Here is a 70,881-nt window from a genome sequence, read left to right as displayed (position 1 = left end):
TTTTTAACTTTTACTTTTACATTGTTTAATTTAATGTGACAATACTTCAATAAAAAGACGAAGTCTGCCATCTCAGTCAGTTGTAAAATGTGACCACAGACATATTTGCATGTTTATTATGATGATTTATATGAGACATATGAGAACAATAGACCCTTTTTAAATATTATAATTGTGGTAGCTGTATCTGTAGTAATACATGTTTTATTGGAGCTTTAACACATACTTTAAGAAGGGCAAACTGGCATAAAACAGCTCTGATCATGTGACTATTTACACCACCCATAGCACTTTCATTTATAGAACTTTGACAATTCTGTAAAAGTAATCTTTGGTCACTGTAATTTTGAAAAAGTTATTTTTTTTTTAATCACAAATGGGGGCAGGGGAGATTAAATGGGTTGAGTCAGAAGGGCTTCGGGGTATCAGGTGACTTGATGTTAAACCTGTGTGTGTGCGCGCTATCAAGGGCATTTTGAAGGGCATTTTCATCTGGTTTTTGCTAACAATGTGTGATGTAAGTCATGCATTCATTCATTCCTTATTTTTAATATAATTTCAGGCTAAACTGCAACATTAATGTTAAGAATTTGTGTCTGGATGTTCAGTAAAATGTGTTAAATGTACCTACATAAAACAACTTTAATTTAAAATGCTGCAAAATGTTAAGGAAATAACCCTTTAGATGACATTTAATATTCTAACTTACCCTTATTATTGGCTCTCAAAGACCATTAGTTAGATTTTTTTTTTACCTTTAAGTCAAGTCTGCTGTATTTGTGGCCCATAGTCAGGAATAACAATTTCACAAATGTATTTTTAAACTCAATACCTGCTCATAAGAAATTTTTTTACAAAGCCACTTAAAACAGACAGAGTACTGTTTTATCTGTCAGATACAGATGAGTTTTTTCAAACAAGGCAACATTTTTCCAATAAAAAGGGCAGCAGACCGAATAAATAATTTGTTTACTTTTTTTTTTTTTGTCTGAGTGACATTTTTAGATTTTCAAATAAATTACAAAGACGAAAAAGAAATCACATAAAAGCTTTGATCACACACACCCTTATTTAGTTATTTTTCCTTTTTGAAAGAAATGTAGGTAAAAAAAAGGGATGGGACTAACATAATTTATCAAATAACTATCATCTTTTTAACACTTAAGGAAAATATTAGTTCTCATACAGGATGGTGTTGTCAGATATGATTGCTAATATGTATTCAAGAACCAATTACCTTGCATTTTTCCCCTCTGGGTCCAAAAATCAGATTACTTTCCCTATGAATACTGGTGTCATTGCTTCACCACTCTGCCAGTGGTTAAAGTAGAAGTAGAGGAACACACTCAATGAACCCACAGGTTCATCCATACAGACACAGCTAATCAGATTAAAGGGCCGAATTGTGTCCTATGTGTGAACGCGCGTGTGTTTATGTCCTACACAAAGTGGCCTCGTGGGAATTAACAGGAGATGGTGGCAAGCAGATTATATGAAAGGGTTGTTGAGTTCACATGGCATCACATGTTTACATGAAACTTATTATTGGACCACTTTAGTCTCCAGCATTACATGCCTCTCAAATTAAATAAATAAATACATGCAAGAAAAAAAAAGAGCAGACATTAATGCCAGCAAGTGCTCCACATTTGTAAAACAGAAAGTCAAGGGAATATTTGATTATATGAAATTTAATACACACAACCTTTACGGCCTTGTGCCGGTTAAATTGCTTCCTCAGGCAGCCGATTACCTAGAAAACAGTTGGCCAGGGCGCATTTAGGTCAAACGATTCAAAATGATTACATTTGCATTTATAAGATAAAGACGGTGAATTCTCACGCCAAATAGAGTCATCATCTAACAAATTGCATGCGATCCTCTCTGACGCATGTCAATCACACTGAAACGCAGCGAGAGGCCCACTCGCGGAGCCCGCTGATGTAGAGACGTCGCTCCTGCAGTGCACCGGCTGCACCTTTTGTCTTTCAGCTAATCACAAATTCAGACCCGGCATCACTTGCATACTAAACAAGCCCAAATGCTTTGGTCATACGCAAGTCAGCTCAAGAGAAGCCTGCTGCTAATTATTTTTTGTGCCCCTTACTGAAATGTGGCACTATTCAATAGAACGAAAGGGCGTAATGATCTTCAGCGGTGCTTAATGCAGAACTTTCTCCACGCCTCACACCGCCAGTGCGTGAGTGTGTATGAGTGCATGGAGCATTGAGCCCTGGGCTGTGCTAATTTGCAATCAGACACTCTCTTTGAGTTCTGTCTCTATGCCCCCAGACAGTGTAAATGGCAGCTGAGACAAAGCTCCCATTCTCTCCGCGCAGGCCCTCATAGTTTTATTTCAGGCCAGTGCTCTCAGACAGAGGGCATTCTGGGAAAGCCAAGAGATGGCAGTGGCAAAGGGGGCGGGACACTGAGAGAGAGTGGGAGAGAGAAAGGCATGCTGCAACAGCCCCCTACCTCCCTCTACAACCGGCGTCCATGGGCACGCTGCAGTGCCACACCCACAAGACTTGCACTCTGCCAGTGTCTCGCCATTACCAGAACAAACAACAATTTTATTTTATAGTTCCAAAATTATATTGTGATTATTTAAACACTAAATAAAGAGAAAGGTTTGAATGTCTAAAATGATGCCATTGCCACTGAATGAAACATGTACTCTATCTATCTATCTATGATGTCTGTCTGTCTGTCTACTTGTCTATCTATCTATCTGTCTATCTATCTGTATGTCTGTCTCTTTCTCCTATCATCTATCTATCTATCTGTCTATCTATCTGTATGTCTGTCTCTTTCTCCTATCATCTATCTATCTATCTGTCTATCTATCTGTATGTATGTCTCTTTCTCCTATCATCTATCTATCTATCTGTCTATCTATCTGTATGTCTGTCTCTTTCTCCTATCATCTATTTATCTGTCTGTCTGTCTGTCTGTCTGTCTGTCTATCCATCCATCCAGAAATTATTTTTTATATATCTGTCTAATTATTATTATAGTGCAATGATGTCATTGCCTTGAATACAAAATCTTTCTTTCTGTAACTGTTGAAATATTGTTTTTTTTTTTTTTTTTTCCATTGTTTTGTTGTATCTATCTACAAACATTGAATTTTTTCCCTATTGTTTGTTTTTATTTATTCATTTATCTTCAAAAGTCTGGGGTCAGTATTTTTTTTTAAAGAAATTAATACTTTTATTCAGCAAGGATGCATTAAATAACAGGTAATATATTAAGTAACAGGTAAAGACATTTATTATGTTACCAAAGATTTCTATTTTAAATAAATACTGTTCTTTTGAACTTTCTATTCATCAAAGAATCTTGGGGGAAAAAATAAAGTCCAAAGTTTCCACAAAAATATTGAGCAGCACAACAACATTGATAATAATAATAATAATGTTTCTTGAGCACCAAATCACCATATTAGATGGATCATAGTAATGGCTGCTGAAAAATTCAGATTTGCCATCACAGGAAAATAACATAAAATATATTTATATTAAATTTTAAAATATATTAAAACCGAAAACAGTTATTTTAAATTAAAAAAAAATATTTCACAGTATTACTGTATTTCTAATCAAATAAATCCTTGGTGAGCATAAATGACAAAAATATTACAATATCTACACCAAACTTTTGAATGCTATTGTACATACCGAGTACTAAATTGTTGCTGAATCATTGGTTTTGGAACACATGTTACTGAAACACATGCCTGGGGTTTCAGTAATGCATGTCTTTTAGATTACTTTGTTTTCAAGAGCCAAGACAATGCCTGTCACAGCCCCGCAACCCAAGGCTACAAGTGAATGATTACCGAGAAACGAGCCATGTCCTCAGAAAGGGGTCACAGTCTCGAGGCAACAAGAGAACGATAAAACCCAGAGCACACCTATGGCTTTATCACAAAACCAGATAACATCCTTGACATATTCTCGATGCTGACACCCATTTCTTCACAGTAAATCAAGTGCCTGGAGTATAAAATTTGACTACTGGCTCGGCATGGCCTCTTTGTCTGAGGTTAAGTGAAAAACGGTGAGCCCAGTTAAGGCCGACAGCTGTGTGTATCACTTTACATTAAGAGTGATTTCTTCTGGTGTTGGCGCTTTGATATGCTGTTGGTTCAGCTCTTAAAAAGTATAGAATCCCTCAGTCTCTCTTTGACTTGACAAGCACCCCAAAGATGTTTTTTTTTTTTTTTTTTTTTTTTACAGCTGCTTATTCTGCACACCAAGCAATATAATCACATGAAACAGTTAAGAATTAGTTCATATTTGCATCATCTTGGTCCAGTTCCCAGAAACAGATTAACCTTAGTCCTATACTAAACTGCATTATCAACAGTGATTCTCCATAGAAAATCCCTTTTATTCTGAGATTAGGTTTAATCTGTGCTAGAGAAATCACACGTTTAAGACATATATCACTAAACCGTTAGCTTTGAGGCTCCGAAAGCGAGACATTCCTTCTTTTGAAGGATTTGTTCACATGTGCACGAGAGACCTTCATTTTAAAACCACAAGAAATCTATAGATTAAAATGTGGAAAACCAAGGATTCGGTTAAAATATTGAGTTTTAAAGTGGCGACCTCTGAAGTTTCCCACAGTCAGCCTGACAGCTGGTATTCGGCTCCCATCTTAATACTATGCAATTCTTGGAATGAAACAAATGCACTACACACTTTTTTGTCAATAAAAATAACTAATTATCAAATGGGAGGAACTGAATTGGTGAATGGGTTAAAATTGTCAACGAGAAAAAGGTGATCTTATTGGCGTAACTGGCGAACAACGTGGTGTGATCGAGACCTTGGTGTGACCCTGCCTGGAAAGCCTAGCACTGGCAGCGGTGTAGTGAAGTTACTGTGTGTGCTGCCCCGTCTCTCTCTGGCTCCACATGATGACAAACAGCTATTGTCACGGCATACCGCTAGAACAATTGACTTCTTATGCCTCTCACAGAGAGTCAGAAGACAGAGGCAAAAGTTTAACATTGCAACCACAATTAAATCAGAAACCTTTAGCTCAGTGGCCTGTTATAGTGAGATAGGGTTTTGTGCAAGGTGGCTGGGCGGTGGCGACAGGGTACAGAAAGTTAAAAGGCCCTAAAGATGAACTCTTTCAACAATAATGGCTCGTTTCAACCGAGCAGTACGTTATGCCCGTTTCCATTGTCAGAAGTTGTGAATGGTATCAAAATCCCGAACCGTACCATACCACTTTTTTTGGGACCCTTCCATTGGGTTACCTAGCACAGTAGTCTGGTACCTAAAGGGTGGAGCTAGACTTACTGCAGAACGTTGATTGGTTGACAGAGAATCGTCACTTGCATGTGCTACAAGGGGAATGACAACACAAGAGGCGCCATTTTTTAAATATACAGTTGCAACACAATGTCGGTGCAAAGCTTGTCTTCTTGTGACAAACAGCCACATACCGAGAAGCAAGAACAAGATCTGCTGTATGTCCTACATTGTTGTTTACTGTGTCGCTTTCTTCTTTGCACGAGAATGGCGTCGATCGCTACTTAACGGCATACACCACGCCTATCAAGTAAGGGTACTGTTGGCGGTGGAAACGCAAGCAGGTGTCATGAGAAATCAAGTCCCCCCAGGAAAGGAGACCCGATTCCTGGGGGACTTAATTTCTCACCACACCAGATCAGGGTTTACCGCCCCGAATCGTACTGTACTGTACCGCTCGGTGGAAACGAGTCATAAGACCCCTGTAGTGCTTAATCTCAAGTCTAGTCCTTGAACCCCTGAAAACCCCAGAGGTCAGCAACTAAAACAAGGGGTTAAAATTCTGCCAGGTTGTCTCCTTTAGGCTTTTCAATTCTGATTTTATGTCCACCAGTTCCAGATCAGCATAAACCAGCTTGGACCAGCATGGAAATTTATGTCTAGCTTACTCTTTTCAACAGGAACGACCGAAAATTTCACTACAGACCAGAGAATTGAGTGCACTTTGCTATTGCTCCTCCCCGTACACTCACACACACTAAATGACATCACCACACATCTGTTGTCCCAACAGGCATTCATCACATGGGTACCAAAAAGACAAGCCCTCTTTTTTTTTAGCCATACAATCTTTCCAGCTTTCCTTCTCTCTCCATCCCTCGCTTTCATTCTCTGCACTGACCTGTGGCTTATTTCTATCTCATCCTACATTCACAAGCACTTGCATTGTGGAATCGGGAAAGAACCTTCATTAGAAGTCAATTAGTCATTTAGGTGACCCTTCAGTCCACCCGTGTGATTACACACAGACCCCATCAACCAGGTCAGCACTAATAGAGTGAGGGGGGAAAAAGGCATAAAAGATTGAAGATTGGAAAATCCCAATGCTCAGCTGTCTTTCTCTAGATCTCTTGTTCTTTCAGAAGTATTTTGTTTATCTCACGTATTTCATTTTTTTTTTTTTTTAGCTGTTAATAATAATGACATCCAGTCCAAAAACATCCAAGTCAAACTTTTTTTGCCCTTTGACTCTTAAACCAAATGTCTCTGCAATAGTTTAGACATAACATTTAAATGCATCGCTACCACAAAATGATGTGCTACACATCACTAACAGTTTTTTAATAACACAATATTACAACATCCTTTGCAAAACTTAATCTCAAGCCATAATATGACAATAAATATGACAAGATCTTGCTACATTTGTAGACAATGAAAGCTGTTTGAACACCTCATGCGATGTGATTTTTACAAGCTATTCTAAAAAATGGCGGGCTTTGGGTCGGAGCCAGGCAGTCTTGATTCAGCTTTAATCGACAGTGTATAAGTTTATACTTCAGAGGGCGGGATACAAGATGGCGGGAGCAGTGAGGTGCAGTTCTCATTCTGGGCGGCAGCACAGTTCTTCATCTTTTGCGAAGAGCCAGTCGAGTAGAGCCCCCTTGTGGAGGTTCATAGAAACTGCTCTGACCGAGGATGTGGGGGGAGGTGGGTAGGTTACGCCTATGCTAAACCTAAAGTGGGGAGTTTTTACTGTGATGGGGGACAGACAGTGGATACCCTTACACCATTGATGGGTGGAAGCCTGGTCTGAAAACAGGCAGTTTAGGGGATTATTTTGTGGAGCTCTGCCTCCCTCTACTGGTATGTTTGAATATTGAACTCTCATTTAATCCTCAGATTGGATTTTTTAAATGTAACTTTTCCAAGCAAATTAATAAAATGTACTGTTTTTTTTAAGTTATAATATAATATAATATAGGGACAATTTGGGGATTATTCTAAAATATATAATTATAAAAATAAAGCAAATAATGAAAGGAACACAATATGCTGACAGTGAGTAAATATTAAACTACACTGTCACTACGCCAGCTGTTTCTGCATCTGTTTGTGGGTAGACGTACCAGCATCTGGTTTATGTTTTGAGTGAGAATAATAATAAAAAAAGAATAAATTCTGGAATAACTTATAGGAAATTGTGTGATTTACACAGACATTTATAAGCAACACATTAATGAAAATATGCAATTTTTTTCTCTTCTTTTGCTTGCATCTTTTTTCTTTCTTTTTTTTCTTTAAATATGGACTGTAATTGGGAAGACATGGCTCTAAAACATATCTCTGTACACGTGTTTACAATTTTCCTTTGTCAGCTCTGGGGATTTAGCCGAGCATCATAATCATGTGATCAAATTCAACTGCGATTTACCAACTTGTTGATCGCACGCACTTGGACTCAGAGATGTCACAGGGTGCAACAGAGAAAAAAACTATGCAGAAAGTAATTGCAGATGAAGAACTGAAACCCAACAGCCCTGAAGGGAGGTGGGGTGTATTGATGTCCACTTTCCATTCCTTGTACTACAGAACAAGAGTGCTAAACAAGCCTTTTCCGTCTCTCCAGGCATTTTTAAGGGGCTCCCAAGCAAACGGTCACTGACAAAATGCAATGAGACAAAGATATTCCCCCAAGACAAGGAAAATTGTCCTCTTTTCCCCTACAATCTTGATGAAGTAAATGAAAAGAAACAGATTCCATTGTGAAACCTTCCAAACTATGAGAGCACAGCTAAAGTGCAGTTTTGGCAAGAGAGTTCTGTGGTCAAAACGCTAACAAAAGCATCTGATGGGATTTTCTTCTTCCCATTTGGTTCCTCCCTTTGATTCTTTTTTAATTTATTTCTATTTTTCACCAGCCTAAGAGAATATCATCCAAAATTTTCGCTTGGCTGCAAATTTGTATAGGGATATGGCCCTTATTTACAAGTGGCCTGGAACACGGGTTTGAATAGAATATTTCAATTCTGTGCAAGATGTCAGCCATTCTTTTGACTAGTACATGGACATAACTGAAAATTGTCTCCAACATCAATTTTCTCAAATATAGCCACATTTGTTTTATCAAATTCTATGTCAGACTCAAAGGTTGCCTAAGCTGGAGGTCGTACCTAAAGAAACATGCATAACAAGGTCTTGCAAATCATCAAAAAAGTCAACTGCAAGCATATTGCACCCCGCAGCAATTAACAATTAATTTCAGGACTGAAATCCATAGCGACATACATGATACTGATAATAATATGAATGAAGAATAAACTATACAGCATTCTGAAAGTTGCCATCCCATTAGCGCAGGCTCCGCTGCAACCATCAAACACAAACAGAAGCAGAAAATCTGGCTGTGCACTTTGATCTCTGCACTAGCGAAAGAAACAGGCTCATAAACATGTCCACCCTTTGAAGCTTATGATACGGCATAGCAAATTCTCCACCTTCTATCCTGTTCAACCTTCCCTGCCTTAGAGCAAACAAGCTCTTGTTTGCAGAGAGCATCTTTACAAGAGATAGTAAATTTGTTTGCATTCCTTCATCAATCAGCTCCCATCACCCAACAGCGTGATGCATGTAACAGAATGCATGTGCTGTTTTTACATGCCTTCTCTGTGTATTTATTTATTTACTTTTTGCACAGGGCTGATTACATGTACATCTAAGCTCCTTATTATGTTGTCTGAGAGAACAACGCACCTTTACCAACTACCACTAGAGGGAGCAGGATTTCATTCTGAATGGTTTATGGAAGGGAATCGAAATCTTTTTGAATGGATAACCAAGTCTATTTTATTGTTGTTGTTGTTGTTTGCAAGATCTGAATGTTTGGTTCTATGTGAAAGAAAAGTTGTAGATGATACATCAATTAAAAGAAGGAATGGTATTAAGCAGAAGTGATTTTTGTAGTTATTAAATGGATAGCCCACCCAAAAATGAAAATTCTGTCATCACTTACCTTCATATCATTCCAAGCCTGTATGACATTCTTTGTTCTGTGAAACACAAAAGAAAACATTAAAAAAATTATATTTTTTCTTTTCTTTTTTTAGCCATACAGTTAATATCAGAAGGGTGACTTTCAAAATATATTCTTTTGCTGGTAGACATTCTTGGACCAACAACAAACCAACTACCAGCTGGTCAGGATGTTTTTTGTTTTTGTTTTTGTTTTGTTTTTGAAAAATGTTAGCTAGCTAGTCAACTTAATGACCATCTCATGAGCATCTTAGACCACCTAAAATCCATTCCATCTTAAAGGATTAGTTCACTTTGAAATGAAAATTACCCCAAGCTTTACTCATCCTCAAGCCATCCTAGGTGTATCTGACCTTCTTCTTTCTGATGAACACAATCGGAGTTATATTAATAAATATCCTGACGCGTCTACGCTTTATAATGGCAGTGAACGGACCAACGAGTATGAAGCTGAAGAAAGTGCATCCATCCAAAGTAAAACGTCCTCCACACGGCTCTGGGGGTTAATAAAGGCCTTCTGAAGCGAAACGATGCATTTGTGTAAGAAAAATATCCATATTTAACAAGTTAAAGTAAAATAACTAGCTTCCGCTAGACCGCCTTCCAAAGGCTATTCAACTTACGAAGAAAGTGTAATGCCTCTCGCAGTTCAAAACGCTTACGCTACGTCCTACGCCTTGCGTATTCAACTTATGAAAAAAGTGTAACTGACGCGACATCAGTTACACTTTCTCCGTAAATTGAATACGGAAGGCGGTCTGGCGGAAGTTAGATATTTTACATTATAACTTGTTAAATATGGATATTTTTCTTACACAAACGCATCGTTTCCCTTCAGAAGGCCTTCATGAACTAATCCTTTAAGCTGGCTTTTCCAAAAGAGGCTGTAAGTTGTCAGATCATTGCTTAGTTATATACAGTCTGCAAAATATTCAATGACTTTCGACATGGAGTCGACATGAATGTAATTTCTTGACAGTAAGCTTCGTCTCACGCAACAGAACTGTTTTGGCACTATTAGCAATGTCTTAAACACTTAATGTGACAGGTAAGTGTGTAATAAAGCGATAAATAATCACATAGGCTACTTATGTTTTGTCGATATACCGTCCAGTACGAATCCTAACGAAAAGCGAGCGACCTTATGTTGCTATGGTTACCGCCTCAGCCGAACGAATTCGTTACTTCAAACCCTTTGAAATATACTCACCCACGTAAAAAGAATAAATACTTTTGAATGTTGACTTCAGCTGAGAAGGCACAAATCTTAATTAGGATCAGACCTTCTCAAACTCCCTCATAATTCGCACCCATAGCTTCTTTGGGTGACTCATGCCTGCCATCTACAGCGATGAGAGAAGCTGCACGCATCATTTACTAAACGGAATTGTTGTCGGCCAAAGCAGAACACTTTATAAATCCTGAGTTTTCACTTTCTTATTAGTTTTAAACAAGGTCTCCCCAATAGACCATGTGAATATTATTAATAGCAATAAAAGAAACGACTTCAAACCAGATTCCTGCGCATTCCTAATCAATATCTTCGAAATTAAGCGCAATATACCACAAAAAGGCGGAGATGTCATTCAACCGTGCCCGTAAAGGTGGGCGGACTGGAGTGTCCCCCCCTCTGCCAATGGCAAAGCACCGACACAAGACCCGAAATCCCTAAAATCAGCCGTCAGCCCGCGGCGGGGAGCACACTCTGAATTAGCCCCTATCGCGCAGGAGATGACGGATCGTGTCTCCGCGCCCGCAGCTCACGCACGGATCGCGGCGCGCCGAGCAGCAGCGTAACGTCACGACAAAACTTCAGAAGTTCGCTTTCTCCACGCGCTCTCTTCAATGTCACCATGCGCAGCATCTCATCCTGCGGTGCATTGCTGTCAGTCTACTACCCCCAGATCTTCCTCATCCTCACCAGCGGCAGCTACCTGTAGGTTTGAACCACTGATTTTTTTTATTCTCACCTTTAAGATCTTGTGGCGATCTGGCAACACTGTCAGCAGCTGGGGACAATTAAAACGAAGTTAAAGAGCTCTATCGTTATTGCATTGCAAAATTAGATAGTCATCTGGATATGAATGCGTTTTAAGAGCGCAAACAAATCATGATTTTCGCATGTTGGAGGTGATATTATTTAGTGCACCTGCTGTGTTACACGAAGAGACTGAGCATGTGCATGTGTTTTAATTGCATCTGAGTCACTGATAGTTCAAAGGAAAGTGTGCTTGAAGTACAATGCTGCTGATTGGATCGTAAGGGTTATATTATTTATTTAAAAAGACAATGTGCCAGAAACCATTTACTGTAAAAATATAAGTCATTTAAATTAAAAATGCTACAGTAAAACCTGTTTATTGGTTAACTAGTTATCATGCATAGGGTGAAAAACTATAGGGAATGTAATTTTAATGCTTTCTTAACCAATTTACTAGGCTAATTTATATGTTTTTAAGTAAAAACATGGCTAAGCATATAATTTACAGTAAAAAAGTTAAGTACATTTATACAAATGTTATCTTCTTTTAAGCAGTTGTTTATTTTCTATCATCAGTTATGCACATTATGAATATTATTGCATTTATCATGTGTGTTACACTGATGGTGTTTTGTGTAACATTGTGCCCTGCCTATACATACTTGATGAACTTTTTTTAAATTAAATAAGAATAAAAGATTATAAATTGTTTATTTACAGCTATATACCAATCATACCACCCAGTTATAGGCTATACTAGTCATATCTCAGTATAAACCAGTTAATTCACTCAAAATTGATGAGATTACCTTTCATTCATTTGCTGTGAGAACATAAGGACAATGTTTTACTCATTACAACATCATGTTCTGATGTCAAATGCTTGTAATTGGAAAACCGCATTTGGGGAAAAAAGCAGAGGGTGAGATGTGCGTCTCGCTGGAAAAGACTGAACTTTTTATTTGCACTAAAGTTCAGCCTGTGGAGAAATTACTGAGCCACACATTTCAAACGTATGTGTGGATCATAAGTGGGCTTTAAATAGATTCTGGTCACTGTTTCAGAAGTGGTCATTATTTAAAGTTTTGAGTTACAATTCACATTTTGTTCTCGGATTCCCAGTTAAATTTCTTCTTTTCATTTGGTGGCCTATTGACTATTTAGAGCCTAAAATATTTTTTGTAGATTTTCCTCAGACCAGACCTATATGTAACTTAACTTAAAAAATAATAAATGTCACAAAGTGTAAAAAAAAAAAAAAAAAAAAAAAAAAATGCTTTTGATAAAAGAGATATGCTGCATGGCGTGCATGCCATTAAAAAGTTTCCCTGTATTCAGATGTTATTAAATAAACATTCTTGTTATGCGAACAAGAATGCTAAGCTGTTATTATGACTGATGAATGCACACTCTAGGTTTGGTAGCTCATCTCAAGCATGGCTTTCTTAGCTTAAATGTACTTATTCCAAATTTAAACCGGGACATTAGTTGGTCTGCTCTAAAATAGGACTTCATCTTGTCATCATTGGTTCTAGCATCTTCCATTGTGGCCGGAACAGTTTAAAATAGGTCAATATATGTCTGAATCGTGTTCATCTGTGTTAAATGTTAGTCAATTGACTAACATTGTGGTGAACATTGTTGAAGAACAGATGGCTTGATTTACAAGTGAAATCCAAGTTATGTGTGTAGTTTCACTTTAATTGGGCTGTATATGCTGTGATTGCATTGTTGTATATGGTCTTTGTCTGTAGAGTATAGTGTATGCTTGGGCCGTTAACCTTTTTAGACAGTATTTTGGACCCCCATCTCATTTAAATCAAGTTCAGTTCCACACTTGCTCATAAAAGCTTTGATTTATGAACTTTGAATTGTTTGTTGTTCTGTTTTAAATGAGATGCCCTTAAATTCTTTCATTATAGTAAAGGCAATCTTTCAAATGTTTCCTGTGGCATATTGAAAAATATGGAAACGTCTGTAAGGAAATTGTCTGGCAAAGTGCATTTAAATCATGAGAAGGGTTTGGGTATTTGAAGAGTCTTTACAAACCTACAAATACATCTTCTAAAACACTAAGCAATCTTAAATAGTTTTGTGCTGTCCACTTACCAAGAAAATTACATGCTGAATGGATAGTTCACTCAAAAATGAAAAATTTGTCATCATTAACTCACCCTCATGTCGTTCTCTCTTCTCTAAAAAATTAAAGATATTTTAAAGATTGTTTTCGTTCATGCAATGAAAGTCAACAGGGTTTAAAACAGCATTGGAACCCATTGATTTAATTGCATGGACAAAAAACAAAATGATATATTTTCCGAAATATCTTCTTTTGTGTTCCACAGAAGAAAGTCATACAGGTTTGGAATGACATAAAGCAGGTAAATGATGACAGAACTTTCATTTTTGGGTGAACTGTCCATTTCTTGAATACCTGGTCTACATCAGCTGCTGACATCAATGTGTCTGGTCTCCTCCAAAAGGGCTTTGTCTTCAGTTGTGGCTTTGGGCGCGAACATCATCTGCAACAAGATTCCCGGCCTGGCCCCCCGACAGCGTGCCATCTGCCAGAGCCGCCCAGATGCCATCATCGTCATTGGAGAGGGCGCTCAGCTGGGCATCAACGAGTGCCAGTATCAGTTTCGCTACGGACGGTGGAACTGCTCTGCCCTTGGCGAGAGGACCGTCTTTGGGCAAGAGCTGAGAGTAGGTCAGTAGGTGCAGCCCCGTGAGCTGTGCTTTGGTGCTATGCTTGTGTGTGCCTATTGCTTTGGCTCTGACTTGTTTCCAAGAGAGTGTCCCTGCGAATCAAGTGAGACAAAAAGAGGTTAAAGTGGATGCATTCTGTCCGCAATTACTTTAAAAAAAAACTCTTTCAACAAAACATTTGCACAGTTACACACACACACACACACACACACACACACACACACAAACAGCACCAGTGACTTTGTGAGAACCTCAACCAGGAGAACACACAGTAATATGTTTTTTTAATATTGCACTCCCATATAAATTGCCTATCAATCAAAAATGTTTTGTTACGGTCAGGGTGCGGTGCGGGGCTGTGTTTAATCCAATGGTCCTGGTAACAATCACTCTTTTGGGGGTTGGTTGGCTCCACACAGCATAATCTTATTTCTTTTGTTGAAGGAAATGCATGTTTCTTGGTTGTGGTGAGCTCTACGCTGTGCATTTGTGGGTCCTAATGTGTATGAAGCTTTTTTATGTTCTTTTGTGCAAATTGCTTTTGTGAGACCTAAAGAAAAGTCATTGTATTTGATATTTGTAGCAGGAAAGTTGAGTTTAAAAGAGTTTTTCATAAGCAGTATGGAGGCCTGTATGGAATCTGCAGACTGTTTACACATTTTCTGCACTGATTTCGATTGAAAAATTGATTTAAACATGGTAAAATGGCATTTACCGGCAGCTCAAAGCATAACCGAATTAACCAAAAATATTTAACGTTTAGGAAGCAGGGTGCATTGTAACTACAGGAGAAAATATCTTCCAAAATTCTTTTCCATTGAATTTCGTATTTCTCAAAATTTAATGTTCAAATAGGCATTTTAGCATAAACTGTTGGTTATTTAATAGCCATTGTGGACTTCACTGAAATGCCACTGAGTTTTCCCACAAAATCCATTAGAATAATGGTAGTTAAAATTCATCTGAAGGTCCAGGCATGCATTACTTGTCAAATCATCCAAAGTCTTTGTAGCTTTCAGATTCAGGCTCTTGGCTGGATAAAGGAAAATCCTGTGCTCAGTCAAACCTGATGATCAGTTATAGGACGTCAGCTTTAGCTATGAGAAGAACCACAACGCTAATGGTCTCTTTCCATTTTGTAGGATGAAGAGGGTAATCACTGTTTCTTTTACAAGATTCAATGCCAGCATATATTGAAGAGGGATATTATCCTTAAAAAAAGAACAACAGCAATTTCATATTTATTTCTTGCTCATATTGTAAATGTAAATTGGTAAACACTAAAATATTGCGGTATTATTGGCAGACTTGATGATTAGTCTTCATCTGAAGTCTGGCAATGAGGTCTGACTGTAATGACCATACTTCAGCTCTTCGCAATATGGCGCCCATGTACAATGCAAATGGAATGAACAACATTTTTTGGGGGGGGGGGGGGGGGGGGGGGGGAGACACTAAATAAATAAATAAATAAATAAATAAATGGACACCCAATGACCAATGACCAAAAGAGCGAGAGGGAGAGAGAAATAGGGTAGGAGATTTTTTTAATTAATGATTTTTTTGTTTTGTTTTGATGTTTCAGAAGAATAAAATGGAAAGTCTGCATATAGTAGATTTTAAATTACATTTGCAAATGTTGCATAAAGGCATTGTTAACCTCAAATGTAAAGAAATATAAATGTAAATAATTTAGCAGCTATGTACAATGCAAAGGGAATGATAAATATTGCAGCCGTTTTGTTACACTGAAACATGAGCAACTCATGTGTTTTAAGAAAGGTTTAATACGAATGCAAAGATCAACGTGAAGCCATAAGCTACAGACCTAAATAGTTCAGAAAAATCAATTTGAACAATGCATCCTCAATCCTTCCATATTGGATAAACCAATTAAACATTTTGTTTGTAATTAAAACTCTTAGATTCTGTCATTTATTAATGCAAAAATAGTCTCCATACAAACAGACAACAGTATAGAGATCTTTGTGGCGGTCAGTCCATTCCTACTAACCTCAGTGGTCTTTCATAACGGCTGACCAGCAGGGGTCAGTTTAGTCTCCTTACATCATTCTTGAGATCAGGAGCTCTCAATCCTGTTCCTTGAGATGAACCTCCCTGCAGAGTTTAGCTTCATCACTGATCAAACAAACATGAGCCAGTTAATCATTTCTTAAGGTTAAAAATTACAGTCAGGCGTGTTATGGCTGCTTCGCACTGGAGGTTAAACCCCGCTGGTAGATGCAGTAGCTACGCTGTTGAGAAGAAATCAAAAAAGATGCACTCAAACAATAAGAAACTCACTAGCATGAACTTTGGGATGTCAGTGGTGTCAAATCATCTCAGAGGTTCTACTCTTTTCTTCCTAGGTAGCAAGGAGGCTGCATTTACCTACGCCATCACAGCAGCAGGTGTTGCCCACGCTGTGACAGCAGCCTGTAGCCAGGGCAACCTGAGCCACTGCGGCTGTGATAGAGAAAAGCAGGGCTATCATGACCAGGAGGAGGGCTGGAAATGGGGCGGCTGTTCAGCAGACGTCAAATATGGGGTGGAGTTCTCAAGACGCTTTGTGGATGCCAGAGAGGTTAAAAAAAATGCAAGGAGACTAATGAACCTGCACAATAATGAAGCAGGACGAAAGGTATGAAAGAAAACAAGCTGTATAAACTAGTATTAATAAAAGTTACATAAAAGTATGCAAAGTATACAGGGGTTGGACAATGAAACTGAAACACTGGCCAATATATTATTGGACATTTCACGCCTACATATGCGCGGCCTGATGGCCAATCTTCACTGGTTTTACATTCCATCAGTAAGAGTAGAGTGTGAAGGTTGAATTAGCAGAGCAATAGCACCGCTGTACATAAAATACTGCAATCCACACAACATAATGGGAGACATATTAGAGTTCAAAAGTGGAAAAATTGTTGGTGCGCATCTCACTGGCTAATCTGTGACCAGGACAGCAAGTCTTTGTGGTGTATCGAGAGCTATGGTATCCAGGGTAATGTCGGCTTACCACCACGAAGGACGAACCACATCCAACAGGAGTAACTGAGGAAGCTGTCTGAAAGGGATGTCCTAACCCGGATTGTATCCAAAAACCACAAAACCACAGTTGCCCAGCTCAATGCAGAATTAAATACGCACATCGACTCCTGTTTCCACCAAAACTGTTCATTGGGAGCTCCACAGAGTCAATATTCATGGTCGGGCTGCTATAGCCAAACTTTTGGTCACTCGTGCCAATGCCAAATATTGGTTTCATTGATGCCAACAGTGCAAATCTTGGACTGTGGACAAAGTGAAACATATATTGTTCTCTGATGAGTCCACCATCACTGTCTTTCCCACATTTACAGTGTTGGAGAAGCCCCAAAGAGGCTTAACACCCGGACTGTTGCAGCCCAGAGTGAAGTACGGCAGAGGATCAGTGATGGTTTGGGCTGAAATATCATGGCATTCTCTACTGTGCATGATGGGCTTGTCACGGCCAAGGACTACCGAACCATTCTGGGGACTATGTCCACCTAATGGTTCAAACATTGTACCCTGAAGGTGGGGCCATCTATAAGCATGATAATGGACCAATACACACAGCAGCAAGACTTGTGACAGAATGGTTTGATGAACATGAAAGTGAAGTTGAACATCTCCCATGGCCTGCACAGTCACCAGATCTAAATATTTTTGAGCCACTATTTTGGAGGAGCAAGTCAGTGACCTGGCCACTGTTCTGGAAGAGGAATGGCTCAAAATCCCCTTGGCAACTGTGAAGGATTTGTATCGGTCATTCCCAAAACGAACTGATGCTTTATTGGCCGCAAAAGGAGGCCCTACACCATACTAATAAATTATTGTGGTCTAAAACCAGGTGTCTCAGTTTCATTATCCAACTCCTGTATATTAAATTAAAGAATTGTCATGTTTTCATGTGATTTAGTTAATATAAACCATGAATAGTGATACACTGCTTTTAGACAGAGAGATTAAAGAGTTAGTGGGGAAAAAAAATAGGAACATTACTACTGAATCTCAAATCCCTCTCACTGAAGGGGAAGATTAAGATTGAACTAAACGGGTAAACGTCAACTATCACGTACGTCTGTCTGTTGAACATATCAGTAACACATCAAACAGCCAAATACTTCTGCTTTTAACTCAAATGTAACCATATACATAAATGGGGACTTGAGAATTATGGACATTTCTCTCATTCTTTGATGTGGCCCTTCGGAAGGTAGAGAAAATTACAGGGTATGATTTGGCTAAAACATATTTTTTCCTCTCAGTTTTGACAGATATCTGGCATCGCACATTGAGACATTGCTCAGGATGTATTGAATAATGGGTTTTGGTTCAAATTGCTGAAAACAGTCAAAATAAAATGTCAAGAATTTCCCTTACCCATCAGCTGCACAAATTCACTCGTACCACAGATTCAGAGGCCTCTGATGAAGTCATGCCCATTTGTAAAAGACTATGTGAGTTTAACCAGGAAATAAAAAGCAGATAAACCACATTTAAAAACAAAACAAAAAACGCACACAATAATATATATAAAATTAATAAAATAACATAAAAGACAAACAAAAGTTTGTGCTTTATATGCCATTTGGTAACACTGTTTGTTTTGTCCATTACTGCTGCAGGTTCTAGAGGAAAGGATGAAGCTTGAATGTAAGTGCCATGGCGTCTCCGGCTCATGCACCACAAAAACCTGCTGGACGACTTTGCCGAAATTTAGAGAGATCGGCTACTTACTTAAGGAGCGTTATACCACTGCGGTTGAGGTGGAGGCTGTGAGAGCCACGCGTTTTCGCCAACCCTCCTTCTTGCGCCTCAAGCAGTCCCGTGGGTACATAAAGCCCACCGACACAGACTTGGTTTACTTAGAGCGTTCACCCAACTATTGCGAGGAAGACGCTGCAACGGGGAGCGCGGGAACGAGAGGGCGCCTGTGTAACCACACGTCTCCTCACACGGACGGCTGCAACCTGATGTGCTGCGGCCGAGGCCACAACACCCACCAGTACACGCGCGTATGGCAGTGCAACTGCAAGTTCCAATGGTGCTGCTTCGTTAAGTGCAACACCTGCAGTGAAAAGACAGAGGTGTTCACCTGTAAATGAGCGAGTGGAAGAGTTGAAAAGACAAGGAAGAAAGGCAAGAAGCCAATGGAGAGAAACAGGAAGTGTTTGAAAGAGAAATGGAAGTGTCGAACATATACACGGCTTCGTTTTGCACATCAGGCAGTCTTTATGCAAGAAAGGTCATTGCCGAGGGAGATGGGGATGAATAATGAAGATGCTGGAACTTTAGAGGAAATTGCACTGAACTCAGACTGACTGTTTTGTGATTTCATGCAAACATGTGGACGCTACATATGCAGTGCAAGGCTTTAGTTCTCAGATGCTCACAGACTTGAGGAAGGTCACCTGAGGTCTAAAACATAGACTCAAAACTCTTATCGGACAGTCTAAACTGCCCACAAAAGTGACTTCTCTATTTTTTTTTTTCAAATTAAAGAAAGCTTATTACAAAGACAACTTGTAAAAGATGTAAAATGTCCCACCAGTTGAGCCCCTATGGGAGTTCAAGAGGAAAGATGTGCTGCAACTCTGGAAACGCTGGAAAGCTTTAAACGTTCGGTCACACTGTATCTGTTTGAACACTGAAAAAAAAATACCTTTTTTCCTTCTCTTTGGAGAAAAAAAAAGACTGCAAATGTTTATACTGTAGTTGTCTCATAATGGTATACAGAGGTGTAAACTTCTAATATCATTGCTACTGATCTGTTGCTTCTAAAATACAACCCGAAACAATACAGGACATTGTGTATGTAAAAAGAGCTTCTTTACTCCTGAATTACTATTGCAGTTGATCGATAGGAAAGTGGTCAGCTCATTTCTACACTTGGGAATCATCATCATTTTGGTGAATACGTTGCCATTTGCTTCACTGGTGGTTGTGATGCATACTGTTGGCTTTTTTTGAAAACTTTTTTTTTTATGAAGAGAGAAGCTTCCTTAGTCGTATCAAGACTTGGCCATGTATGCTGCATTGTCTAACCATGTGTGGGAACGTAAGAGAGAGAGCTTTCAGATACTTCATAGAACTGCAATAGGACCCACCACCATTTGAGTGACCGACCATTCCCACGAATGCCAGAGACATGGGATTCCACATCACTGGTCCGTCTAGTTATATTCTGAAAATGGTTAAAAGGTCACTGGAAATATTTTGAGTAGCAACATTTTTTTAATCTAAATTGTTTATACAAGTTATATGGCTGGCAAATTTGTTAAAATATATTTTTTTATGTAGAGAATATGGCACTTTATGTCAGGTATATTCAGAGTAATTATTAATACTATTTTCCTTGTCATATTTTTATTGTTTAATTGCAGATCTACATTTTTTGTCCTGATATAATGATGTAAACTGTTTTTTTATTATTATTATTTTTCCTGAGTTCCCCATAATTTCCTTTTCAAGTTTGATATGAAACCATCTCATCTTTTTGTAGCCTGGTTGTATTTATACTTTTTTTTTTTTTTTTGAAGAGATGTACAGTAAAATCACTAGATAAATAAATGAATCAAACAGTTTGGATCAAATACATTCAGCTGTGTTCATCTTATTACTAGGCAAAATGTTGTTGCTAAACACACGTCAACATCTTGCTCAATCGACTCACTAGACCCTGCGTAAAGTTTCTTCCCAGATGCACGGAGCGAGGCGTGGGTGTAGATACTGCGAAACGCTGATCTCGGAGTGACGCAGATCTGCTCCCGCCTGGGTTTGAATAGGCATCCGACCTGGCTCATTCATTCACCCGCCGTATGCTCTCTGCCCCTCTGGTCTTTTTCCTGTGTGTGAAAAGCATTGCAGGCAGCCACCGGAGCAGAAGTAAATAGGACCTGTTTTGTTAGCTGTCTGAACTGCTGGGTACCGGAACCGCGTAAGCTCCCAACACTATACCCCGGATTGAGAGAAAAGTCAACCCGATTGTTTCGCACAAACATTTTGTCATTAAAAAATATGAGGCAGAAAAAACAGGGTGTTGTGGGGAAAGTAGAGGCCTCCATTGAGGGGTATTAAAGCTACGGGGGTGTGTGTGTGTGGACCACTCAGCTCATTCCAGGACAGGATGGGGCGAGATGTGATTCTGCAAGCTAATACTTCTGGTCTGATTCACTTGGGACAAACTAAGTGCAGAACTAGATGGCTACAAGGGCAAAAAAAAAAAAGTGGTGTGGGATACACCAAGAGAGAAATAACTGATGACTGGTATCTGGTCGGTTTGGGATAGGTTGCTAATGTCCTGTGTAGATTATGCTGGACAGTAAACATACATTACAATCAATAAGAATCTAGAGTGAAATCCCTGTTCCTAAAATATAAAAGCAGCTATTTTCCTGTGTAAAGACCCATTTATACTGGGTCTTTATATATAAGTATGAAGAGGATGCATTACAATAGTAGCCCTATATATACACTCACCAGCCACTTTATTAGGTACACCTTGCTAGCACCTTTTGCCTTCAAAACTGCCTTAATTCTTTGTGGCATTGATTCAACAAGGTTCTGGAAACATTCCACAGAGATACTGACATCACGCATTTGCTGCAGATTTGTTGGCTGCACCTCCATGATGCGAATCTCTCGTTCCACCACATCCTAAAAGTGCTCTGTTGGATTGAGATCTGATGACTGTGGAGGCCATTTGAGTATAGTCAACTCATTGTCATGTTCAAGAAACCAGTTTGAGATGATTTGAGCTTTGTGACATGGTGCATTATCCTGCTGGAAGTAGCCATCAGAAGATGGGGACGCTGTGGTCATAAAGGGATGGAGGACATGGTCAGCAACAATTCTTAGGTAGGCTGTGGTGTATAAACGATGCTCAATTGGTACTAAGGGGCCTAAAGTGTGCCAAGAAAATCTCCCCCACACCATTACACCACCAACACCAGCCTGAACCGTTGATACAAGGCAGGATGGATCCATGCTTTCATGTTGTTTACGCCAAATTCTGATCCTATCATCTGAACAACCAGGCAGAAATTGAGACTCATCAGACCAGGCAATGTTTTTCCAGTCTTCCAATTTTGGTAAGCCCGTTCGAATTGCATCCTCAGTTTCCTGTTCTTAGCTGACAGGAGAGACACCCAGTGTGGTCTTCTGCTGCTGTAGCCCATCTGCTTCAAGGTTCGATGTGTTGTGCGTTCAGAGATGCTCTTCTGCAACGAGTGGTTATTTGGGTGACTGTTGCCTTTCTATCAGCTTGAACCAGTCTGGTCATTCTCCATCAACAAGGCATTTTCACCCAGAGAATTGTCGGATATTTTCTATCTATATTTTCTATTTTTTGGACTATTCTCTGTAAACCCTAGAGATGGTTGTGTGTGAAAATCCCAGTAGATCAGCAGTCTCTGAAACACTCAGACCAGCCCGTCTGGGACCAACAACCATGCCATGTTCAAAGTCACTTAAATCACCTTTCTCCCATTCTAATGCTCAGTTTGAACTTCAGCAGATCATCCTGACCATGTCTACATGCCCAAATGTACTGAGTTGCTGCCATGTGATTGGCTGTTTAGATATTTGCGTTAACGAGCAGTTGAAAATGTACCTAATAAAGTGGCTGGTGAGTGTATATATATATATATATATACATATATATATATATATATATATATATTGTTTTTAACAAGAATCATATGACACTTAAGACTAGAGTAATGGCTGCTGAAAATTTAGCTTTGCCATCACAGGAATAAATTATCTGTTTAAATAGAAAACAGTTATTTTTAATTGCATTTGAAATATTATTTTAAATTATATTATATTTTGCAACATAACTGTTTTATTGTATTTTTGATCAAATAAATGCAGCCCTGGTGAGCATAAGAGACTACTTTTAAAAAACATTAAAACCGAACCCAAACTTTTGAAGGGATACTTGAAGGGAAATAAACGAAATCAAAACTGATCTAGCTGTTTTTGAACACTTCTGTGCTGCGCACTCTCAGCAAGCGTGGTTTGTCGAGGCATGATGCCTGTAGTAGGAGCTGGGGTTGCACTGACTGCAGACTCACATAAACATAGGGTGGAATTTCTCCATTGGTTAGAAATTCCCATATTATGGAATGTACACATAGGTAATTGCATTGTTTTTATTTTACTTCAATAATTGCATTAAATTAAAGTGTTAAAGACAATCCTACCATATCGTAATCTCCATTCAAGCTACACAGGAAGCTTGTTCGGACAAAAGTGGAATTGTTGAAATAGGATGGCTTTGTAAACAAACACGATTTTTAAGCACAAAATCTTGAGAGAGCTTTCAAAAAGAAGGATCTGAGTCTCACGGCTATTCAGAGGCAAACTTTATGTGTACAGATCAAGAGGCAGCCTGGTCCTCTATAAAATGCACTGAATTAGGGATTAACCTCTACTCCCTGTTGGTCACCAGAGTCTCTTTAGTGGCTGAAAAGCCAGGAAGACACGGTTCTCCTTGTTTCATAGGATTTGAATCCCACTTTGGGGGGGTTGGAATCAAAGACCACTAAATGCATCACAGACATCAGCATGAGTTCTCTGAGATAAGCTCCTCTGATTGATTTCCTCTTGTGTGGAGAACACAAAGCCCAGACCACCCCCTTGCGCTCCCAACTACTGATTGGATATTTAATGACCCCAGTGTGTTTTTTGGGCATTTTAAGCCATCTCCAGAGTGTAATATAGCATAGTAAAGGGGTGTGGGGATGGGCGTCCTGGGATAGCAGTCTCCCAGCTCCACTTAATCAACTATGGGTCCTTCTTTAGGGGTCTAAGGAGTAGATTGCCATCCCTTTCTTCCACTCTGAAGCCCATGTCCCTGAGCATTGTGTCATCTGCAACACCTTGTCTCCGAAGGCCTTGTATCAGCTTCTGATTCTCTAGGTTGTGTTCCAGGATGTTCCGGATGGCAAACACGGCCCACTGGCTTATGACTGGCAGGAATATTAAGGAAAGTTACTATATCACAAAAAATATTTAATCAAAAACAAAAACTAGATTGTAAATGTAAGTGGCACGTTCCTGTGCAAACTCTCTCTGCAGGGGCTGTCAGCATGATGTTGCTATAAGGTCCATCCATCATAAACATACTCCACACGGCTCCGGGGAGTTAATAAAGGCCTTCTGAAGCTAAATGATGCATTTGTGTAAGAAAAATATGCATATTTAACAAGTTGTAAAGTAAAATATCTAGCTTCCGCCAGACCGCCTTCTGTATTTAACTTATTTTTTTCATAAGTTGAATACGGAAGGTGTAGGACGTAGTGTAAGCATTTTGAACTGCGAGAGGCATTACATTCTCTTCGAAAGTTGAATACAGAAGGCGGTCTGGCGGAAGCTAGATATTTTACTTTATAACTTGTTAAATATGAATATTTTCCTTACACAAACGCATTGCTTTGCATCAGAAGGCCTTTATTAACCCCCCAGAGCCGTGTGGGGTACGTTTATGATGGATGGATGTACTTGAGCTTCAAACTCATTGGCCCCATTCACTGCCATTATAAAGCTTGGACGCATCAGGATATTTATTAGTATAATTATTATTATTAATATAATATTAATTGTGTTCATCAGAAAGAAAAAAGTCATATACACCTAGGATGGCTTGAGGGTGAGTAAATCTTGAGGTAATTTCATTTTAAAGTGAACTAATCCTTTAATTATTAAAATTTAAAAGAGGTTGTTTAAATCCATAATCCAAAGTATAAGCAATAATAACAGTGACACTACCAAAGAGACCTACAAACGTAAGCATAGGTCCATGTTAACTTTACGATAAAATTACCTGACCATTTAAAAATATTTTGGCCATACCAGAAGTGAAGCTAGCATCACCAGGTCCAGCAACCACACTAAACAGTAAGCAAGGATGACAACTTCCTGAAGCAGTCAGGAAGCAGCATCCGGGAGGACACAAGCTCAGCTTAGTGGCTCATCCCCTTGTGAAAGAGCAGCTGGCACTGTGCCCTGCTTTCTCTAATACAGACCGGCAGTGATCGCTAGAGAATGAAAGCTTTTTTTTTTTTTTTAACAACAGTGCCAGCATCAGTCAAGGAGCCTTTGGAAATACAGCTGTAATACATCAGATTGTCGTGTTATCAATGAACCGTTTCATATGGAACAGAGTTGGCAGGATGCAGGTCAACACTATAAAAATACAAAATGTCACTTCATTTCATTCAAGTGGTGATTTTCCACCCAGGATTTCAATCAAGTTTTCCAGAAAGTGTTGCACATCTATAAAACTGAATTCTGTCAACACCACAGAATTACTCATATACGCAATACCTACATTTAGCTTTATAAACTATTATGACTAGATATTTCACACAAGACGACTGATGAGTGAGGGTTACAAAATGACCGTGAGTCAGCCCAATGGTTCCACCTCTCTGCAGGGGACGTTGCTAGGTGGAGGGACATGAAACCATTGGGCAAGGCGCTGGCTTTGCTCTAATAACATTTCAACTGCGTTTTCAACTTTGAACAAGCCACCAATCATTCAAACATCAAACAGTGCGGTAAAACCTCCATTAGTAATGGAATTTAAGGGGCTATTACAATGCTATTCACACTTTAGATAGCAATATCTTTGCATTTTTTGCGGCGGTTGTTACTAAACCAGAAAACGCTCATTAAACACACCACAAAAGCACAGAGTGAAAACAACAAGTCAATGGAGTTATGACCAAGGATACAGGGGTTGTTGCTGTCAATGCTGCAGTTGTCCAGAATGAGAGCTATACCGTCCAGTTCTCTTACCTATAGGAGACAAATGGGAAAAAAATAAAAAAGGAAAATGGTCTTTAACAGGGACATCGTGAGCCAGACTGGTCAGAAAACAATTACTTTCCATAGAGGAAAGTCCATGCGGTTAAGCTCTGGTTTGGCGCAGTCATACGAGTTTGCGCTGGTTTTCGTCACATGCAGTTTATAACTATACCGTACATTATCCTGAGTCCGTATCATAACCCGAGAGCTACAGCGGTTGCCCTTTAACCACCTTGGTTCATTAAAAAAATAAATAAATAAGAAAGAGGAGACACAAGCCATAGAACCCTGACTATTTTCTGCTGCTAATGACTAGCATGGCGTTTGATTGAGAAAGTAATGCTAGCAATAAAATGAAGGGAAACTTATGTAACCGTACACTTTGGCCACAGAATTAGTTTTGTTTGGCTATCCTCACATGTAGTACACTATTGCAGAAGCAGCATTTTAAGGCATTGGTACTTCTGATGCAAAAGCTGGTCCAAAACTTAACTGTACTGCTACCTAAGATACCTTTTAGCAAATATATTTATATACTGCTCGGCCAAAAAAAAAAAAAGTTGCTGTTTGGATTTTAATAGTTAAATACTTAAGAATCTATGAATGGATCATTATTACAGTGATTATTATGTTTTTAGCATGTTATATATTTGGCAACGGTTCTTTGAAAGGTGGGGTATGTATTTTTTCAACAACACTGTTTCGAAGTTAGTCAGGCCGACACCAACAACAAACGTCTAACCAATCAGCATTAGGGGGCGTATGACGGTCGAGGAGACAGAATGAGCAAGAGGGAGATTTGGAAGAAGAAAAAAAAAAAAAAAAAAAAAAAAATCATCTCATCTCGCAGAAAGAGAGATGATGAGACGCAATACAAAAAGCTCAAAAGAATATCACTGGAATGAAGGTTTATAACTGGGCAAGCACTTTAGGACCAGCGTTAATATTAGAAAAGTTTTCCAGCGCTGGAGAGAGCTAAGCGGGAAGGCCTGAAAACAGACGCGGAGGCTGCTTTGATCCCGCTTCACATGTGAGTAACACTGGGTTTGAGTGTCAATGATTGTCTGGAGCTGCTGTGCTGTTGGCGACTAACAACGAACACTTGTTTTTATTTACTCTTGTGTACTGTACATTAATTTTTTGTGCTTCTTTGTCGATCGTTCATCTGCGCTTTATTTTTCGTGAAGCATTTTGTTGCACGTCAGCTGTGATAAACAGACATCCACTCGCATTGCGTGTGTAACAGTGGCCAGATAGTGAGAGTTGAACAGGTAAACCACTGCACATTGACGACCGCTACAGAATGAGGTGTTTAGCGTCATTGTCAGTGCACTCGCCTCACACGCCAGCAGCGGACGGGCCGGGTTTGAGACCGACTCAGAGCAGGGTGGTTAGGATTGGAGTTTTGGAGGCGGAGCAATGAAGAGAGGGGTGGGTTTGTTTGGGTTGATTTCAGATATCAACAATGTCCAACAGCGTTGTTGAAAAAATACATACCCCACCTTTAACCCTAAAAGATGGAGAGTGTAGCTTTTCATTTCTTAAACAACCATGTAGGAAGACGTATCATGGCCATATTCCAAGATGAAAATGTCAAGATTCATCAGGCTCAAACTGTGAAAAAATGTATTGGAGGGAGCATGAAGAATAATTTTCACACAAGAACTGGAAAAAATCTCTGATTCTTGACATTAATTTCATTGAAAGTCTTTGGGATGTGCTGAAGTAGACTTTACATAGTGCTCACCTCTTGCATTGTCGACACAAGATATTTACCAAAAATGGCTGTACTTCTTGATGGAAATAACATCACAACATTTATTTTCATCAAGAGGTACATCAGTTTTTGCAAGAGCATATTTTAAAAACGGCAACATACCAACAGAAATAGTTCAGATTAATTAAAATTGATTAATTTATCTAATATTTGTGCTTGCCATTAGCATTAGCAACATGATAATGGTAAACTCTGTTGAAATTAATTGAGTCTCTGACCTTCAAGTGCTATTGTGTGGCACTTTTTACGTTGAGCTGTTAAAATTGGTCATTTATGAGCAGAGTTGGGTAAGTTACTCTAAAAAAGTAATTAATTACTAGCTACTAATTATATCTTCAACAGTGTAATTAGATAAACATACTTATTACTCTCTCTAAAAAGTATTTTTTGTGCTTCCTTGTCGATCGTTCATCTGCGCTTTATTTTTCGTGAAGCATTTTGTTGCACGTCAGCTGTGATAAACAGACATCCACTCTCGCATTGCGTGTGTAAAGGTGGCCAGATAGTGAGAGTTAAGCAGGTAAAAAGTATTGGATTACTTATTATAGTTACTTTCTAAATCCCATATCAACTTCAACCAGATGAACAATACAAGGATAGACAGGAAACTGCACTTTTACTTCTTTCAAATAAACAGTATACAATTGCATAAATTATTTTTGAACTGACCAATGTGTGTAAAGGGAGAAAGTTACATTAAAAACATACATTTTAACATTAGACGTTGAATTTTGATGTTAAATCCACTATTGTTTTATATAGAATTGTTCTTGAATCTATACAGTTTTTAATGCAATTACATCAGAAATAACTAAGGGTGTAATGATACCCCCATGTCATAATTCGATACACATCTCGATACTGGACTCATGATTAGGGTTGGGAATTGCGAGAAATTTTCCGGTTCCGGTTCCGATTCTGCCTAACGATTCCGGTTCCGGTTCCATTAAAATAATTAAACAACTAATAAAAAATAGTAGTAAGGGAAAAATGCACAATACTCGACTCAAACAGTCCTTTTTGTGTTTATTATTCTTGTAAAATGAATTTAACAGACTGTTAATCTCAACATATTCGCTAACATTTTACAATAAGGTTCATTAGTTAACATAACTACATTAACATGATGTTAATCTCTGTTAATGTTAATTTCAACATTTACTAATACATCACTAAATTCAAGAGTTGTATTTGTTAACATTAGTTAATGCACTGTGAAGTAACATTAACAAACTAAGAACAGCTGTATTTTTATTAACTAACATTAACAAAGATTAACAAATACAGTAACAAATGTATTACTCGTGGTTAGTTCATAAATGAACCTAAAGTGTTACCACAAATTAGATAAGATGCTTGAACACGCATGTAAGATCCAGACAGGTGAAACAGAATATTTTTGTAAGTTGGATTCATAAAGACTTGTTCCTGAAAGAATGATTCAGTGATAGACACATTTTTAACAGTAAATTTGTTGCCACCTAGTGGCGCAACAATGCAATCGATACAGTCGTTATTTGAAGTCCAGTTACTTTCAGAAGGTAATTTATTATACATAAACATCAGCGTTTCTATCTGAATAATAAACTTTTGTATACTTCTGTTATAATTGGAATAGGCCTATTTGTCACACAGATATAATGATACTGTGCGTTTGAAAAGATTGTTTGTGAAGCTGTTTATATCTACACATGACAACTCTCTTTAGATCAACGGCAGCGCGAACGCAGATTTGAATGTCGCGATTTTATTTTTGTCAAAGGTTTAATATACACGGGCGAATCGTTGTCATTTAGGAATTAGATCATGTGGGTGAAGAAATCGAAAACGCGATCTTTTAAAGATAAATCGTGCAGCTTTGGGCACCTCTCTCTCTCTCTCTCTCTCTGCATTGAAATTGACGTATATGAGTAGCGCGAGGGCTTTTCAGTGCATTCATTGCTACAATATTCATGATGTGAGATGTCTCTATTAAAGGGGAAGCTCCCCGCACTTCGCCCACCCATCACACCAGAACCGTTTTCGAAACCGAAACTTACAAATCTTGCACGGTTCCGGTTCTTTTCAAAAAACACTACCGGTTCCGGATGAGAACCGGTTCTCGGTTCCCAACCCTACTCATGATACGATATTATTGCAATACTCCAAGACATATGGTAAAAGGTTGATATATATTCATGATTCTGAAGCTGAAAATACAGAATTATTTTAGACGAGTATGCTTGCGCTCTATCACTGACTTGATATATTTAAAATAATGTAGGCCACTTTTTACTGGTAACATAAGACATTTTTGCATTATCAGGACCCTCAAATATTCCCCCAATGCATTATTATACATTATATTCAACATTATATATAGTGGTTTAATGTAGTACTGACACTAAAATTCTGTAAACTTGATTTTTTTTTCTCATACAGTAATTTTTAGTTTGGGTGAACTATACACAATACATATTGACACTATCCACGATACATATTGTTGCATTTTTGTATTGTGATATGTTGTGACAATATATTGTTACATCTTTAGAAGTAACTGTAATTAAATTACAAAAAAAAAAAAAAAGAGTAATTCCTTACTTTACTTCTTCAAGGGAAAAGTAATTAAATTACAGTAATTAGATTACTCAGTAATTAATTACACCCAACACTGTTTATGAAGTTCCATGACAAGGACGATGCTAACTTGCGGGGGATTACACAGAATCTGGCAAGGCAGTAAATTTGTAAAAAGAAAAAAAAATTCAAGAGTGTAATATAGTCTAACTAGTTTATAGTCTAAACTTGAGAATCACATTTTTAACACGTTTACATACAAAAGCAATGGAAAAGCAGCGCAGTGGAATGCAAAAACGTGTTCTGTGTAAACAACCCATTAGAAAGCAGCAACGGGAGCAGTAGGCAGTGAAGGTGCTCACAAGGTTTTAGAACAGTGTGTTGGTCAAAAAGTGAGGGTGCAGGCTGGGGGAGACTTGCTATTGTTTTTTGACCTTTGAACTCTCAGTTGTGTGCTTTGACCCTATTTAAGAAGGCCGGTACTAGGTTCTCCTCTGTGCTGATTGAAGGGGGACAGACCTGAAAGGATGAAAATCCCTCCATGGCAGGAGGCTGCTTACAAGGGAATTCATTAAAAAGAAAAAAAAGGAGAAAGGGAACAAAGTGTTCCCAAAAGATTTGGGGAAGAAATGAGATGATACAAGCATGAAATTCAGATTGGTTCTCAAGCCTTTGTCTACCAGCGTTAATCCCCTGATTAGTTTTCAAGGAGGGATCTTCCACAAACAAAAAGCCCAGGCATGGGCTGATGGACAGCACGCAAGGCTCTAAACCACAGCATTGTTAATGTGTTTACCACGACTGGGTTGTGCCGTCCGTTGATCAGTGCATTACTGGACTTGGCTGCAAGCTCTATGGTGTTAGTTTCATCACTCATTGCCAACACATTCCTTAACATTCCAACGAGTCATAGAAATCGCAGGAGGGGAAGTATAAAAGATGATTTCCAAGATTTATGCTAAATACTTCCTTCCCTTGGCAATCGCATAGACTATTTCAGCTTTTTTTTTTCTTTTTTTTTACCTATCAATCAGTTCTGTTTTATTGATGAACTGCAAGCAAGGTGGAGTCAAGCAAAAACCCCATCTCAAACCCCATCAAAAAAAATAAAATAAAAATTATATATACATATGAAGACTTCAGATGCAAAAGCCTCTAAGTGCCATCTGAAACTTTCTTCTAAAATGCAGTTTGTTACGTATGGGGCTGCATAGCCGCAGACCAGTCACTGCTGACCCCGTCCACTGCTGAAAGCGCCAACAGTACACACAATTATATTTATAATACATATATTTATAAATTGATATGTTTAGACTTATATAATTGGTTTCTTTTTTATTTTTACCTTCTAAATACATATAGTTTGGATAAATATATTTATAAACCATAAACATACACACATATATACAATAACTTCCAAGAGTTATTGTGTGCTGTACCTTGTCCTGGTTGACAATGTGGCTGTGACACAGGTTACCAATGAGTCGAATGAGCTGAGCTTTGAAACCGAACACAGGGTGGGTGTCGGCGCCCCCTGGCCTTGTCAAGGAGAAATCGTGTGCTGCAGTGAACACATTTTTACTGGTTTTGCCTAATAAGTGGACTTCTTTCAAGAGATCTGGGAATGACAGAAGATATAAGGAGAATTTACACATTACATACAAGATGAGAGTGAGAGAAAGAGACAAAAAAAGAGAGAGAAATGCATGCTGGCATAACTCCCATGTTTAAGGTGTGACATCAGAGCTGGACGGATGACAGGAGAGTCTGTGAGGAATGTAGATTGTGTCTGTCTGCAGTGAGCTGTAACCTGTCAGAGGTTTCGGTTTCATACAGCGCCCCACTGAAATGGCTGCTATGTGTTTTGAATGGGAAAGGTGGGAAAGGCATATAGGGGTGTGTGGTAAATTTTTCAGTTTAGTTTATCATCTGCAAAATGAACAGTATGAGGGATAGTGAGCTCAGCCACATTTTCAAGACAAGAGACTTTTTAAAGTGAGTAAGCACCAAAACAAATATTTTGCATCTTCATTTCATGGCAAAGGCTTGATAATTTCCCATGGTTTTTGTGTATTCACATTAAGAATGCATTAAGATTTTTATCTCCAACAAAAGCAAAAGCATTACGCCAGTACTCCACATTTACCGACTGTTGTGCTCAGAAGGCCAGCGTGATCCTGCAGGGCCATAAACTCTTTGCAGTCAGAGGTCATCTCGCAAAGGATGTCTAGAAGCCTGATGACGACCATAGCCGCCTACAAATGCAAAACATATACTAGGCTTAGTATATCTTCTATAAAATGTACACTACAGTTCAAAGATAAAAATAAAAATCTTACTGATGCCAAAAATTTGAATGGTAGCTTATACTATGTATACTAACTATTTTCATGTTGTGGCCTTTATTCAATAAATGGCAGAAAATCTAATCTATACTATTAATTTTTTTTAAAAACATGCTAAAAACAATACCAATATGAAATGAAAAAGAGAGTCCCACAATAATTAGCTGTCCAATCTCAGATGATCGAAATTCTAATATGTACAGATACTGATAAAACATCCATAATATTGACCGTGATATGATAGGATCCCAATACTCTGCAGTATTACAGTGCAGATAAAACTGACCTGGTCATCTGATGATTCAGAGCTCAGAGTGAGAACAGCTCTGCAGTGATCAGTGAAGCAGGAAGCCAAGAACTGAGCTACACTCAAAGGCATTAAACAGTCCTTCTCCTTCTCAGCAACACCAAGCTGTGCTAATATCAGCTCCAATAGTGTGAGCCTGTTAGCATACAATTACATACATTTATAATGTTATTTAAAAAGATACATTAATTCTTATATCCCATTTTACTGTGCTTTAAGAGTGATGCTCTGGCTCTGTTCTAAACCCTAGTGAGCTGTCTTGCTTTCTGTATAGGGAATTACCTTTTAAGGCAGCATCCTAACCAAAATGGAACCTCATTGGCTTTGGAATTGGAATTCATTTAAATATTTTTAATAGAGGGTATGCATAGACGTCACTTTCCCGCCGGAACGTGCTCCCTCAGCTGGACTGAGTGGCAAAGGAACCTGCTGCATGACTGGATTTAATAGGGGAAACTGCGAAAACGCGAATAAAACAAAAGTGTTCCTTATGACATGTCAAAGAAACCTAATCCATGGATATTGACTTGCAGCCAGGAATCGTGTTTCCTGACATTTATATGTGCCTGATTTCGACGCCGGGGAAATACATAAAGCAAATCTGTCTGTGAACGCTTTATATAACTACAATATAGGTAGGTCTAAATACGAGTGATCACTTATATCAATGTTATATATTTCATCATATCGTCCAGCCCTAAAACTTGTATAGTTTTTGTCAGTGTTTATTTAAAAACACCCAATTATGCAGAATATAAGATGGTAAATATTAAGTTGTCAACACAATATATAACAATACAATATATAGGGTATGATTTTACCCCAAAATCCAACATTTTGACACAAAATGATAACTGCAAAACATGTTTCTTTGCCTGGAGTCCAGCTGTTTCTGTGAATTGCAGTGACCTATTTGCTTCTTTTTTCTGTAGCTTTCAGCAGTCTGTAAAAATATACCTCAGATTTTGTGTCAAAGCTATTTGTACATTCAATCGCAAAGCTCTTTCCCGTTTTGGATGTGTTTTGTGTATTTTTTGCAGCTTTCACGCTGAAAACCATTGCTGCCACTGAGTCTTTTGCCACTCAGTGGGCGTAACCGCAGTCATAATGGTCGACGGTGATGTCACGTGCATACCCTCTATAAATAATTGTACACCTAAAGTACAAAAAAAAAAAAGTGTATTTAACTATGTAATGTGACTTTTTACTTTTGATATTTTATAGCTGCCATCGCTGAGTTCCTTACAATGCATTCTGGGATTGTCTTATCCATGAAGGATAAGATGTTACCTTCGAATTTTAGGTATTTAAAAAATTGTTATTTAAAAGGCCGCCTATTATTTGGAACAGTCTATGTTGCCTAAAATGCTGTCTAGTTATGCAGCTCACTATAAATTGTAACAGAGTTTAAATAAATAAATAAAAAAACTCTGACTCAAATCATCCAAGAGTTAAATCTCTGTGATGCATTGACCTAGATATAAGTATCTCATTTTCATGCAATAACTGAGTTTTTACCTTGCATCATTGGTCATTTCGGTGTACATTTTCCTAATAAGCTCTGATGACTTGAGGAAATGTTGTGTGGCAATAAAGATCCTGTAAGAAGAGTAATATATGACCAAAACAGGATATAAAATAGGCCTAGATGACAGATGAGTTTGTTCCAAATTTGTTTCATTGAAAACTAATCAAAACATAACACAAAACTTACGTCCAGTCCACATCAGGCAAGCTCCTGCACAAATCCATGATCTTCAGGGATAATTTAAGTTGCTGTGTGTCTTTAACTAGCTGCTCTGTCTTGTGTTCATCCAGACAAGTGTGGATCACCATACACGTGTATGAAACCGCTTTCTCATCTGGGAGCTCCAAAAGGTCCCTTGAAGGAGATAAGAAGCAGTTCCAAAATGGTGGCATATGTGAATCAGTGGCATAAAACTAAATGAACAGTGAACACATTTTTGACTGACATCATAAGAAATGCACCAGCGGCACATCTGACCATAAATTAACTCACCGAAAGATGTGCGGGAAACCAAGCTCCCAGATGTCATCTTTGCAGAGCTGGTTTCCAACGGCAATGTTACCAAGAAACTGAACACCACATCGAAGTGCTGCCAAAGGAGAAAGAGTACATTGATTTATCTGCCTGTTACCTCCATTTCACAGAGAAGAACCTTTAGATTGAGCTGAAACACTTGAAACCCACCATCATAAATGTCATTTGAACCTCCTGACGAAATCTTCAGGAGTTTGGCCAAAATCTCAAACGATAGCTTGATAGAGCCTAGATCTCTGTGGAGATAAAAACGTTTTTCATCTTGTTATAAAACCCACAGCCATATTGCTAAACTAATAACGATTATGATGTTATAAACAGTGTCCATAAGTCTAAGAAAACAATAAAAATTTGAGAATACCTAGGGTTTTAAAAAACATAAATCACAGTTATGACATAAAATGAAGAAATTCTGGAATATTTCTATGCCACTAATCAAATTTGTGGCATTAATCATGTGACTCTTTGTACAGATGGTCAGATGTTCAAATCAGATCAAACTTGTGGAGTTCGTGCAGCTCGAATGCGAATTCATTTGAGGACATAAAATATAAACAAATTAGATTTTTATTTCTTTATGATAGAGTGTCATGAAAGACACCTATAAATAAAGTTATTATTGTTATTACTATTATTTAGACATCACATTTTGGTTAAATATTCAACTTTTTACTCAAATTGTTATGCCAGTGATATCATTTGAAATGAAATATGTTGTATTACATTTTTTATGCAAAATTGAGCCTTCTGTATTAGCAGTGTCAGACTTTTTGGACTCCACTACTACCTCAGACAGCACTGGTTTTGAGTGCACTGCACACAGGCATTTCTGTGCGCTCTGAAACACTCTGCGGTAAGTTTATAGCACAGAGATCCTTCTTCCTGTGAATCCATCTCCATCAAATGATGAAAATCCACATAAAGTCTTGACAGCACTGCATAGAGGTTTCCAAGAGCCTCCCTGTCAACACTGTTTCTGAAACAAAACAGCACAGTGTCAGTAAATTTTTAATTAGATGAATATGTTTGGCAGTTCATGCATCTTGTCATTTCCTTTATAAACAATTAATGTATGTGTCAGAAAACTGGTTTGTGTGTAAGTGGCTGTGGTTATGATACAGAGACTAAGAGGTTGTTATGTATATCATTATAAGCAAAATGTTTTTATCTGTATAGAAATGTATGCAACAAACATGCTCTGCTGTCACACAAACTTAAACACATACATTTCCATTCATTTTGTGGTACCTGAGCTGCTCATCCCGTAAAGCTTTCGTCACAGTTTGCAAAGTTGTAAGATGGGTATTTGTAAGTTTTTCTTTGGATATTTCACAGAGCGCGCTGTTTATGTTCTCCATGTTGTCACTGGAGGCTGCCATCAACACGAGCACAAGAAAACATAGACCTTTACTTCCGCCTACCGGCTGCACGAGGTTTCAAAATAAAAGCCAGCAATTTCTGCTCATATTCTTTAAAGTCTATATACTCTATTTGAAAGAAACATACGAGCATCTGAACTGTATTTGAGAAACCCTCTTAATCTCTGTGAAAGCACTTACTTTCAGAAAAAGCTGAGTGTCAAGCTAAGTCATGAGCTGTTAATAGCTAGCTAGCTAGCTAGCTAGATAGATAGATAACAACATGTATTTACTATAGGGTTAGTATTAGGAATAGGGTTTTGTTAGTTGCATGTAATTATGCATAATTTACTGTTATGACTACAGTAAATACATGAACATATGTAAAAAGGACACTGTAAAATAAAATGTTACCAAAGATTTTTGCCAAAATTCACTGAATATTAATTTAATAGACTATTTAATGAATAGCAATTTTGACACTGCTGTATGATTTCCATTATTCCTTACAGTCAAGGAGGTCAAGAACTGCAAAAATTAATATCGCTCTGCTACAAATAGAACAAATAGTAACTACAGGATTAGAGAATGGATCCAAAGACACATGAATCCATTTTTTGAGTTCTGATTTTATGCCATCGCTCGTGCTCCTCTGAAAAACACTCTATGAAGGTTACGCTGATTGAATCCGGTCCTGAGAGGACAGACTGAATGTTTGTGATGATGCCTAAACATTATTACATGATGTAACTTTCTTGATGTCCCCGTTCAAGAATGAGATCATCTGGACCATTATAAGCAAGGCCATCTGACACCCATTCATCTGAATCAAACGTTCAAAGGACTTCGACATCAGTCGTTCCAGTTTTTTCATAAACAAGATGTGGGGACAAGTGTTCCAGCTGAAACAACAAAAGGCCCGAGTTCCCTTTTGAATCTCCAGAAGTGCCAGAGTATTTTAGGTCACTGGCTTTCCATTTTGTGGTTCATCTCGTGTTTTTTCTGGCTTGGGAAATGCACTGAAGGAAGTTGGTCTTGCATGAAGATTATAATTACAGGTGGTTTTGTATCAGACATATATCCTCGGGTTAAGGGTGGACCCGCTGCTAATACATAAATGGGGTATTGCCGCTACCAGACCCTAAAACAGAGTCATTGATCATGAGAGACAGAAGCCAACTGAAAGCATCTACTGTGCTTAATGGCTTACAGGGCCAGCTGAAAATGTTCCCCTCCACCACTCCAAATGTATCTGGTGTCCTTGAGCAGATAAATATGTGCTAAATCAATGATCACTTTGCACGGCAGCGAAACGCAGAAATATTATAGAAGTGGGGATGTGTGTTGCTCTAATATGGTTCTCATAAAACACTTCCTCATGGGAAGCAGCTGGGTGCAGTGAAGTATTGCTTTCACAATGACAGACTTGCAGGAGACACATTATAATATATCCTGTCATGGTCTCACTCCAAAAGGAGGCTCCTTCTACAATAGTCTCAATATTGAGAGTGTCGGATAGGAAATATCACTCACATTATTGTGTGAAACATGACATATCTGTGTCAATACACATTGTAAAAGAAAAAACTGCTCTATAACTCGATTGAAAACAGCACTGTTGGGTTTCATGTAAACGCAATAATGAACCATCACAGGACATACGCTTCTAATCTTGTAATAAACCTAGAGAGAGTTTGAACTTCAAACTGTTTTTTTTCTCCAACATTTTGGTAATTCATTTTTTTTTTTTTTACGAATTTCTAACAAAAGAAAAGTGGTTGATATCTGACTGACAGGAGTTTTTCCAGTCAATTTGTAACAAATCCATTTACTTTGAGAAGAATTGTGACAGTTTGGCCCATTACTACATGTATAACAACCAGGGCCGTCCCAGTGCGAGTTAGAGGAAGCGGGGCCCCCTTGGTTGGTCTGTTCGCGATTGCTTTCGGGGTGGGGGGGGACTGTGTGTTCTTTGGTATCCCTCTCAAATCTCAGTCCATTTGCCGTAGATCACCCCTAAAGCAACCACAAATATCTGTTATCTCAACAAAATAACTAAAATGTCCACCCCAGTTTCTGTGATAGATAGTAAGTTGGAAATTAGAGTTGCCAAAAGAGTTGCCGACTTGTTGAGCGGATTCGTAAACACCTCTAATTGGCTGTTGTGTTCATGCACTCATCGGATATGTCTGTGATTGCCTTCAATGATCAATGCTTCAAAAACTTTGTAAATAGTCATCAATAATGCTCTTCACTGAGCGCTTACACAGATACATACGGAAGCATATGTATCTGTGTATGTAGCAGGCTGCTCCCGCTTTCAAAACGCATTCAAATTCAAACGCTTCCGTGAGTTGATCATTGTAGCCAATCACAGACATATCTGATGAGTGTTTGAACACAATGGCCAATCAGAGGTGATTACCAATCCACTCAACAGCACTCAAAACATCACATTTTCAAAATTTCAGTACCGACTGGTACTTTTGACAACTCCACTGGAAATTAAAGTTGAAATTCAGTTGCATTCAGATCCGCCTCCCTACATCCAATCAACAATCAATGTATAAAACCAAATCCCCGCCCTACATTTTTTTTCTGTTTCGAAGGTCAATTTCACTCAGATTTACATCACAATACAAAAAAAAATATCTGTCACAACTTCAGGTAAATTCATCCACAAAGGCTATTTACTTCTCAGTGAACTTTCTTTAAATTTTGCAAAAAAAAAAAAAAAAAAAAAAAAAAAAGGCAATCGGATACATCTGATTATTAAAAAAAAAGTAGTGAAACAAAGGTTTAAGTATTGCTTTTTATCTTTCATGATCTCTGGACCTGACAATTCCTCTCATCACAACCTCAAATCTCTACACCCACAGGTAGAAACCCTCCAAACCATAAGCGGAAAAGATCTGTATCTGGAAAAATCACGGCCGCAACTTTTCTTCAAAAGTATCATTTACAGTCAGCCTGTTGATGACCACCCAAAACTAACAGAGAGAACCATTATTCATTCTCAACAGAATCCTCAAAGCCACAAACTCAACTTTACTTTCTTGCTGGCCTCCACGGATCTATAAATAGATTGCATGATTCCTTTCGCTTTTAAGCAAAAAAAGGGGGTGTCCTAATTGTTTTGACTTGGTCAGTCCATTTTAAAAACATGATTTGCAAAATTAAAAAGTATGTTGATTGGCTTCTCAGACTTTTTAGATCCTGCCTCCTGATCTATAAGGCAGGGGGTTGGAAAGTGATGATAAAAAACAAATAGATTGGTTGGTTTGGTTTGTTAATGTGTAACTGCAGCCCAGAACAAGCACCCCCTCTACTGACCACACAAAGAATTACACATCGTAACAAAAACACAAAATTGATTGCGAATTAAGTGTATTATTATTTTAAGCAAAGGGTTCTCAACTTCAAAGGGGCCTCAAGGTGATTTAAAAACTATTCAAAACAAGCATTAAAATAAGCTAAAAAAAAAAAAAGATATAAGCTGACATATTTCTTAGTTTAATTTGTTCCCTTGTTTTTTATTTATAAACCAGGAAAACCTGGAAATACAGTATGAGGGAATTTTAAAAGGGTGATTTCTAGTCCTGAAAAAAATGTTAATGAATAAAATCTTTTTATAACGAATATACATTTGTTCCAGTTACATTAAGTTCTTAAATATTTTATTAGGCAGAAATTGCTGAGAAATTGCTATTAGTGGATATAAAAAAGTCATCACAAACAACCAAAAATATCATGTAAATTCATTGCTAATAAGTGTAAATGCTAAAGAACATTCAGTTATTGAATGTTTAAACTTCTGGAATTTTAACATTAATATATTGCCACTCCTAGTTTCTGTAAACACAAATATTTGAAAACAAGCAGCTTTGTAATTATAGCAAAAGCATCAGAAACATCTTGGGGGGCCTTCAAATACTTTGGGGGAGCCTTGAAATGAGACATTCACAAATGCTAATTTAAAGCATCTGCTGCCAACACTCCTAAATCTATTTTTACTATTCATTTTGTGCATATTACTTATTACATAATAAAAAAGCTGATCACTATGTACATATATGATCTGTGAGGTGCTACTGCAGCCGGACTCAAACACACAGGGCAAGCCTACAGCACAAAACATGTACAAATATTATAGATATACAGTAGGAACACAGATTTAGGAACCCTATTCTTCCTCTTCTTGTGGTGGTGATGGGCTGTAACCATTTCCTTTTTCTTGACCGACGCCTGTTTGAACCTTAGCAATGAACTCTGTGCTAGTGAGGGCCTGGCCCCGTCTGGGACAGGTGGGCTTTACTAGCAGATGCTCGGCTTTGTCTGTAAATAAACAGAGGAACAGAGAACAATGATTGTAAAGGCGATTTATGATTGTGTAGATATGATCAAACAAAACATATCTTGTTTATTTTATTCTCACGTGACAACACTACTCGGGTCATAAAAATATTTGAGTGAGATTGTATCTTACCTCCTGGTGCGATGGGCTTCATGAGGCGGTTAAGCTGAATTTTCCAGGGTTTCAGCATCTGAGTGGAAGTAGACTGACTCATCAATTCTCTCTGTATAAAAATTAGTAGTATATGGCTATAGTTGAAAGTCTGATCACTTAAATAAGTAATAGCACATGATTTGAGGTGTCATTCATGTAGCACAAATGGCCCTTTTTAGTTAGTCCCACTGTTTTCTAGTCTCTCACCTCTGCGTTGTGTTGACCACTCTCCTCTAGTTGCTGGATGTTGGGTGGTGCTGCAGTGAAAGTCAATTCATGGATATGTACCTCCTTTTATACAATAAAAGCCATTTGTTAATGAACTACTAAACAAGTTGTAATTAGAACAGGGGCGGTCCAGCTAAGTGATGCTTGTGTTAAATCATAAAAAGCTATTTGCTTTTACGAGAAGCTCATTCAGAACTGCCCTGATCTGGATGACTGTGTGAACTGCACAGGCACACGGACTTTAGCCAATCATAAAAAGATACAGTAGCAAAACAGCCTGTTTAAAGGAATAGTTCACCAAAAAGTGAAAATTTGGTCAGGGTGAGTAAGATTTTTTTTTTGGAAAGAAATTAATACTTTTATTCAGCAAGGAAACGCCTTTACTGTCACTTTTGATTAGTTTCAAATGCTGTTCTTCTGAATGTTCTATTCATCAAAGAATCCTGAAAAAAAAATGTATTACGGTTTCCACAAAAATATTAAGCAGCACCACTGTTTTCAACATTGATAATAATAATAATAATTGTTTCTTGAGCACCAAATTAGCATATTAGAATGATTTCGGAAGGATCATGTGACACTGAAGACTGGAATAAAACGGCCATTTTAAATTGTTATAATAGTTGACAATATTACTACTCTGACTGTATTTCTGATTAACTGAATGCAGCTTAAGAGAGTTCTTCCAAAAAAAAAAAAAAAAAAAAAGGGAAAAAAAAAAAAAATTCTTACTAACCCCAAACTTTTGAACAGTAGTGTATGTGTAGTTTATAATTTTTGAGTAAATGATGACTAAAGTTTTATTTTTGTGTGAACTAATCCTTTAATTCTAAGAAAATTGTAAATCATGAATGTTTTTGCCTCAATAAACCTTAGTTGAGTCCCAATTTGTGTACTTATACGTAATTCTATGCTGTTTTGTAGTATAAATAGTGTAAGTAGTGTGTTCCAAAATGAAAAAGTTTAATTTAAATACCTGGATGACGCACTTAAGTGCTTTTCACACTTGAAAGAGTTAACCCTGGGTCATTCTAAACCCCGGGTAAACGAAATCCCGGGTTATCTTGCTTCACGTTTCACACTGCTCATAATTTACCTAGGGTTAACAATTAATCCTGGGTATTCATAAGCTGACGTTTCACATTGTACATTCCTAAACCCTGGGTTAACGTTCTTATTTGCATATTTGCTGTGTCAGTGTCATTGATTGGATAAATGCAGCACGTGACCTGTTTACATAGCTTTATCATTGCGCATTCTCGTATTGCCGACTGTACTATCGAGTTTACATTAAATGGACATTTCGGACTATAAAAGGTAAGAATGAAACGGTCTCTTCTTCACTCAAATTGTTGCGTTTTCTGTCAGCATTTCTGTCAGCATTCTAAGACTGAGCTCAACACACAAAGACTGTTTCCTTTGACTGAAGCAGATTTAAATACTTACATGGAATTTAAACAAACACTGAACTTAACTGGCTCTGACTCATAAGTATCAAATTACATTCATAATTGGCCTTACATTCGTTAAGTGTGTCCCCGGCTTAAGGCACATGAATATGATGCATGCTATTGGTTAGCCATTGCTAAGCAACTAGTCATAACATTTTAACACCATGTCGTTTCACACTGCACAAGTTTGGCAGCTCAATGTGGGGTTAACACTGTAGCATTTATATTTTTTCACTGACCCTACAAAATATGCTGTCCCTTTACTATCTTTATTTCTTCACATCAACTCCAGTTGTGTCCTGTCTCTCACCTCTGTGTTGTGTTGACTGCTCTCCTCTGGTTGCTGATTGATGGGACATGTTGCAGTGGAAGTGTCATCATCGGGTGGCGGCTCCTCCTGACTCCTAACAGCAGGGGTTTCCAGCTGACTTTGAAGAAGGAGAAGGTCCGCAACTTTCTTCTGCTCCTCCGCAAGCTGCCTGTAGGTATAAATGAAAGCAATCAAGAGTGTATTTCTTGTCCTAATACAACAGTGTCCATATGTGTTGACGAAGGTGTGAATAAAATGAAATAATTATGAGATTTGCAGTACCTCTCCAGGTCCTGTCGGACTCTGTCTTCTTCTAAACGGGCGTGAATCTGAGTGTTGAGTGCCTCTTCCAGTTTAACTTGTGTGAGTTCTAATTCACGGATCCTCTTCTTCTGCTGCTGTACTTCCTTCTCCATCTCAGTCAATGTAGCTGTCATCCTCTCCTTGGCCTACATAACCACCAACTTTATCACTATTTTCAACATTGATAATAATAAGAAATGTTTCTTGAGCATCAAATCAGCATATTAGAATGATTTCTGAAGGATCATGTGACACTAAAGGCCGGATTAATGATGCTGAAAATGTAGCTTTGCATCACAGGAATAAATTACATTTTAAAATATATTCAAATAGAAAACAGTTATTTTAAATTGTATTAAGATTTCAAAATATTAATGAATATTACTGTATTTTTCATCAAATAAATTCAGCCTTGGTGTGACTTCTTTCAAAAGAGACTTTTAAAACTATAAAAAATTCTTACTGACTCAAACCTTTTGAATTTATACATCACAATGTCATGTAACTGCTGTATTCAAAGACCTGAAATGCTGCTTTCAGCAAATGAATTTGTCATAGTAATAAAAGTGCATGAATGTGTTAAAATATGTTTTAAGAAGCGGATGTAGTGTGACAACACATTAATGAAACAGGATGGCTTAAAAAAAAAAAAAAAAAGCTCCATCTCACCTCTTTAGCTTCTTCGAGCTGTCTCTCCAGATCTCTCTGTATTGCCTGCTGTTTCTCTCGCTCTTGCTTCTCTTCCTCTTTATGCTTTGCCTCAACCTCCCTCTGTTTCTGGGGAACAAACAAACTATTGTTTAAGACAAAGTAACACAGGCTAAGTTTGGATTTAAATACTAACTTACTGTACTTCTTACTCAATACTGCATAGCACATATCATAATACCAACTTTTTAAAAGAAAAAAAAAAATAGTATGTGAAACAGAACACGCATGGTTATGGTTTGTGATCGTCACGTCGCATTTTTACTATACCGCTGCTGTCCAGTTATCAATAAGGTTATTTTGTATATTTAAACAAATCTCTCAACTCTCGATGTTCCAATCATATAATAAGTCAAGAATCATGTTTTTAGTTTCGGATTATTCGTCATACACTCGAAATGGAAGTTCAAGTCAAATGCATTGCATTGTGGGATACAACATCTCACACCCTGTGCTATATTGTAGTGGTTCTCAAACTTTTTGACTGGAAGCAACCCATACACCCCCTTCAATAAAAATGGTTATGGAGGGAAAACGAGTGTTTATTTGTAGCATTTTAATTGAGATAAGACTTAGATTTAATTTAATATATTAAAAAATAATTTATTAATTTAAATACTTTTAAGCCCTCCTTAGAAGTTTGCTAAAGGCCCCTGGTTGAAAACCAATGCTACTGTATATTGTATACCGCCCATGTAGACATATCAAAATTTGCATACTGCACACAGTACACATGCTACATGGGTCATTGACAAATAAGGTTTTTAAAAGTGTAAAAAAAAACATAATGGAGATATAATTAATTTTGAAGTGTTAACAATGAGATTATGTGGTTTTTATAATCAATTAACACTGCTTTTGTCATGTTTTACAAGAAGGACAAAATTTGTCACCAAAAAGTCATTTGGTTTAACCAAAATTTCGGTTTTGCCGAATGACACTTTTGGTAATACCGAATGACGATATTTTCAAACAATGCTAACAGGCTGATATCTAGTTAGCTTGCTAGCTAGCTGGCAAAAGGACAATCAAACATTTTATATTTAGTACAAGTTTCTAAAATATTACAACATTTTCCATGTTTTATAGCGGTTGTACCGAATAACCGTATGAGCAAGTGAAAACATGAATTTTTCAAATAGTTAAAAGATAGTTAGTTACTTTGCAGTGGTCCTTTGCAGGTGTCTGAATGATGTCATGTCCTGTCACATGATATTGACAACATGACTTGATCCAAAATGGTCCCTTCTATATTCCAAATGACATCAATGAAATTCATTTTCCCGGACATTCTTTTTCATAACAAAGCAACGACTTCTACACATAATTTTAATACCATTTTGCACTATGTTGATTTATAATGTTATAAAATCATGCCAGAATAAAAAATATATACATTTATTACATTTTAAGATATTTTAATCACAAATGAAATGGCTGTATTGGCCTTTGGGCGGTTAAACCGAATGACCTTTTGACACTTCAAAACCTTTAAAATACCTTTATATGTAGCAAAATATAATTAAAACCTTTTGGATTCAATAAAAGAGATCTAGTTGTACTACCTTACATACTTTGGATGTCATATCTTTGTTTTTTATTATTATTAAGGCCTTTGGACAAAAAAATTACCCATCACGTCATTGACCCATATACTGCAGATATAGTAAGAGTAATCTGGTAGCATGCTATTTGGAACATTGCCACAGTCCCTTTGCCCTATTAGAATTATATTAAATCAGTTACTTGAATGATGCTCTCAATGTGTTGCTCCAATCTCTCTGTTTCTGCCTCCTGCTCCGGAGTAGAGTGCTGCGACGCCTCAACTGCAACGGGTTCGTTGCTCTGGCTTCTTTGAAGGGTTTCTCTCTGCTTGCGTCTGCTCAATTTCAGCTCCTGATGCAGAGAGCTCTTACCCTCAGCCCTCAATCTCAATGCCGTCTGCATGGCTGCAAAACAGTTTGGCCCATCATCCCTCAAGAAAACAACACTTTGACAAGAAAGCAGCAGTGTTGTGTATATATATTATATATATATATATATATATACACACATACATACATACATACATACATACACACACACACACACACACACTGCCTGGCCAAAAAAAGTTGCTGTTTGGATTTTAATAGGCAAATACTTACTGTAAGAGATTATGGATGGATCATTATTACAGTGATTATTATGTTTCTAGCATGTTATATGTTTAGCAAAGGTTCTTTTAACCCTAAAAGTGTGTAGCTTTTCCATTTCATTTCATGAATCATGCACCTCTTGATGGAAATAACATCACAACATTTATTTCCCTCAAGAGGTGCATCAATTTTTGGTCAAGATCTTGTATTGACAATGCAAGAGGTGAGCACTCTGTAAAGTCTCCTCCAGCACATCCCAAAGACTTTTCAGGTCAGGACTCAGAGGTGCCAATTTATGTATGAAAATGATTCTTCATGCTCCCTCTCAGTTTTTTTTTTTCCCCCCCACAGTTTGAGCCTGATGAATCTTGACATTGTCACCCTGGAATATGGCCATGATGTGTCTTCCTACATGGTTGTTTAAGAAATGAAAGCTACAAACTCCATCTTTTAGGGTTAAAAGAACCATTGCCAAACTTATAACATGCTAGAAATATAATAATCACTATAATAATGATTTATCCATAGATTCTTAAGTATTTCCCTATTAAAATCCAAACAGTGACTTTTATTTTGCCCAGGCATTATATAATGAACTCTCACCTGTTACCCAATCTACTCTCTGCTTCAGGTTCGAAGCACTCATCTCATAGGTCCTGATGGGAGTCTTCACACAGAACAGGCAGCGTCGCCCTTCTTTATCAGGGAGATTCTGAGTGTGTTGACAGAAATGAGAAAGTTATGATGCCTGAAGCATTTAAGATATTTATTTTACAGTGGAATACACTTGCCGAGTTACCTCCACCACACAATTCTCCTCCAGCAGGACCTCTCCTTTCTTCTCCTTCAGGTCCTCGCTGACAAAGTACGCAAGGCTACTAGGCTTCAACACAAACCAGCGCTCCTGCCAGTTCCTGCGAACGTGCCCCTTCTTTAACAAGTAACCCTGATGGATAAAGTGAATAAGAAATAGATAAAATGGAACTAAAAGACTTGAGATAAAATCATTGTAAATGGTTGTGCCATCTGTTACACAATACAGGAAGTAAAGAACCACGCTACTAAGAATCAGACAGTGTAAAGTGTAGTTGCAGAATTACATTATATTTACTGAGATTCCTACATAACCTAGTGTGCTGCACGCAAAGCATCAGTCACCTTCTTGATGTTGTTGTGGTACATCTCCATGAAAACATCGTCCACAGCGAGACTGAAGGCCTCCTTGCTCTCAACATGCAAAAGCTGGCCTGCACTCAAATGTTCCAAGAACTCCCACACTGACATACCGTCCTGAAGATCAACATTCTGGGACAAAAGTTCCTCCAATAATGTCCCATCCCACTCCAGAGTCATTGCACTTGAGATTTTCTTCAGCAGGTACTCCAACTAAATTAACAGAGGCATTAACAGAGTTCATGCATTAGCATCAGTGACAGGGGAGTTGTTGAAGACATTTTTTGTGGATGAATCTCATGTTTCAGGTCACATTTATTATATATTTGCATAATTTTGCATTATTATTATTTTTTTATTAAATTATTTAAAAATTACTCCCACTGCTGAAATAAAATATATAAAATAAAATAAATGTTAGGTTTCATGTTAAGGAAACACATTTTCTTTTTCTTCTGTTGATTTTGTGACACATTTTTGACTAGTTTCATGAGATCTACCATTTCCTGCAAATCATGAGATATATTCAAGGGGTTTCAAACAAACCATGTTGGCTCTAAGTAAAATGACAAAAAGCAGCAAGAAATGAAAGTTACAACATATCCTCAAATATGGTTTCTTAATAAAAATCTACTTTAGACTAATGTTATCTTCAGGAAACCACCACATCTATATGAAGTTCCAATTCTCATGTCACTTCCTTCCGTGAAAAAAAAAAAAGGTGCATATGAAAAAAGCAACACCATACTAGGTGTAGCTTCAGACCACTCAAACACTGTCTCAATAATAAACTGTGAGATTCTCAAGTTAACAGTCTTATTTTAAGTGTTACCTCTCACTTAAGCATCATAAACCGCTGCTATTCATAAACATAAGTATAGAGAGATTTTATTACTATGGACAACGTCTAACCAGCATTAGGTGGTGGCATTTCAAGATATAAAAACATCCAGACTCTGAATGCTTTAGTCTGATTGGAAGTACCCATTATTTTGGTTAACAGGAGATTTATATTTTCATATTAATTTTTTATTCGCCAGTCTGGTTATATGTGTATCATTTCAGCTGTGGTTATTCACAGCAATGTTTTATCTTATCATCTCTCTATCTGTCCATCTTTCTTGTTTTCTCACTCACCTCCGGTTGAATGATGACTAATGGGTAACGGTCTTCCGAGAGCAGGTTGAACAGACAGAAGAGTTTGAAGCAGTCTTTCTGTGAACACAGGCCCTGTTGAATGCTGGGTTTGCAGTTCTTCTTTGATGTCAACGTCCAGCACAGCTCATCAAAGGTTTCCTTATTAAACGTCCCCTCTGTGGCCTGTAAATGAACACAGCACTATTAGCAGCCAAGAAAACTTTACCTGACACTGTTCGCCAAACAGACATTGCTCAATGTTCAATTAAATTATTTACTTATTTCAAACCCGTACAGATTTCTATCTTGTGTGGAACACAAATACAGAAATATTAAAGAATATTCTGTACTTTAAGGGACTTTTGACTCATTTTTTATGCTTAAAAGCTCCTATTAATTGCTATTAATTGCAATTGCATGGAAAAGTGCAACTAGAACATTCTTCAAAATTATTCCATTTGTGTTTAATGGCAGAAAGAATGGATGGATTTGATATAACATGAGGTCGAGTAAACCCTTGCGAAAAACAATTGCACTGAATGTGCACTTGTAGTGTTCTTCAGATCATTAAAGTTCAGCAGCACATACATGCAGATATAGTGTTAATGAAATAAAACGGCACTTAAGTGTACTTAAAAAGAGTATGTCACTTAATGCACTTAAGTACGCTAATAATGTCAAATTAATAGTCATTACATATTCATAATCTTTCTTTAAAGAACACTTGTTTTGATGTTCATGTACAAGTATATGTAAAGTACTTGATTTTAATTTTAACTGTAGTGTGTTATTTGATATTACATTTAAAGTAAATATATTTCATACTGTAATCTTTCTTTAAAGTACATTTGTTTTGATGTTCATGTACAAGTATATGTAAAGTACTTGATTTTAATTTTAACTGTAGTGTGTTATTTGATATTACATTTCAAGTAAATATATTTTAAAATGTACTAAATTGCAACTTCATCATTACAAATCTTGTACGTCAAATTTAAACACGACATATAAATTTCAATAGAAATGACATTAAATTATTTTTTAGTTTACCATAAATGCTTGTCAGTACACTCAGCCGTATACACTTTAACCATATTTTAAGTTCTACTTAAGTGGGTCAAGAAGCACTCTTACGTTCAACTATTTGTATTTAATGTAAATTAAAAATATAATAAAAATACATTTTCATTTTTAATGGTAAACAACACTAAATAATTTGTCCCGACACATTACATTGAGTTTGCACTTATATTTTTTCAGTAATAACCTTTTAAAAGTGTATTTCTTTTTCACAAGGGAAATGATGACACAATTATCAGACCTTAGCCAGAATGTATTTGTTGAGGTAGGGCATGTAGCCCTGGTTGGACACTGGCCCATTATTATTGTCCTTAAAGTGCTCCTCTAATGCCACAGGATCATGAGGAATATTCAGCGCCGTATAGAGATTGTGTGAGAGAACCTGGTGGAGAAACACACACACAAGCTTTTTTTTAGATCATTATGTAGACTCTCTATAGGCGTAATGGTTTTATACTGAGTTAATGATATTTTCTAACCCCTAACCCTAAACATAACCCACACAGAAAACTTTCTGCATTTTTACATTTTTATTAAAACATCATTTAGTATGATGTATAAGCTGTTTTCCTTATAGGGCCCAATCAAATGTCTACACAATGTCAAAAAATGTCAGGTTTATCTATCTTTGTAGGGACATTTGTTCACACAATGTAGGTACTCCCCCACCCCCCCACCTCTCCCCCCACTCACACACACACACACACACACACACACACACACATCATGATTTATATCATTGTGGTAGCCACATCAGCAGATAAACAAGACCACACACTAGAAGTGTGGATTTGTGTGGAACACCCGAGTGGATTTGACATTACTAAGCTATATTACAGTGGCCATAAAAGAAAAATGTTTATAAAATATACAACAACAAATATATAATTTTTAAAATAAGATAAAAAGTATTTGAACACTTACTGGTCAACTGTTAGTGGAACATATTCAATGTTAATTTGTGTTTACCATGCTAGCATATCACTTGAGGGAAACTGACTTTATACAGTACCACTAAAAGCACCTAGAAACTAGTTAGGTAGAAGTAATTGCAAAGAAATGGCACAAAAAAAAAGTGAAGTTAGTTCTTTGAAAAGGCCTGACCTGTCAATCACTCTTCAGCTGTGAGTAATAAGTTGGATTTAAAAGCCAATTTATTGACACGATCATGGGACCTTGTTCTGATATGACATACAATCAGCATTGCAACTGACATTTATATGATGTACAATAACAGTTTTACACACAAGAAAAGAAATTTGCAGGAAATGGCAAAAATGCTCTCAGCGCAAGTTCTAACATGTCTCGACCCATGTCTGTTTAATGCTGAGACTTTAAGCAAAGGGCCGACTCAGGACATGTTTAAACACGAGCTAAAGACTGTCAAAGCTGTCTACATGCTGACTGTGTCCTTTGGTATTTATTTTAAAGCTCACAGACATGTGACACCATTAAATCCCCCCATCAATATCCATTAAAAAAACTACCACAAAGAAAAAAGTTTCAAGACTATCTGAGATCATTTATTACTGCATGAGAATGTGTTTGAGTACCTACTGTATACTTATCCATATTTTGGGGACAAATTTGTTCCCAAAAATGAGCTCAACCTGACAAAACCTCCTTTTGGGGACATTCATATTTGTAAAAAATAAAAAAGTAAATACGTTTTTTTTTTTTTATTGCGAAACTTTAAATTGTAAAAATGCTTATTTTTTTCCTGTTAGGGTGTGGGTCAGGGTTAGGTTATAGTATTTTATAATTAGCTCAGTATAAAAACAACACAAGTCAATGGAATGTCCCCATATAGCCAAGTAAACGTGTGTGTGTGTGTGTGTGTGTGTGTGTGTATGTGTGTGTGTGTGTGTGTGTGTAGGACTTATTTGGACCGCTGTTCCTTTCTTTTCTGTAGCTCTTGATAAGAAAATATGACATTTTTAGCTACCACAAATGTAGAAAACATTTAAGTTACAGTGTAGCCTAAATAAATAAGAAACCATTTTTGTGTATAGAGCAAACGACACTTGAACACACTGAAACACGAGTCAAGTCAAAGGTACACAGGTGGTCTGACCTTTAGTTGCGACTTGGAAACTTTTCCGCTCTGCTCTACATCCAGAGACGTGAACGCGTACCAGATGGACTTCAGCAGCTCGCTTTGTAGATCCATAACGCCAGTAATGACACATCCTGCTCACATTCTGAGACAGATACCGCTTTACATTGCGGAACTGAGACATTGGCTGTAGTTAAAAATCTTGTGAGCTGCCTACCTAGGCAGCACTGTGGGCAACACGGGCGCGTGCAACGATTTGCGCATTGTAAACGCGTTCCAAGCGTAGCTCTACCGCAGCTATGATGCCTAAAATGCTGTCTAAGCAGGAAGCTCGTTATATTTTGACACACAATCTGATTACCGAGTAAAATGCACCAGCTGGGAGGGACAGTTACTGGTGAACCTCAGTCTACACCGCGAGTAAATACAAACGCGCAACTGAGCCACAATAAACAAAACCTCTGAATTCTTAAGTAGGCTAAAAGACAACTGCAATAAGCGGAATATAGTGATTCCATCAAATTAACAGTTTAGAAAGCTTGTTTGAGATATATACACTGCATTAAAAAGATGCAAAACAAGAACGAAAAATCAATGGTGCATCTGGTGGTGTTTTGGTTTGAACGAATCTTTTAAGTGAACGAATCGTTCTAAAGTCATGCATGACTCAATCAATATTCGTTCGCTGAGGTGTAAATAAGATTCGAGTGTGGGCTGTGAAGGAACATATATGCTAACTGTACTGAATGAACAGTTTAGTGGAAGAACGAACTGGAAAATCTTTTTGAACGAAACGAATCAGTCATTCCAGCATCGTTCGGTTTGTCGTGCGAAACAATCTCGTTCACCAGGAGAGAAAGGGAGAGGAAGAATTATGATTAAAATGGTTAAAACTATGAATTTATTTTCGATGTTATTACTGTCTTTTTTCTATAGTGTAAAATATAATTAAGGCCTATATCTGCTATTCTGCTTTGTCATCTGTAGCTTACACACTGCGAAATTTCAGTACATTTGTAGACAAGCACATTTTAATGACTTGTTTAAGGGAGAAAACGCATCAGGTTCCAAAACAAACGCTCCAAACGAGCCATGTATAAAAACGCCCTCAGTGTGACCGACTCAGTCGCAATAGAAATCGTTAAACGAATAATAGTTAAATAAATCGATTGAGTGAATGATTCAGTGATCCACTTGTGATGGGAAAAATACTTGTGGTGTAACAAACGAAGTATTGTATTCTGTTAATTGTTCTTGAAGAATAAAATCTTGCTTAATGAATCACTTGTGAAGATATCTTTTTTTGTCAACAGAGTCAAAACCCCAACAGATTCAAAAGGCTAACTCAAAACCCTTGCAGTGGAATGTGTGAGTGGGTTAAGTGTTCTGTGGGTGTTAAATATAGGTTGTGGAGTGAAAGTAGTGAGTGAACGCACTTCTATCTCTGGTCAAGTTTCACTTGTGCAGCTCAGGTGGGAGTGAATCTGTTAGTACTGCGTGCTTGTTCAGCTTTATAAAGCTACCTTAAGAAGCCAATACAGGGAGTTCTTAAATGGTTTACTCTGCAATATCGGCTTATTCATCACATTCTATAAATATTCAGATATTTTTCTTGACTCATGCCCTTCTAGCATGATAAAAAGAGAAAATAACTTATAAATAAAATCAGTTATAAGTGCATTTTTTCTTCCTCAAGACTACGATCTTGGGTAGTAAGAGGAAACTGCATAATCGACATGTAAAACGAGACATGTGAGAATAAAATGTCAAATTACAGTTCAGACACTTCCTCAAGTCTCAAGTACAGACATCAGGTGACATCAGATACAACTTCATTTTATTTTGCCAAATGCGCTTGTCTTGATTCATCTTTAGCAGACTTTGACTAAAGGTTTCTTGGAGAGCTCTGACGTAGATGAGTTTCAGAACAAAACCAGGGGTTTAATGGACAATAAAGACTGTAAAAACAAAATTTTAATGTGAGAAACAAAATAACTGCTTTAAAGGGTTAGTTCACCCAAAAATGAAAATAATGTCATTTATTACTCACCCTCATGCCGTTCCACACCCGTAAGACCTTCGTTAATCTTCGGAACGCAAATTAAGATATTTTTTGTTGAAATCCAATGGCTCAGTGAGGCCTACATAGCCAGCAATGACATTTCCTCTCTCAAGATTCATTAATGTACTAAAAACATATTTAAATCAGGTCATGTGAGTACAGTGGTTCAATATTAATATTATAAAGCGACGAGAATATTTTTGGTGCGCCAAAAAAACAAAATAACGACTTATATAGTGATGGCCGATTTCAAAACACTGCTTCATGAAGCTTCGGAGCGTTATGAATCAGCGTGTCGAATCAGCGGTTCGGAGCGCCAACGTCATGCGATTTTAGCAGTTTGGCGGTTTGACACGCGATTCGAATCATGATTTGACACGCTGATTCATAACAAAAATATCTTACGGGTGTGGAACGGCATGAGGGTGAGTAATAAATGACATTATTTTCATTTTTGGGTGAACTAACCCTTTAAGATCTGCATATAGGAGACGACAATGTCCACCACTAAAACTTTTAAAAGCTCAGTAAATGGTATACTTTCTCGTTCCTGCTCACTCACAAGAGAAAACTTAAAGTAATATTATTATAGCTTAATATTATTAATCTATAATATATTAAAATATAAATATCACAATAATATATTATACCTATATAACATTCTGTGACTGAAATACACAAACACATTCAATTCTCATCCTTAAGTCTCCATATACATAAACACAAACCCCAGACTGTTGTGGTTTTGAAGCAGCTGACCTACTCTGTAAAGAAACTCTCAGTGAAACAGACACAGATGAATGGGTTTCACAGAAGATATTGAAGGAATATTACGGGTTCAGTACAAGTTAGGCTCATTTGACAGCATTTGTGGCATAATGTTGGCTACCACAAAATGAATTTCCAGTTCCTTATTTTCTTTAAAAAGGCAAAAATATGGGTTATAGTCAAGCATTTATAATGAAATGAATCCATAAACGTTAAAATACTCACTTTTCCAATAGTATTGTAGCTACAAGATGTAAAGAATATGCATGTTAAATTGATTTTAGTGTGGGGGAAAAAACAAAACACATTAGATAAATAAACAAATAAATCACACTTTTCTGTGTAGTTATATCCAATAAAATCAATTGTACAACTTTGACACCATGACAACACAATGCTGTAAACCATAACATGACTGTAAAAATAATAATAATTTAAACATCTTTACAGCTCAAATAATACACAAGTTTAGATGAAATAATACAGTGCTTTTGTAAAATTATAAAGTTCACATTTCTGCTTTTAAATCCTCCAAAAATTGCTCCCATTCACTTCTATTATAAGTTCCTCACTGTAACCTCAAAAATAAGGGATGACTCCAAAACATTTTTTTATAGTGCTCATTATTACATCACAAGTGTACTAAGAAGAAACTAGAAAAGTACTATGCCTAAAAAAAAACAGAGCTTGATGTTCAAAATCACCCTCAGTAACCAACTATTTTCAGACAAATTATCAGCCTGACTCATTTCTGGCTTACTGACAGATCATCAGACATTATGTATTAAAGAGCTGGCTCATGCTCTGAAGAAAGATCTGGCCATATCTAGACATTCTGTACTGATAAAGAAGGCTAAGAAGGTCAGATCGAGTCGTGCGTAGATCATATCGTTCTCTCTTGACTGTTCAATCACACCTGGACTGGTCGACATGTCCATGAGTCCCCCACCCCCCACATGCACACAATGAACCCAGCCCGCCTTTGACACATCCCAGTCCCCCCTCACTCCCTTTCTATCACAAACACACACTCATTTACTACTGTAACAGACACACATGCTTTCTAACAAGATTGGGAGGGACAGTCACCCTTGGCAGGACGCATACTGTGGGCCTCTGATGTAATTCCCTTCTGCTTCCTGTTGGTGCTTAACCCTGATACACCTCCCACATCCCAACTCTGCTTATAAATACAAAAGAAAGGGATGCTGATCCCATTAAGAGAGTCCGACTTCATAGACATGGACCATATGCACGTTTAAGTGGAGATCTGGCATGGATGCACCCTTTCTTGACTGGAATTTCAATTTGACGTAAACTCAAAACTGAAACTGACAGGTAAGACTTCATAATCAACTTATACCAATAGGTATTTTGGTATAAACAATGATGGACAAGAAATGATTTATTCAGATACTCTTGAATAAATGTGGGGTTTGATATTATAGTGAAACTTATTACGAATACATGGTTTCAAGATAAGGTTTTCCATTGTGTTCGTACTTACGGTTCTCAAATGTGAGGGAAAGAGTGGTGGACACAAACCTCCTCATTCAGAGAGGGAGATTGGATCCCTCCCCAACTTCTGGAAGGGTTTCTCATGTCAATGGGTTCAGTGATCTTGGCGCAGACCTGGGAGAGCTGCTCTATTGAACACGGCAATACTGCCAGAGAAAGGGAGAAGGGCTCTTTTGGTCTGTTCGATCAGATTGTTTTAACACAGGAGAGACGAGATCAGTGTTTGCTTATCTGGATTAGCCATCCTACAAAAAGAAAGAAACAAAATGAACAGGTGATGGTAGGCAGAAAAAAACAAAATTTATGCATAACAATCGAAATGGATCTGAAATCTAATAAATCTGCTTTTTTCTCCAACAGATAAGATACAACACACAAGAAGAATTTACAGATAAACAATCAGGCAATATGATGGATGAGTGTTTTCATGAAAAAGATTACCTTGTGTCACGACGTATCTACTCAAACCGGGTCTTTGACCAGGTCCATGAGAGACAAGACCAAGAGATCCAGAGTTTACGAGAACAGCTGAGCAGAACCTGTGGGTAAGTACATGTGGAACTCACATCTAGTGTTTTCATCTGCATTGTGATATTAATTATATTTTCCACAGATGCACTGATAAATGGGCTGTTCAGAAGATAAAGGGGCTTCTGCCAATTCTAGATTGGCTACCTAAATACCCAGTCAAGCAATGGTTACCCAGTGATGTTGTCTCTGGGGTCACCACAGGCCTAGTATGCTGTTTACAAGGTAAGATGCACTCTGTGAACAAAACAGCATATTAATTTAATACTGCGATAATGAAGTTGTAATTGCTTTCCATTGCTGTGCAGGTGTAGCTTATGCATTGCTGGCCTCTGTAGCACCAGTCTATGGACTCTACTCTGCGTTTTTTCCAATTCTCACATACTTTGTGCTGGGAACATCCAGACACATTTCTGTGGGTAGGTCTATGTCTTTATTAACAAATCTTTCAAGTGGTATCAATTAAAAGATATGTATTGCTTACTGCATACTACTTACTATTTTATGCAAAACAGTATGCACTACGGTATGTAACAGTAAATGCTTAACACAGTAGCTACGACTTTGTTACTACTATATTATACCATCTTGATAAATTGCATGTTTTATTGTGTAAAAATGGCATGCTGTTATCATCTCGTAAATAACTAGACATTTCATTCATTAATACAGTTTATTCACAGTTAAAAAATTGTAATAAAATATGACAAGATCTCAGAGTTAAACTGTGTCAGAAAAAAATCTTAATTATGTCAGACAACATTTAAGCAAAACATGGTCAGGTCAAAGTGTCTGAATAATTTTTGGTTCCAAATTTTTATTAATTTTACTGGTAGTCCACTGTATGAAGAATTTTTGGGTATAATATGTCACAGTTTACTTTATTTTGCTATCCTCACTTACATAAATGAACTATAGTGTCCTGCACCCACTAGTAAAAAAATGTAAAAAAATTATTTGGTTTGACTGTATGGTTATTTTGTCATTTTAATCCAAGTTTATGTAAAAAAAAAAACATTGAGTAATATTATAATTTAAGTTCAAGTTTTATACAGTATTCTGTGCAGTGTGCACTGATGTATACAAATATAGTAAGCATATTTTATGCATATAGAATATATGCATACTGAATAAAAAGTAAGAGTTGTATGCAATGTTTTCATGTCATTCTCTTACTTGCATTTATATCTCATTTAGGTCCATTCCCTGTCACCTGTCTGATGGTGGGCTCTGTAGTTTTGACCTTAGCGCCCGATGAGCACTTTCTGCGTTCAGTGAACATAACAAATGTGAATGAGACAGTGACAGATGAAAGGTTAATGGAGGTGGATGTAGAGGCCAGAGAGGCCCAGAGAATCATGGTGGCTTGTACTATGACAGTGTTGGTTGGATTATTCCAGGTAATCATTCACAACATTTAAATTTAAACCTGTGATACAGCTAAAATAAACAATTTACACATTTCTTTATTGTAATATTTAATTTGTATACTTGCATACCTCCAGCATTCTGGAGGCAGTAAGGGTTTTTTTTTTTTTTAATCATAAAATTAATTCTGCGCTCGGAGAAATGTATTCTTAAGCATCAGACAGCAGTATTGTCATTTAATATCAAGGTGGTGTGCTGCAACTCAAATTAGTTTTGCTTATTCTCAGGTGGCTATGGGGCTGATGCAGGTGGGCTTTCTAGTCAGGTATCTCTCAGACCCACTGGTAGGCGGCTTCACCACTGCTGCTGCCTTTCATGTCTTCATATCTCAGATTAAAACCATCCTGTCTGTTCCTACCCACAACCATAATGGATTCTTCTCCTTTGCTTATGTGAGTCTCTTAAATATTAATATTGTTTTAATATCACAAACACACATATCTCAGCTTAAATAACTTGTATATTAAAATATTTATCTATATTTTTTTTTTCCATTTTAAATTTTACTAGTGAATTTGTACTTCTACTATATATTTTTTCACCAAAAAAAAATTAAATACATTTTTTCCACAATTTACATGCATTTTTGGTACGATTAATAGGTTTATTTCATGTAAGAAATAAAATATATAAATGTATTTTTAATATATTTTAATTAAATAATGATTATAATAATCATTATTATTAGCAAGAATAAATTATAATAATAACAATAATAATTATTAATATTATATTATTATTAATACTATTATTTAGAGATGCACCGATATATCGGCCAATAATCAGTTTAAAACAGCCAATAGTCATGGCCGATACATCCTGTCGATCAAAAGAGGTCAGGAAAATGCTAAGAAACCAGTTTGATGTTCAATATTAATAGTAATTATATGAATTAATAACATTCAAAAAGTTAAGAAATATTAATTTAATCTTCAGAATTTAGTTAATGTGTGTTAATATTAATTTAAGTAATGTGTTTGTTTACAACTGATATCAGTTACTCTGAAACAAGTCGATGAAATGGACAGAATAAAGTTTTTATTTGCATTTCTTTCAAAATATTATTAAAATTATAATGATTAATTATTACTTATAATGAAATTATCATTAATTTAAAAGAAGGTATAAAATGCAGAACCCCCAAACTATTGGTATCGGTATCGGCAGATATCAATCTGAATAATCGGCTATCGGTGGAGAAATTTAGTATCGGTGTATCTCTACTATTATTATTAAATTTTAATATTTTAATTACTTTTTTCCACATCTAGACTCTCATTGATGTAGGTAGGAATATCAACCAAACAAACACTGCAGATCTGATCGCTGGATTACTAACAATCTTCATTGTTATGGTTGTGAAAGAGATCAACACAAAATTTCAGCATAAAATCCCAGTGCCGATTCCCATAGAAGTGATTGTGGTATGTACAGTTTTCCCACAATATATATAGTCTTAAACTGCAAACTAAGCCTGCATTCTTTATGACATCTGATGATTTTTTTTTTTTTTTTAAATGATTGCTGTTACCTTTCACTGTCATAGACAGTGATAGCTTCTGCAATCTCTCATGTGATGGACCTGAACTCCCAGTACGGCGCCAGCATTGTCCACAGTCTCCCCAGGGGGTAAGAGCACTTCCTGTGGCATTTCCTACTTCCTGATGAGGGCTGGGTGCACATTCAGTCACTTTATATTGACGTACTATTATTATTGTCCCCTGTAAAGATTTTCAACAGAAATGTTATCTCTAGAACAATGACACTGACAGATAGTATAAAAGCATTGTCCAATAATAACATGAAACAGTGTTCAACAGAACCTGCATGCATCAGAGATGACAGCATAAATGCAAAGGCTCACAGTACAAGTACAGTGTACAAAACCGTGAATCTGACTATGTGTCTGCTTGTGTCTCCACAGGTTTGCACCGGCACAGCCACCAAATATAGCACTTATCGGGAGTATTTTGGGCTCTAGTTTTTCCACAGCCGTCGTTGGTTATGCAGTAGCAGTCTCAGTGGCAAAAGTCTATGCAGCAAAACATGATTACACAGTTGATGGCAACCAGGTATACAAAAATAGTGCGTTAATGTGTCTCTGACATTGCAAGTATGCTTTTGTCTGATGATAGTAGGTCCACAATGCTAAATTGCACATAATAAAATGCAACGAACCATACAGTCATGCAAAGCTAGCAAAGTAAAGTGCTATATAGCACTTAAATGGTTTGTGCATTTTGTGCTTTGAATTTGTGTCAAAACCAACTGAGAAGTACATGCAGCTTTAGTTGGTTTCTTTCAAGAAATGTGCCATTAACAAGCACTGGGGAAGTAAATTTGCAAGGGTGCTTGTGTGAGTGTGAAATAATTTCTGAAGTATAATAAGGGTCAGACCAACACTCTCCCACAGATGGAGAAATTACAGCAACAGGGAGAGACAGAAAGAACTACTTGGCCTTTTAAGGTCACTTTCACCTGCCAGAACAGAACAAATTTGAGTTTGCAGCAGCGGCTAATATCATTTCTAAACCTGGCAGTGCAGCATAGAGCTTTAGGGCACTGTTTTGTTTTGTTTTGTGTTTTGTTTCACAGTAAACAAAACAAATCCTTAAAGATTGTCTGTTCTAAATATATTTGCAAACTGATTTGTGATTGGTCTTCAAATTTAGGATTTTTTCTATTTTTGTTCAGTGGATACCAAAGAGGGTAAAGCCTCCATTGCTGGTGTTTAATTCTAACAAATTGATACAGATTAATTATGAACCAACCAAAGGTGGCATTTGCAATTTAGAGGCCCATTTCAAAGAAACAGTTGGAGGCCCCCCCATCATTCAGTCAAACGATTCGTTCAAAATGTGGATTCATTCAGTAACGAAACATCACTGTGTTGCTCAAAGACACACAATGGCTGTGTGGATTTGTTTGGAACTTTTTTTGTTTGTGAAAGAGCAAAAGTAGACATTGTTCTAAGTTTTGTTAATTGAACTGTTGCATGAAATCAACAGGCTATCGCATTTGCAATCGTGCTTATATTTGGGAAAACAGCACTCTATATCCTATTATAAATATTAAAAACAAGAACTCACACAAGGACATTTTTGCCCCATATATCTTAAATTTTGGGGGCATTTTTGCCTTTAGCCCTCATTAATTTTCGTGATGGCATGGGAGCAGGGCTCTTTTTCGAGTGCAAGCGGAGGCCCCTTCTTTTGTGAGGCCCGTTTCAAGTGAAACAGGTGAAACATAGCAAAGGCCACTACTGAAACCACCTGATCTGGCTTACTACACTTTTATTCCCATTAGGAGCTGATAGCTTTTGGTGTCAGCAACATTTTTGGAGGATGTTTATCAAGCTTTGTGGCCAGCACTGCACTGTCACGGACTGCAGTACAGGAAAGCACAGGGGGGAAGAGCCAGGTAAAATTCACATGCTCTTACTCCAGTATTTCCACGTGTGTGTGTGTGTGTGTGTGTGTGTTTGTGTGTCTGTGAATATAGTACTACTACTACTACTTCTCTCTTCTCACTGTTGCAGATTGCTGGTATCATCTCAGCTCTGATGGTGATGATAGTGATCTTGGCACTTGGGCCCTTTCTTCAGCCTCTGCAAAAGGTGTTAAAAGAGAAAAAAAAAAAACAGTTCACAATGTCTTTCTCTACAAAAAAAATTTAAATACAGGCAAAATTTATCACGCAACTCATGATGTCATCCCTCTCTGTCCCGCAGTCAGTGCTAGCTGGCATTGTTATAGCCAACCTGAAGGGGATGTTCATGCAAATCTCTGAAGTGCCTGTACTCTGGAGACAAAACAGAACAGACTGTGTAAGTACCATCACAAGACTTATAAATGAACTGAATTAGATGAGTACTGCCAGCCAAATAGTTATTGAAAACATAAGATATGCATGACTGTGTACAAGAGTTTCTCTAAGCTAATTCTGTTTTGAGGTCATTATAAAATTAATCAATAAATGGAATCATGTGAATCATTTTGGGTTACACTTTATTTTAAGGTGTCAGGATTGCAGCGTAAATATATATTTAAGTACTGAGTAATAATAGTTAACTGCATGTACTTACAAAAGGTTTAGGGTTAGGATGAGGGTTTGGTTTAGGGTTAGTTGCATGTAATTATGCATAATTTCTAGTTATTACTACAGTAACTACATGTAACATGTGTAACAATGACACTGTAAAATAATGTGTTACCTCATTTTGTTGTATTTGTATAAAATGAGATTATATAGTCTGTGTTTGAAATTACTGCATATGAATCCTCATTCTTCTGCAGCTCATCTGGATAGCTACTTGCCTGGCATCCATTGCACTGGGTTTAGATGTGGGCCTGCTGGCTGGTCTGGTGTTTGAGATGGGCACAGTGGTGGTCAGAACACAGTTGTAAGTATAATGTACTAAATAAATTAAGCATTTATATAGCACTTTTTAGATACTACTGTAAACTCAAAGTGCTTTACAATGAGACCAGAGGTCTTTTCTCATTCACCACCAGTGCACAAAAACTTACAATTTTTCTTTGACAAAGCAAATTCAACCGTTTTTGGTTTTATTTTGTTTCTTTCAGGAGGTTTGGGTATATTTGTTGAGAAATGTGACAGCTGTTAATCTAAATTAGTGCAACTTGATGTGTATGATATAACTCAAACTATGATTTTAAATATTGTCAACAATAAGGGCATCATATAAAAGCTTGTTTTGTAATATTTAACAGAATTATAATAGAGTAATCACTGTGAAATATAATTAGACAGCAATTACATAATGAAAACATAAATCTTTATTAATAAAATCTTGGTTTCTCTCATTTTATTCAGCCCTTCTTGTGCCACCCTTGGAAATGTCCCAAACACTGATATCTACAAAAACATGAAAGACTACAAAAATGTAAGATGCAAATTTTTTTTTGTATTACTTACTACAATTCATGCTTATATTTACAGTATATAGTTATTAGGAAAGGCATTTATTTAGGCATTTTCCAACATTTTCAGATTGATGAAATTCCTGGGATTAAGATTTTCAAGTGTAAATCACCCATTTATTTTGCAAATATTGATTACTTCAAAGAAAAGTTGAGAGATGAGGTGAGTTTACTTTTTGCTCAAATTCTAAATTCAGAAATTCTGAAATGAACTAATGTAGTATATGATATAATTTGCAGTTTGAAAAAAATTCTGGTGTGCTTTAATGCTTAGTAAAGTTTTTTTTGGTAAATTCTTACAGGTGGGGTTTGATGCAGTGCGGGTGTTTAAAAAAAGAAACAAAGCTTTGAAAAAGATTCATAAGCTCATTAAAAAAGGAAAACTACAAGCTACAGAGGTACTTTGCACATGTCACGATTATGGACTTCAATTTTGCTATTCTGTTCTGTTAGTTCCTGTTTTGCCTACTCCAATTAGTTCCGTTTTCATTGGTTAATGATTATCTCCTCATTTGTGTCCGATTATGTATTATTTACACCTGTCAGTCATTGTGTTCATCTTGTATTCCCTGTTATGTTCATTCCCTCGTCAGTTCTCGTCTATTATAGTACATTGTTTTGTATTCTCCCTATGTTGTCATTAAATACTGCTTCTTTCGTAATGCTTTTGCCTTACGCTTTCATACAGCCTAAGACTGTGACAGAGCACAACAGTTTTCAGCAAAGTATTTGCAATATGTTTCACATACGTTTGAAACTTTTAAAGTAAAAGCCTATTTTCACTGACCTGATTTCATGAAACCACATTATGGACTTTCCCATATCTGCTGTCTTTCACAGGATGGTTTGGTACCAGTGGCCTCACTGGGAGTAGAAAACAAAGCCTTTGAAAATGAGCAGGGTCCTGAGCTGGAGGAGGGGGCGTCTCAGCCAGATTCAGAGGTGAAGGTCCAGGTAGACTGGATGTCTGAGCTGCCTGTTGGTATGTCAGTACCCAGGGTCCATATTCACAGCCTGGTTGTGGACTTCTCAGCCGTCTCATTCCTGGATGTGGTAGCAGCCAAGTCCCTCAAACTGGTGCGCCATCTTTACTGCTCTTTGCTGTCATGGTTTTACTTCAATAATGCATGGTCACAATCTGATGGTGACCCTCATATCCTTCCAAAGCTGTATGACTTTCTATCTTCAGCAGAACACAAAAGAAGAGACCATAAATAATGAATGAAAGTCAATGGGGCCAAATAATGTTTTGAAGCACACAGACTTTCATTTGACAAAAACATCTGAAACATTCTTTAAAACACCTTCTTTTGTGTTCCACATAAGAAAGGTTTGGAATACCATGTGGCTGTAAGTATTCCTTTAAGTAGTTAATTCATCATTTCCTATCTTTACAGGTCGTAAAGGAATTCATACGAATTGGGGTTAGTGTCTATATCGCAGGCTGTGACGGTAAGGCCTGGCTCTATACCAACATGTTGATACAAGCTGTGCCAAACTCCAGCCTGACAATGGCAGGTTAGGAAACAGTGAATAACCTAAAGGGTCCTCATGTCACAGGTGAGCTTGTCAGGAGAATGGAGGCCCTGTCCTTCTTTGACGAGGAGGTTACCAGAGACCTTCTCTTCCTCTCGGTCCATGACGCCATCCTCTTCATCCAGCTGGAAACCTCCAGTGGAAATGAACAGGATCCATTAGCTGAGAAGGTAAAATTAATAGTTTTAATTTGATTTTCAGCTGAAGGGGAGACTAAATAGACAGAATAGTTTGTGTTCTCACTGCATAAATACTGCAGCATGCAGAATGTAGTATCTGTGTATCTGTTCTTCGACATGACAGCAGTTTTATGTGTTAATTATGTGCCTCATAATAAAGCTGCTAATGGCAGTGGCCTAACTTGGTGATAATATAAATGGGAGGTGACTGGTAAATTTCTTGTCGGTTTATTTACCTTATTTTAAATGTAATAGATAATAGCTTACTGTACTTTCCTGTTGCAGAATCTGGGGGACTCATGTGTAAATCCTGATTATCAAAGATTCAAAATAGACAAGATATAACAAAAACAATGTTTAGGCACATGCTGAGATTGCTGAAAATAACCCATATAGAAATACAATGGCTAGTTAAATTGGCTGGTTGTAACATGATGCAACACAATGGTTTTGTTCACAATGGAATACTATTGTATTGCATTCTGTACAGTATATAGGGTGAATTTGTGTAAATTGAGTAGCCCAATTTATGTGAATTCACACTGATATTCTTTAACTAGTAATATATATATATATATGTAAGCAATAAGGTAAAAGAGTTTTATAAAAAGCAATAAGGTACTCGAGGCTAGTGCTGTATCGTGAATAATTCACGGCTGAAGGCCGTTGTTAGACACGACACCAAACGGAGTGCCTGCAACCCCTTCAGCCGTGACTTATTCACGATACAGCAATAGCCTCGAGTACCTTATTACTTTTATAAAACGGTTACCACACAATACAAACATTAAAGTCAAAAATATGTATCAATGCAACTTTCATGAAGTAAACTTTCACTAAAAGCCTTCCTTCCGCCGGAAAAAATAGTCCCTGACCGTGTACAGCAACAGAAGTTACATTATTACGGCATTAGATGGCGGCAAAGACTTTAGATGTCTTTATGAGTGTGTCAGTCAGTAGTGAAGATCTTTACATTGAAAAGACTGAATTGTTGTGAACACGGAACAAGACGCAACTGACAAATGCTTTGACTAGCGCTGTCAGTCACGGGGAAACCCCTTAAATGTTAAAAGGACAAGATAATACATGGGACATTTAAACAGATTTTTTATTATGAACGTAGGACTGACCTGAAGGAAAATGCTAAATCTGAATTGCAGGTAATACACTCGCCCACTTGATCTCTCTCTCACAATACTCTTCTACATAATAAAGTACGTTTCAATGAACAATATCAATTGAGAACATACAGTTTACGTTGCTAAGAGTGGTTGCTAAGGGTGTTGTGTAGTGATAAACAGAACCGTTGGGTGAAGCGGTCATAGCCGTGTTTTATCGTGCATAACACACATCTATTGACCAATCAGAATCAAGGACAGGAACTAACCATTTTATATATATATATATATATATATATATATATATATATATATATATATTATATACACACATATACACACACACACACACACACACACTACCATTCAAAGGTTTGATGTCAGTAAGATTTTTTTAAACTAATACTTTTATTCAAGGATGCATATAATTTATCAAAAGTGGTAGCAAAGACATTATAATGTTAGAAATTATTCCTATTTTAGATAAATCCTGTTATTTTGAACTTTCTATTCATCAAAACATGTATCATGGTTTGCACAAAAACATCAAGCAGCAACATTGTTTTCAACATTGATAATAAAAAATGTTGAGACCCAAACCAGCATTTCTAAAGGATCATGTGACACTGAAGACTGGAGAAATGGCTGCTTAAAATTCAGCTTTTCCATCACAGGAATAAATTACATTTTAAAATTGAATTTTTTTATATTCTATTTTTAAATAGAACACAGTTATTTTAAATCCTAATATTATTTCAAAATGTTACCATTTTTACTGTATTTTTTTATCAAATAAACGCAGCCTTGGTGAGAATAAGAAACTTCTTTTAAAAGATAAATCTTACTGAGCCCAAACTTTTGAACAGTAGTGTACATTTTGACACATGTAGCAGTTCATCTGAATATTCTGTGCATGTAGAAATTCCCAATAATGTGCAGATTGTACATGTTGTAAAAGTAATATGTTAATATGCCATTCTGAAGACTCTACATATTTTCTCTGTGTTAAGATTTCACAGTTGCAAGATGACAAAGAGCCACTTCCTTTTACCGAAGATGAGGACCTGATTGAGACCTATGACAACCAACACTTGGTGAGCATCCTGCATCTTTTATATTAACAGATAACTCAAATCAGCAACCCACCAAACAAGTGTTTCTCTTGCATGTCTAGGCTATTCATGGACTTTCAAACTGAGAAAACTCCCTGTGTTCAGAGTCACTGGGAAAGACAGTCATCGTCTTCCAATTCATTTGCTGATAATGATTCAGGAGACGTTTACCTTTGTCCTGGGAGGATTGAAAGTAGCGCTAACAAGGAAGAAAGCTTGCAGTCTTGTTCATCATGTCCTTCCACATCTGAACTAGAAAAATAACACCAAATGCAAAAGTTAAAAAGCATTTAGTGCTTTCATTTTTACAGCCTTATTTTTGAGGCAAACAAATGCCAATCAGCACAATACAGGATGTTCATCCCGTGGACACCTGTTCATCAGTATGGACAGCAGAAGGAGGCTATTTTTGATAGACGAACATATACTTCTTTCTAAGAACTGGTCACTGAAAGTCTTAAAGCAGAAGAACATTTGATATTTGTAAATAAATCACCTGAGAAATAACATTTTATGTGTGTTTCATCAGTCTGCTAACTCTGATTTAGATATGGGATGTCACTGTAGTCAGAACCTTAAAAAATGTCTGTTATCTACTTTTTTCTTTGTAACAAATTATGAGTAATGTTAAACCGAGAGAGTCAAACATAATCTTTCCTGTGTAGATGTATTTCCTATTAAAACAGGAAGTTGGGGTGGAGCATATCGATAGGCTCATCACTTTTTTAAAGAACCAACAGCCTTTAATATACATAACTGTGTGAATCATGATTTGCTACTTGCTGTTGCTAGTCAGAGGTAAGTGTTATTAGGGGTGCGGCAGTTTCATTCTAGAAAGCATCTGATTGGACAAAAATTTGTAGTGCAGGATGAGTCATCATTATTTTTGGTCCATTTTCCTGGAAGAAAAAGATTAAACTTTAAATGACAAAAGTGAATTTTATCAACATGTCTGTTTGCTGTGACCTCAAAGCAAACAGACATGGGCTAAATGGCACATGTCCAATTTTGCTAAACTGTGTTAAACATGAAAAAAACTGACCTGTCTAGACCATCTCAATAAAATGTTCGGAATTTTCCACACACATACACAGAAGGGGGATAGTGAGACCTTGCCGTTTGCCTAAAATGAAACAAATTACAAGCTCAACAAAAAAGCACTTGTTTAATTTCTGTTGACATTCCTGTGTTGCTCTATCTGGAGGTCTTTTGTGTACTTTAAACATTTAGTAACAGTAACTGAGCACATTAAACACACAAGGACATGTGTGCCTGAAACACACACATCCCAGACCGCTCACTGACTGACTGATACCGGCTTTCTAAGGTATGTTGTATTGAGTGTCTCCTTCTCTATGATCTGTAATATTAGTATTCAACTTAACATTAGAAAGCACAGTAAGAGATTAACAGTAAGAGAGGTTAACGGAAGGTAACGTAATTTAGGCATGAACCAGGATAGCAATCACAGAATCAAAAGTTTGCTTCTATGTCACTAACACACCTTTCCTAATAAACTGTTTAACTGTTAATGCGAGACCTTTCATATGTTGTAATGTGTCGTGGGTTGACGTCAGTGAAAAATAGATTGATTAATTACTGCGGTGTATGCGGATTGACACCTTATCTGCAAAGATCGCACAGTGATCTCCTTGACAATTATTATGGCTCCAGGTGTAAAGTCTATGCTGTAAAAATCAGTCTAGCGTACTGATATATAATGATATATAATTTTTCCCCTCAGTGATGACGCATAGATAATGAAATGATAACGTTACAAGGACAAAAAAATGACATTTAAAATGGGATAAAAAGTTTAAAAATATATATAATTTATATTAAGTATACAATTAAATATTATAAAAACTGTAAAAGATGTAAATGTTACTGTGTCTCATGCATGATTATATTTATTTATCTATTTTTATTTGTATTATACACTATCATTAATGTATGATTTTTTTAAAGAAGGCAAGGATGCATTAAATTGATTAAAAATGAAAATTATGTATAATAAATGCTGCTTTATTTAATAGGAATAAATTAAATTTTAAAATACATTAAAATAGAAAATAGTTATTTTAAACTGCAATAATATTTCACAATATTACTGTTTTTACTGTATTTTTAATCAAATAAATGCAGCTATATAAGACTTCTTTCAAAAACATAAAAAAAAAAAAATCTTACCGACCCCAAATTTTGAATAGTAGTGTACATTAGCGTATAAAATAAAATAGCATTTATATTAGTTCTTTTTCCTGTTTAACTGCTTGCAGAGTGTGTGGTCGACAAGCATATCAATGTATATCACCAAGCTAGAATATAACTAAAGATATCAAGTGCATCTTTTCCCTCATATCATTTTACTGATAAAAAGTGGTTGTCTCACATATGCAGTTATCTGGAATAGCATTTACAATGTAGTCTTCGGTGTAGCAGACACATCTCAAACCTCTTATATCAAAGAGCTGCCAGTTCTGATGCAAGCTACTGGACCTGTAGAAAACAGAGGCATAAACTAATTTGATGATAAAAGCTGCAGGTTCAGATGTAAGAGAAGGGCTGGATCTACTCATTCACAAATTTGATTAGGACATGATGACCAAATATTTACTTCTGGAGACGACAGAAAATAATGCAAACGTAACTAATACATAAGAAACAGGGTTGAAAAAAGGTATAACTTGACATTTTACAAATCCTAACTGTATTATGTCATTCAGTTACATTTAAATCAACCTATTTGAGCATTTTAAACTGGTTTGTTAACGTGAAGTACTGATAATTATATAGATGGTTCTTTTAATATAAAGTCTATACAAATGTATTTTTTTCTCACAGGAACTTCTATTAAGTTTTACTTACAAAACTACGGAGCAACTAAAGGGACATTGTGATGGATGCTTTGGTATACTCTTGCAAAATTTTTGTGTTCCCACGAGAACATCGCATCATCGCATATTTTTTCCATCACCATGTCCCTTTAGGGGCTCTGTATAAAACAATATAATTTTAACAATACCGTAAAAGCCTACATATTTCTTTATAAAACTAAATGTTAGGTGTAAATTATAAGGTAATTTATACTATTTTTTTTTATTATTTTTATTTTTTTACAATATTTTGAATTTGAATAAATTCAAATTAAATTAAATGAATTGTCTTTTAAATTTGATATAGGTAACTAACAGGTTTTTATAACCCAAGTTGGGTTAAGTATGGACAAACCCAGCGATTGGGTTAAATGTTTGACCCAACCTGCTGGGTAGTTTTATTTAACTCAACTATTGTTTAAAAATGACTGTATTGCTTGCCTAAAATGAACACAAATTAGGTTGGAAATGAACATTTATTAATTTGTTTAATAAATAATAATTAGATAATAAACATTAATTAAATTGCTTATTAATAAATGTTCACCCTTTGATTATTACTGTTGCCTCTAGCAATTATGTCTGATTTTTAATTTCCAACCAATTTGGGTTCATTTTAAGCCAGCCATAGAGTCATTTTTAATCAATAGTTGGGTTAAATAAAGCTGCCCAGCAGGCTGGGCAAACATTTAACCCAACTGCTGGGTCAAAGCAACCCAATAGCTGGGTTTGTCCATATTTAATCCAACTTGGGTTGATTTTAACCCAGCATTTTTTTTAAAGTGTACGCTCACACACAAACACACCCGCATCCAAAATTATGAATGCTGTCCACTGAAGCAATAAAAATAGCATAGTGATAGGACATCATACGCAGTTAAAAATATGGAAGGATTTTAATAGAATAAAAAGAATTTATAAAAGGATGACAATGCTTTCCAGAGAATCACATGAGAATGAAACCCCAAAATAAGTGACTCTCAGAATTACAATGAATTATGTGTCATTAAAAAAAAAAAAAAAGAATTTTCCTGAATGATTTAGCATAACCTAAGTTCATGTTAGGTAACAGGAAGTTTGCCGTTCAAGGAGGGAACCATCAGACTGTACAAATTGTACTTTCATTATGCATTGAATTCATTAGGCATCAGGATATGACATGTAAACAATAACAGAATGTCATTCTGTGGATGCAGCACATAACTAGGTGAACAGTTATTTGGCGTCATAGCTGATAATATACACTATCAATTAGTTCGGCATTACTGAAATGCTGTTATGACCAATCGGCATCCTAGACCGGAACTAACATCAATATTAGAAAAGTAATATCATCAATACATGATACACACACTTTTTTTTTTTGACACAATAGATAAAGAACAAACTAATATGGTTCGCACATTATATCTGCAGTATCAAAAGATCTTGCCGTATGAGTTATGAAGGGATGAAAGGGAAAAATTGATAAGCGGATG

General features: G+C 36.9%; 5 protein-coding genes and 1 long non-coding RNA gene across 16 annotated transcripts in view; 3 read left to right on the top strand and 3 right to left on the bottom strand.

The window, feature by feature from the left end:
* The first annotated feature begins 10,777 nt into the window (after window positions 1-10,777).
* On the top strand, window positions 10,778-22,633 carry wnt7ba (wingless-type MMTV integration site family, member 7Ba). The gene is made up of 4 exons (XM_051892324.1): window positions 10,778-11,238; window positions 13,767-13,993; window positions 16,362-16,633; window positions 18,648-22,633. The coding sequence occupies exons 1-4, from the start codon at window positions 11,156-11,158 to the stop codon at window positions 19,125-19,127; spliced, it is 1,062 nt and encodes a 353-aa protein (XP_051748284.1). The 5' UTR covers window positions 10,778-11,155; the 3' UTR covers window positions 19,128-22,633.
* Window positions 22,634-23,163: 530 nt separating this feature from the next.
* Window positions 23,164-38,378, bottom strand: atxn10 (ataxin 10). 4 transcript variants are annotated; one of them, XM_051892180.1, is made up of 11 exons: window positions 36,135-38,372; window positions 35,674-35,862; window positions 35,037-35,122; window positions 34,845-34,941; window positions 34,539-34,706; window positions 34,343-34,423; window positions 32,804-32,960; window positions 32,319-32,427; window positions 31,612-31,790; window positions 25,764-25,827; window positions 23,164-23,996 (listed from the first exon to the last, which is right to left on the bottom strand). In XM_051892180.1, the coding sequence occupies exons 1-11, from the start codon at window positions 36,263-36,265 to the stop codon at window positions 23,812-23,814; spliced, it is 1,446 nt and encodes a 481-aa protein (XP_051748140.1). In that variant the 5' UTR covers window positions 36,266-38,372; the 3' UTR covers window positions 23,164-23,811. The 4 variants fall into 4 exon arrangements, with proteins under 4 accessions (XP_051748140.1, XP_051748142.1, XP_051748143.1 ...); XM_051892182.1 differs by having other exon boundaries at window positions 36,113-38,371; XM_051892183.1 differs by lacking the exons at window positions 23,164-23,996; window positions 25,764-25,827 and adding an exon at window positions 27,339-27,450 and having other exon boundaries at window positions 36,135-38,378.
* Window positions 38,379-39,904: 1,526 nt separating this feature from the next.
* On the bottom strand, window positions 39,905-55,852 carry def6c (DEF6 guanine nucleotide exchange factor c). Of its 6 annotated transcripts, none has more exons than XM_051892173.1 (14): window positions 55,711-55,852; window positions 49,521-49,661; window positions 48,200-48,382; window positions 47,048-47,275; window positions 46,689-46,835; window positions 46,493-46,601; window positions 45,498-45,700; window positions 44,913-44,999; window positions 43,713-43,820; window positions 43,023-43,189; window positions 42,741-42,909; window positions 40,959-41,042; window positions 40,731-40,821; window positions 39,905-40,579 (listed from the first exon to the last, which is right to left on the bottom strand). In XM_051892173.1, the coding sequence occupies exons 1-14, from the start codon at window positions 55,765-55,767 to the stop codon at window positions 40,428-40,430; spliced, it is 1,926 nt and encodes a 641-aa protein (XP_051748133.1). In that variant the 5' UTR covers window positions 55,768-55,852; the 3' UTR covers window positions 39,905-40,427. The 6 variants fall into 6 exon arrangements, 4 of the variants coding, with proteins under 4 accessions (XP_051748133.1, XP_051748132.1, XP_051748131.1 ...); XM_051892172.1 differs by lacking the exon at window positions 55,711-55,852 and adding an exon at window positions 51,354-52,944 and having other exon boundaries at window positions 40,731-40,788; XM_051892171.1 differs by lacking the exon at window positions 55,711-55,852 and adding an exon at window positions 51,354-52,941.
* Window positions 53,881-67,034, top strand: slc26a4 (solute carrier family 26 member 4). 2 transcript variants are annotated; one of them, XM_051892166.1, is made up of 21 exons: window positions 53,881-55,503; window positions 56,044-56,228; window positions 56,297-56,436; window positions 56,520-56,630; window positions 57,409-57,611; window positions 57,867-58,031; window positions 58,911-59,063; window positions 59,186-59,268; window positions 59,564-59,711; window positions 60,946-61,059; window positions 61,178-61,255; window positions 61,370-61,465; window positions 61,935-62,041; window positions 62,476-62,545; window positions 62,653-62,745; window positions 62,885-62,980; window positions 63,423-63,659; window positions 63,980-64,034; window positions 64,143-64,288; window positions 66,426-66,509; window positions 66,590-67,034. In XM_051892166.1, the coding sequence occupies exons 2-21, from the start codon at window positions 56,092-56,094 to the stop codon at window positions 66,611-66,613; spliced, it is 2,340 nt and encodes a 779-aa protein (XP_051748126.1). In that variant the 5' UTR covers window positions 53,881-55,503; window positions 56,044-56,091; the 3' UTR covers window positions 66,614-67,034. The 2 variants fall into 2 exon arrangements, with proteins under 2 accessions (XP_051748126.1, XP_051748125.1); XM_051892165.1 differs by lacking the exon at window positions 53,881-55,503 and adding an exon at window positions 55,766-55,957.
* Window positions 63,618-70,881, bottom strand: part of LOC127511388 (uncharacterized) — a 17,935-nt gene continuing 10,671 nt past the window's right edge. Inside the window, exons 4-9 of one of the 2 annotated variants that reach the window (XR_007930020.1) lie at window positions 68,920-69,026; window positions 67,570-67,650; window positions 66,699-67,426; window positions 64,565-64,607; window positions 64,121-64,280; window positions 63,618-63,765 (exon numbers count right to left, since the gene is read on the bottom strand). This is a non-coding gene — a long non-coding RNA (uncharacterized LOC127511388). The remainder of the gene's footprint in view (window positions 63,766-64,120; window positions 64,281-64,564; window positions 64,608-66,698; window positions 67,427-67,569; window positions 67,651-68,919; window positions 69,027-70,881) is intronic. The other variant, XR_007930021.1, reaches the window with a different exon arrangement.
* slc26a3.2 (solute carrier family 26 member 3, tandem duplicate 2) overlaps window positions 67,722-70,881 on the top strand; it is a 17,661-nt gene continuing 14,501 nt past the window's right edge. Inside the window, exon 1 of the mRNA XM_051892169.1 lies at window positions 67,722-67,854. The gene's annotated coding sequence lies outside the window, so the exon portion shown is untranslated. The remainder of the gene's footprint in view (window positions 67,855-70,881) is intronic.

Source organism: Ctenopharyngodon idella, chromosome 4, assembly GCF_019924925.1.
Source record: "Ctenopharyngodon idella isolate HZGC_01 chromosome 4, HZGC01, whole genome shotgun sequence".
Taxonomy (NCBI): domain Eukaryota; kingdom Metazoa; phylum Chordata; class Actinopteri; order Cypriniformes; family Xenocyprididae; genus Ctenopharyngodon; species Ctenopharyngodon idella.
Note: the sequence above shows the minus strand (reverse complement) of the source record. Positions and strands in the feature narration are given on the sequence as shown.

What these genes read in the sequence shown, in the direction of transcription:
- atxn10 (XM_051892180.1), bottom strand. Translation starts at nt 36,265, where the DNA reads ATGGCAGCCTCCAGTGACAACATGGAGAACATAAACAGCGCGCTCTGT. An exon ending in TTCAAATGACATTTATGATG is followed by an intron (nt 34,942 to 35,036) that starts GTGGGTTTCAAG and finishes CTCCTTTGGCAG; the next exon opens with CACTTCGATGTGGTGTTCAG. An exon ending in GGTTTCCCGCACATCTTTCG is followed by an intron (nt 34,707 to 34,844) that starts GTGAGTTAATTT and finishes ATCTCCTTCAAG; the next exon opens with GGACCTTTTGGAGCTCCCAG.
- wnt7ba (XM_051892324.1), top strand. Translation starts at nt 11,156, where the DNA reads ATGCGCAGCATCTCATCCTGCGGTGCATTGCTGTCAGTCTACTACCCC. An exon ending in TGGGCAAGAGCTGAGAGTAG is followed by an intron (nt 13,994 to 16,361) that starts GTCAGTAGGTGC and finishes TTTTCTTCCTAG; the next exon opens with GTAGCAAGGAGGCTGCATTT. An exon ending in ATAATGAAGCAGGACGAAAG is followed by an intron (nt 16,634 to 18,647) that starts GTATGAAAGAAA and finishes TTACTGCTGCAG; the next exon opens with GTTCTAGAGGAAAGGATGAA.
- def6c (XM_051892171.1), bottom strand. Translation starts at nt 51,449, where the DNA reads ATGGATCTACAAAGCGAGCTGCTGAAGTCCATCTGGTACGCGTTCACG. An exon ending in TTTCCAAGTCGCAACTAAAG is followed by an intron (nt 49,662 to 51,353) that starts GTCAGACCACCT and finishes TTTCTCCACCAG; the next exon opens with GTTCTCTCACACAATCTCTA. An exon ending in ACCACAACAACATCAAGAAG is followed by an intron (nt 46,836 to 47,047) that starts GTGACTGATGCT and finishes TTTATCCATCAG; the next exon opens with GGTTACTTGTTAAAGAAGGG.
- slc26a4 (XM_051892165.1), top strand. Translation starts at nt 55,766, where the DNA reads ATGTCAATGGGTTCAGTGATCTTGGCGCAGACCTGGGAGAGCTGCTCT. An exon ending in AAGAAAAGTTGAGAGATGAG is followed by an intron (nt 62,746 to 62,884) that starts GTGAGTTTACTT and finishes AAATTCTTACAG; the next exon opens with GTGGGGTTTGATGCAGTGCG. An exon ending in CTATATCGCAGGCTGTGACG is followed by an intron (nt 64,035 to 64,142) that starts GTAAGGCCTGGC and finishes CTCATGTCACAG; the next exon opens with GTGAGCTTGTCAGGAGAATG.